The sequence below is a fragment of the Bufo bufo genome, chromosome 3 (assembly GCF_905171765.1).
Source record: "Bufo bufo chromosome 3, aBufBuf1.1, whole genome shotgun sequence".
Lineage (NCBI taxonomy): Eukaryota > Metazoa > Chordata > Amphibia > Anura > Bufonidae > Bufo > Bufo bufo.
The window spans coordinates 217,543,166-217,615,254 of record NC_053391.1 but is presented as its reverse complement, the minus strand read 5'-3'; the positions used below and the strand labels follow the sequence as shown (position 1 = coordinate 217,615,254).

At 43.3% G+C, this 72,089-nt stretch overlaps 1 protein-coding gene across 1 annotated transcript; it reads left to right on the top strand.

The window, feature by feature from the left end:
* The first annotated feature begins 21,377 nt into the window (after positions 1-21,377).
* On the top strand, positions 21,378-35,161 carry LOC120993702 (interleukin-20-like). The gene is made up of 5 exons (XM_040422176.1): positions 21,378-21,473; positions 27,544-27,606; positions 31,339-31,491; positions 32,200-32,274; positions 35,078-35,161. The coding sequence occupies exons 1-5, from the start codon at positions 21,378-21,380 to the stop codon at positions 35,159-35,161; spliced, it is 471 nt and encodes a 156-aa protein (XP_040278110.1).
* Positions 35,162-72,089: the final 36,928 nt, after the last annotated feature.

Below are 72,089 nucleotides of genomic sequence, written 5' to 3'. Positions count from 1 at the left end.
CATACGGGCTGAGAGGGTTTGGATGTTGGGCGGAGCTCCTATGTCCTGGCAGACGCCTTTCCCCTCCATTTTTTCATCCACATTGATCGATGCGAATGAAGAAATCTGTGCCGTTCATTTTTTCTTTCAGCCCAGAGGCTGAACGGGAAAAAAAAATCTCATTACCCGTATGCTCAATATAAGGAGAATAGCAGAAACTCCTAATGCTGGCCATACATGTAATGATTGTGGAGACCCTCAAATGCCAGGTCAGTACAAACACCCCACAAATGACCCCATTTTGGAAAGAAGACACCCCAAGGTATTCGCTGAGGGGCATATTGGGTCCATGAAAGATTGAACCTTTTGTCCCAAGTTAGCGGAAAGGGAGACTTTGTGAGAAAAAAAAAAAAAAATCAATTTCCGCTAACTTGTGCCAAAAAAAAATCTTCTATAAACTCGCCATGCCCCTCACGGAATACCTTGGGGTGTCTTCTTTACAAAATGGGGTCACATGTGGGGTATTTATACTGCCCTGGCATTTTAGGGGCCCTAAAGCGTGAGAAGAAGTCTGGAATCCAAATGTCTAAAGATTCCCTCCTAAAAGGTACTCTTTGGACTTTCGGCCCCTTTGAGTACGGCGATACCACATGTGTGACACTTTTTTGCAGCCTAGGTGCGCAAAGTGGCCCAAATTCCAATGAGTATCTTTACGATTTCACAGGGCATTTTTTACGCATTTGGATTCCAAACTACTTCTCATGCTTTAGGGCCCCTAAAATGCCAGGGCAGTATAAATACCCCACAAGTGACCACATTTTGGAAAGAAGACACCCCAAGGTATTCCGTGAGGTGCATGGCGAGTTCCTAGAACTTTTTATTTTTTTGGCACAAGTTAGCGGGAAATGATTTATTTTTATTTTTTTTCTTACAAAGTCTCATATTCCACTAACTTGTGACAAAAAATTTTTTTTTTACATGAACTCGCCATGCCCCCCACGAAATACCTTGTGGTGTCTTCTTTCCAAAATGGGGTCACTTGTGTGGTATTTATACTGCCCTGGCATTTTAGGGGACCTAAAGCGCGAGAAGTAGTTTGGAATCCAAATGCGCAAAAAATGCCCTGTGAAATCGTAAAGATACTCATTGGAATTTGGGCCCCTTTGCGCACCTAGGCTGCAAAAAAGTGTCACACATGTGGTATCGCCGTACTCAGGAGAAGTAGGGCAATGCGTTTTGGGGTGTATTTTTACATATACCCATGCTGGGTAAAATAAATATCTCTGTAAAATGACAACTTTGTATAAAAAAAATGGGAAAAGTTGTCTTTTACAGAGATATTTATCTCACCCAGAATGGGTATATGTAAAAATACACCCCAAAACGCATTGCCCTACTTCTCCTGAGTACGACGATACCACATGTGTGACACTTTTTTGCAGCCTAGGTGCGCAAAGGGGCCCAAATTCCAATGAGTATCTTTACGATTTCACAGGGCATTTTTTACACATTTGGATTCCAAACTACTTTTCACGCTTTAGGTCCCCTAAAATGCCAGGGCAGTATAAGTACCCCACAAGTGACCCCATTTTAGAAAGAAGACACCCCAAGGTATTTCGTGAGGGGCATGGCAAGTTCATATAAAATTTTATTTTTTGTCACAAGTTAGTGGAATATGAGACTTTGTAAGAAAAAATAAAAAATAAAAAATAAATAATAATTTTCCGCTAACTTGTGACAAAAAATAAAAACTTCCATGAACTCACTATGCTCATCAGCGAATACCTTAGGGTGTCTACTTTCCGAAATGGGGTCATTTGTAGGGTGTTTCTACTGTCTGGGCATTGTAGAACCTCAGGAAACATGACAGGTGCTCAGAAAGTCAGAGCTGCTTCAAAATGACGAAATTCACATTTTTGTACCATAGTTTGTAAACGCTATAACTTTTGCGCAAACCATTAAATATACACTTATTGAATTTTTTTTTATCAAAGACATGTAGAACAATAAATTCAGAGAAAAATGTATGTAGAAATGTAGTTTTATTTGAAAAAATTTACAACAGAAAGTGAAAAATGTCATTTTTTTTGCAAAAATTTCTGTCAATTTTGATTAATATCAAAAAAAGTTAAAATGGCAGCAGCAATGAAATACCACCAAATGAAAGCTCTATTAGTGAGAAGAAAAGGAGGTAAAATTTATTTGGCTGGTAAGTTGTATGACCGAGCAATAAACCGTGAAAGTAGTGTAGTGCAGAATTGTAAAAAGTGGTCTGGTCATTAAGGGGGTTTAAGCTAGGGGAGCTGAGGTGGTTAAAGGCTTCCGTTTTGCATTCTGTCTGGGCATTCCGTTATTTTCCATTATAACCATGTTATAACGGAAAGCCATAACGGAATCCCTAACGCTAGTGTGAACCCACCCTTATAAAAAGTGACTAAGCTCAATTTTAAAGTTATCAGAGGCAATTTTTTATAAAGTTGATAAACTTTGGGAATTCCTTAAAGGAAATACTTCAATAAAATATGTAAATACTTTGCCATAGCTTTCTTGCCCAATTTTACTGTCTACTATTTTAAGGGAGGGGAAGATGTATCACTTTAGTATAACTGAATTTCATTCATCTCATTCAAAAGACTATATGAAACAGGAAACAGGAGGAAAATTATGTCATGAATAATTTCACAATCTTTCATTTTCTGTGGAAATTATCATGTGTATTAAAAATAAAAGGATATTTATCAAAACTGATGCAAAGGAAAAGTGATTTAGCTGTTCATAAACAACCAATCAGATTCACTTTTCCACTTTATTTTCCTGAGGTTCTTTGAAAGATGAAAGGATCAATCTTATTGGTTGCCATGGTAATAGTATTACACTGTATTGCAAAGAGAGGAGAAGGCGTGCAAATGGTGGATTATAAACAGTTGCTTGGAATACTACAAATAATTTCTTACATAAACTATAAAATTACATTAAGTTATGGAGTACCATATATGTGCTGAGTTAGGCATTATACTGTAGTTTATTTTACTCACATAGTGCACATATTCCAAAGTGCTTTACAGAAATTATTATCACTCGCTGTCCCCAGTGGAGCTCACAATCTAAATTCCTTATCAGTATGTCTTTGAAGTGTGGAAGAAAACCAATGCAAATATGGGGAGAACATAGGGGAGAACATACAAACTCCATGCAGATTTTGTCCTTGTTCAGCATTGAACCTAGGACTCCCAGCACTGACCACTCAGCCACTGTGCTGCCCATAAGTCCTTTTTCTATTTTTACTGTTTTATCACTTATAATACAGAAGGCAATAATTTACCATTGCAGTTTTGGGTAATATCACTGTATTCCAGGAAATTTGCTAAGGCAGTCATAGGAGCCTTCAGAAGGCTCTAGAACTCCAAAGCAACCAAATGCCTCCCACAATCTCATCTCAGGGGTAAGCCATTTGGCCATTTGGTCACTAGGAGCAGCCCTCTTCTGAGATGACCACTCAGATTCCTTGATCACAATTGATCATGGCATCTGTGGGAATAAATGTCTGTGATCTGAGATATCTCCAATCACAGACAATACTGGCAGGTTTCTTCTGTATAATACAGCAGTTACTGACCAACTATCGTGCCTGCTCAGCTTCAGGGCTGTTGTCATGTTTAAAACCCCAACTTCCACTGTACATATATGTTTGTCTGTATATACACTGCTCAAAAAAATAAAGGGAACGCAAAAATAACACATCCTAGATCTGAGTTAATTAAATATTCTTCTGAAATACTTTGTTCTTTACATAGTTGAATGTGCTGACAACAAAATCACACAAAAATAAAAAAATGGAAATCAAATTTTTCAACCCATGGAGGTCTGGATTTGGAGTCACCCTCAAAATTAAAGTGGAAAAACACACTACAGGCTGATCCAACTTTGATGTAATGTCCTTAAAACAAGTCAAAATGAGGCTCAGTAGTGTGTGTGGCCTCCACGTGCCTGTATGACCTCCCTACAACGCCTGTGCATGCTCCTGATGAGGTGGCGGACGGTCTCCTGAGAGATCTCCTCCCAGACCTGGACTAAAGCATCCGCCAACTCCTGAACAGTCTGTGGTGCAACGTGACGTTGGTGGACAGAGCGAGACATGATGTCCCAGATGTGCTCAATTCGATTCAGGTCTGGGGAATGGGCGGGACAGTCCATAGGATCAATGCCTTCGTCTTGCAGGAACTGCTGACACACTCCAGCCACATGAGGTCTAGCATTGTCTTGCATTAGGAGGAACCCAGGGCTAACCGCACCAGCATATGGTCTCACAAGGGGTCTGAGGATCTCATCTCGGTACCTAATGGCAGTCAGGCTACCTCTGGCAAGCACATGGAGGGCTGTGCGGCCCTCCAAAGAAATGCCACCCCACACCATTACTGACCCAATGCCAAACCGGTCATGCTGGAGGATATTGCAGGCAGCAGAACGTTCTCCACGGCGTCTCCAGACTCTGTCACGTCTGTCACATGTGCTCAGTGTGAACCTGCTTTCATCTGTGAAGAGCACAGGGCACAAGTGGCGAATTTGCCAATCTTGGTGTTCTCTGGCAAATGCCAAACGTCCTGCACAGTGTTGGGCTGTAAGCACAACCCCCACCAGTGGACGTCGGGCCCTCATATCACCCTCATGGAGTCTGTTTCTGACCGTTTGAGCAGACACATGCACATTTGTGGCCTGCTGGAGGTCATTTTGCAGGGCTCTGGCAGTGCTCCTCCTGTTCCTCCTTGCACAAAGGCGGAGGTAGCGGTCCTGCTGCTGGGTTGTTGCCCTCCTACGGCCTCCTCCACATCTCCTGATGTACTGGCCTTCCTCCTGGTAGCGCCTCCATGCTCTGGACACTACGCTGACAGACACAGCAAACCTTCTTGCCACAGCTCGCATTGATGTGCCATCCTGGATAAGCTGCACTACCTGAGCCACTTGTGTGGGTTGTAGACTCCGTCTCATGCTACCACTAGAGTGAAAGCACCGCCAGCATTCAAAAGTGACCAAAACATCAGCCAGGAAGCATAGGAACTGAGAAGTGGTCTGTGGTCACCACCTGCAGAACCACTCCTTTATTGGGGGTGTCTTGCTAATTGCCTATAATTTCCACCTGTTGTCTATCCCATTTGCACAACAGCATGTGAAATTGATTGTCACTCAGTGTTGCTTCCTTAGTGGACAGTTTAATTTCACAGAAGTGTGATTGACTTGGAGTTACATTGTGTTGTTTAAGTGTTCCCTTTATTTTTTTGAGCAGTGTATGTATGTATACTTACTCTCCCTTTAAGGTCCACATTTGGCTTTAGCTATTAAAACTGTATAAAAAATCTAAATGTGCAAATCCAGCTTAAAGGGCATCTGTCAACAGATTTGTACCTATGAAATTGGCTGATCTGCTGCATGTGCACTTAGGAGCTGAAGGCATCTGTGCTAGCCCCATTTTCATCTGTGCCCGAATTGCTGAGAAAAATGTTGCCATTACATCTAGAAGTTGCCATTACATCTAGAGGCTTTGCTCTCTCTACAACTGCTGCACTCTCTGCACTTTGATTAACTAGGAGAATTTAAGGCCAGGTGTAATGACATCTACACTGCCTGATCCTATCACTCAAAGTGCAGAAGGTGCAGCAGTTGCAGAGAGCAGAGCCTCTAGGTGTAATGGCAACACCCCCATTGCTCCTAGAGGCTAATTTTCATAATTCATCATTTCTCAGCAATGCAGGCACTTATGAAGATTAGACCAATGCAGATGCCTTCAGCTGCCAAGCGCACATGCAACAGTTCAGCCAGTTTCATAGGTACAAATCTGCTGACAGATTTAAATGTGTCAAGTAATGAGAGTGGCAGAGAATTATAAAAGGTCGCAAATGTTTGCATCAAATGTAATTTGCGCAAAAATGTGCTACTTTTGTATGTCTGGGTGTATAGAATTCTAATCCTCAGCCTGCCTTAAAATCTAAGCCTTTCTGGTATATGCATGGAATTTCATAAATATTCACTTCAATGGAATTAATGTACTTTTGCCTCCCTCAAGCATCCCATGAAGCCAAAGAGTTCTCCACTGCCAACTCCTGCACAGGAACAGTTATCAGAGTTTCTTTTTTTCGGAGTTTGTCACTGACAGACTTTCTACCAGTTAGTGTTTCTGGTCCGGGAAGGTCTTATCTGCTGGCTGTAGCTGTTGCTTGCAACGTAACAATACAATGTCATTGCAGCTGTGTGATGCTCTCCCTTTGGTTATTAGTCCACAGCTATGTGCTAGGCCCTTCCTGAATGGGTCCCATATAGGGATGAGCGAACCCGAACTGTATAGTTCAGGTTCATACCGAATTTTGGGGTGTTCGTGACACGGACCCGAACATTTTCGTAAAAGTCTGTGTTCGGTTTCGGTGTTCGGCGCTTTCTTGGCGCTTTTTGAAAGGCTGCAAAACAGCCAATTAACAAGCGTCATACTACTTGCCCCAAGAGGCCATCACAGCCATGCCTACTATTGGCATGGCTGTGATTGGCCAGTGCAGCATGTGACCCAGCCTCTATTTAAGCTGGAGTCACGTAGCGCTGCACGTCACTCTGCTCTGATCAATGTAGGGATAGGATGCAGCTGCTGCTGTTAGGGCGAGATTAGGCAGTGATTTAGTCTTCAAAAACAATTACTGAAGTGATCGATGTACAGCTGTGTATCATTCAACCTCTGCTATTTAATTGCTCACTGTTTTAAGGCTGCCCAGAGCGTTTTTCTGTCACTTTTTTCTGGGGTGATCGGCGGCCATTTTGTGTCTTGTGGTGCGCCAGCACAAGCTGCCACCAAGTACATTTAACCATCAATAGTGTGGGTTTTTTTTTGGTATATCCTACATCAGGGACTTGGCTGTGCTTGCTATTTTATTGAGGGGTGAAATACAATTGCCAAAATGGCAGTACCCTAAATCTGGTGTTTCAGTTGTGGCTAGCCAATTGTAATACTGTCTGCTGTCTGGCAAAGGATATATTTTTTTCTGGGTTGAAATACAATTCCCAACTTAGCAATTCCCTAAATCAGTGGTTTCTGCTGTATCAGGCCAAGTTTAAATCTATCCATAAAAGGGTATATTAGATTGAAGGTGCGGATAGGGTCATTCTCAATAACTTCAAACGCTACCGTGCATCTCCAAATCAAATTCTGTCCGTAAACGTATACCTGTCAACCAGCGCCTAAATAATAGGCCTACAATTTATATTCAGCTAAATCTGTGCTTACTGCTGTGGCTGGTAAAGTTATTTAGTGTCCGTCAAAGCACAGTTTTTGTTCTGGGTTGAAATACAATTCCCAACTTAGCAATTCCCTAAATCAGTGGTTTCTGCTGTATCAGGCCAAGTTTAAATCTATCCATAAAAGGGTATATTAGATTGAAGGTGCGGATAGGGTCATTCTCAATAACTTCAAACGCTACCGTGCATCTACAAGTCTAATTCTGTCCGTAAATGTATACCTGTCATCCAGCGCCTAAATAATAGGCCTACAATTTATATTCAGCTAAATCTGTGTTTACTGCTGTGGCTTATAAAGTTATTTAGTGTCCGTCAAAGCACAGTTTTTGTTCTGGGTTGAAATACAATTCCCAACTTAGCAATTCTCTAAATCAGTGGTTTCTGCTGTATCAGGCCAAGTTTAAATCTAGCGAGGCATTAACGTTCTGAACCTTAGCACAACCTGCATGACCAGTCACCTGCATGCAAAGCATGAACTGCAGTGGAGTAAACACCTTAAAAACAAGGAACTCACTCAGGCTCCCCCTGCTACCTCTTCTGCTGCTGTCGCCTCGGCCTCTTCCTCCGCCTCTGGAGGAACGTTGGCACCTGCCGCCCAGCAAACAGAGAATGTACCACCAACACCACCACCTCCATCACCAAGCATCTCAACCATGTCACACGGCAGCGTTCAGCTCTCCATCTCACAAACATTTGAGAGAAAGCGTAAATTCCCACCTAGCCACCCTCGATCCCTGGCCCTGAATGCCAGCATTTCTAAACTACTGGCCTATGAAATGCTGTCATTCAGGGTGGTGGACACAGACAGCTTCAAACAGCTCATGTCGCTTGCTGTCCCACAGTATGTTGTTCCCAGCCGCCACTACTTCTCCAAGAGAGCCGTGCCTTCCCTGCACAACCAAGTATCCGATAAAATCAAGTGTGCACTGCGCAACGCCATCTGTGGCAAGGTCCACCTAACCACAGATACGTGGACCAGTAAGCACGGCCAGGGACGCTATATCTCCCTAACTGCACACTGGGTAAATGTAGTGGCGGCTGGGCCCCAGGTGGAGAGCTGTTTGGCGCACGTCCTTCCGCCACCAAGGATCGCAGGGCAACATTCTTTGCCTCCTGTAGCCTCCTCCTCCTACTCGGCTTCCTCCTCTTCTTCCACCTGCTCATCCAGTCAGCCACACACCTTCACCACCAACTTCAGCACAGCCAGGGGTAAACGTCAGCAGGCCATTCTGAAACTCATATGTTTGGGGGACAGGCCCCACACCGCGCAGGTGTTGTGGCGGGGTATTGAACAACAGACCGACGAGTGGTTGCTGCCGGTGAGCCTCAAGCCCAGCCTGGTGGTGTGCGATAATGGGCGAAATCTCGTCACAGCTCTGGGACTAGCCGGTTTGACGCACATCCCTTGCCTGGCGCATGTGCTGAATTTGGTGGTGCAGAAGTTCATTCACAACTACCCCGATATGTCAGAGCTGCTGCATAAAGTGCGGTCCGTCTGTGCGCGCTTCCGGCGTTCACATCCTGCCGCTGTTCGCCTGTCTGCGCTACAGCGTAACTTCGGCTTTCCCGCTCACCGCCTCATATGCGACGTGCCCACCAGGTGGAACTCCACCTTGCACATGCTGGACAGACTGTGCGAGCAGCAGCAGGGTCATTTTTAGCACTTTCAGGCCAGTCTCTTAGAAGTGACTCAGAGGGAAGTTTTTTGCAACAGCAGAGGCCAGGTACAAATGTGGCCAGACAGGGCCCACTACTGGAGGACGAGGAGGACGAGGATGAGTAGGAGGTGGAGGAGGATGAGGATGAAGCATGTTCACAGCAGGGTGGTACCCAACGCAGCTCGGGCCCATCACTGGTGCGTGGCTGGGGGGAAACGCAGGATGATGACGATACGCCTCCCACAGAGGACAGCTTGTCCTTACCTCTGGGCAGCCTGGCACACATGAGCGACTACATGCTGCAGTGCCTGCGCAACGACAGCAGAGTTGCCCACATTTTAACGTGTGCGGACTACTGGGTTGCCACCCTGCTGGATCCCCGGTACAAAGACAATGTGCCCACCTTACTTCCTACACTGGAGCGTGATAGGAAGATGCGCGAGTACAAGCGCACGTTGGTAGACGCGCTACTGAGAGCATTCCCAAATGTCACAGGGAAACCAGTGGAAGCCCAAGGCGAAGGCAGAGGAGGAGCAAGAGGTCGCCAACGCAGCTGTGTCACGGCCAGCTCCTCTGAGGGCAGGGTTAGCATGGCAGAGATGTGGAAAAGTTTTGTCACCACGCCACAGCTAACTGCACCACCACCTGATACGGAACGTGTTAGCAGGAGGCAACATTTCACTAACATGGTGGAACAGTACCTGTGCACACCCCTCCACGTACTGACTGATGGTTCGGCCCCATTCAACTTCTGGGTCTCCAAATTGTCCACGTGGCCAGAGCTAGCCTTTTATGCCTTGGAGGTGCTGGCCTGCCCGGCGGCCAGCGTTTTGTCTGAACGTGTATTCAGCACGGCAGGGGGCGTCATTACAGACAAACGCAGCCACCTGTCCACAGCCAATGTGAACCAGGCATGGATCCCACAGGACCTGTCCATCCCTTGTACAGATTAGACATTTATAACTACATCCCCTTAACAATATATTCTTGTACTCCAGGGCACTTCATTCAATCCTATTTTTAATTTTACCATTATATTGCGGGGCAACCCAAAGTTGAATGAACCTCTCCTCCGTCTGGGTGCCGGGGCCTAAATATCTGACAGTGGCCTGTTCCAGTGGTGGGTGACATGAAGCCTGATTCTCTGCAATAGGACCATTCTCCTCTGTCTGGGTGCCGGGCCCTAAATATCTGACAGTGGCCTCTTCCAGTGGTGGGTGACGTGAAGCCTGATTTTCTGCTATGGGAGCACTCTCCTCTGGTCTGGGTGCCGGGGCCTAAACATATCTGACAGTGGCCTGTTCCAGTGTTGGGTGACATGAAGCATGATTCTCTGCTATGACATGAAGCCCGATTCTCTGCTATGGGACCTCTCTCCTCTGTCTGGGTGCCGGGGCCTAAACATATCTGACAGTGGCCTGTTCCAGTGTTGGGCGACGTGAAGCCTGATTCTCTGCTATGGGACCACTCTCCTCTGTCTGGGTGCCGGGGCCTAAAAATATCTGACAGTGGCCTGTTCCAGTGTTGGGTGACATGAAGCATGATTCTCTGCTATGACATGAAGCCCGATTCTCTGCTATGGGACCTCTCTCCTCTGTCTGGGTGCCGGGGCCTAAACATATCTGACAGTGGCCTGTTCCAGTGTTGGGTGACATGAAGCATGATTCTCTGCTATGACATGAAGCCCGATTCTCTGCTATGGGACCTCTCTCCTCTGTCTGGGTGCCGGGGCCTAAACATATCTGACAGTGGCCTGTTCCAGTGTTGGGCGACGTGAAGCCTGATTCTCTGCTATGGGACCTCTCTCCTCTGTCTGGGTGCCGGGGCCTAAACATATCTGACAGTGGCCTGTTCCAGTGTTGGGCGACGTGAAGCCTGATTCTCTGCTATGGGACCACTCTCCTCTGTCTGGGTGCCGGGGCCTAAACATATCTGACAGTGGCCTGTTCCAGTGTTGGGTGACATGAAGCATGATTCTCTGCTATGACATGAAGCCCGATTCTCTGCTATGGGACCTCTCTCCTCTGTCTGGGTGTCGGGGCCTAAACATATCTGACAGTGGCCTGTTCCAGTGTTGGGTGACATGAAGCCTGATTCTCTGCTATGACATGAAGCCTGATTCTCTGCTATGGGACCTCTCTCCTCTGTCTGGGTGCCGGGGCCTGAACATATCTGACAGTGGCCTGTTCCAGTGTTGGGTGACATGAAGCATGATTCTCTGCTATGACATGAAGCCTGATTCTCTGCTATGGGACCTCTCTCCTCTGTCTGGGTGCCGGGGCCTAAACATATCTGACAGTGGCCTGTTCCAGTGTTGGGTGACATGAAGCATGATTCTCTGCTATGACATGAAGCCTGATTCTCTGCTATGGGACCTCTCTCCTCTGTCTGGGTGTCGGGGCCTAAACATATCTGACAGTGGCCTGTTCCAGTGTTGGGTGACGTGAAGCATGATTCTCTGCTATGACATGAAGCCTGAATCTCTGCTATGGGACCTCTCTCCTCTGTCTGGGTGCCGGGGCCTAAAAATATCTGACAATGGCCTGTTCCAGTGGTGGGTGACATGAAGCCTGATTCTCTGCTATGACATGAAGCCTAATTCTCTGCTATGGGACCTCTCTCCAATTGATATTGGTTAATTTTATTTTTATTTTTATTCATTTCTCTATCCACATTTGTTTGCAGGAGATTTACCTACATTTTGCTGCCTATTGCAGCCCTCTAGCCCTTTCCTGGGCTGTTTTACAGCCTTTTTAGTGCCGAAAAGTTTGGGTCCCCATTGACTTCAATGGGATTCGGGTTTGGGGTGAAGTTCGGGTCGAGTTCGGATCCCGAACCCGAACATTTCCGGGAAGTTCGGCCAAACTTCTTGAACCCGAACATCCAGGTGTTCGCTCAACTCTAGTCCCATAGCATTTGCTTACCCTGCCTCTATGATGGGTATACCACGGCCCACAGACTTGGTGGAGTTCTTCCACAATGGATTTTGAGAAACATAGGCATTGTGCTGCCTTCCATGTAAGCCTATAAGACCCAGCCCCCTGGATCTCACAGGCAAGTAGGCTGTAAGTGTATTACACTGTGTAATACACTTACAGCCAATGCATTACAATACAGCCAATGGATTGTACAGGGGATAAGACCACCAAAAGCTGAAGTCCTTAGTGGGACAAAAAAAAAAGTTAAAAAAAAAGTTAAGGTGTTCTAAATAATAAAAAAATAAGTTTCAAGTAAAAAAAATAAAAAAGTGCCATTTTCCCATAATTAAGTTATAATTTTTTTTGTCAAATTAGGGGAAAAACTGAATATTAAACATATTAGGTATCGCCGCGTCCGGTAAACGGCGTAATAAAATTAAAACACAAAAAGTGATCAAAATATCGTATGTACCCCAAAATAGTACCAATCAAACCATCATCTCATCCCGCAAAAAAATCAGACCCTACATCAGACAATCGCTTAAAAAAAAAAAAAAAAAAATTGGCTCTCAGAAAATGGCAACACAAAAACAAGATATTTTTCTTTTCAAAAATGCTTTTACTGTGTACAACGTAACAAAAATAAGAAAATAGACACATCCGTAACAACCTGCTCTATAAAAATATCACATGATATGGCCCATCAGGTGAATGATGTAACAAAATAAAAATAATAGCTGTGCCAAAAAAGCCATTTTTTGTCAACTTGTTTCAAAAAGTCACATATACCCCAAAATAGTACCAATGAAAACATCCTCATCCTGCAAAAAATGAACCCCACATAAGACAATCACTCAAAAAATAAAAACCACCCGTAAACCAATCCATTAAAATCTGCACTGCAAAAGCTATATGGCGCTCCTTCCTTTCTGAGTCTTGCCATATGCCCCCACAGCAGTTTGCCACCACATATGTGGTGTTGTCGTATTCAGGAAAAAATTATGGGGTGCTTTTTCTCCTGTTACCCTTTGTGAAAATGAAAAATTTGGGGCTAAAGCAACATTTTATTGGAAGAATTAAAACTTTTATTTTCATAGCCAAGTGTTTCCAAAACACTTATGGGGTCAAACTGCTCAGTACACTTAATATATTCTTTGATGGTGTAGTTTCCAAAATGGGTTCACTTTTTGAGGGTTTCCACTGTAGGGATACATCAAGGTCATTTCAAATACAAAATGGTGCCCAAAAACCTTTTCTAGCAAAACCTGCCTCCAAAAACCATATGGCATTCCTTTCCTTCTCACCACTCCCACATGCCCAAAGAGCAGTTTACCACCACATATGGGGTATTTCTGTAAGCTGCAGAATCAGAGTAATGTATATTGAGGTTTATTTTGCTGGTAACCCTTGGAATTTCACTTCCATTTTCCTTTAATTCTTATGGACATCTCAAAGGTTAACAAAGTTTGAAACATCAGTTTTGAATAATTTGAGGGGTGTAGTTTCTAAAATGGGGTCATTTATGAGTGGTTTCCATTATGTAAGGGCTCGTTCACATGAATTTTTTTTGCGTTCCGTATATGGGCCGTTTTTTGCGTTCCGTATACGGACCCTATACGGACCGTATATGGAACCATTCATTTCTATGGGTCCGCAAAAAACGGAATGTACTCCGTGAGCATTCCGTTTCCGTATGTCCGCAATTCCGTTCCGCTAGATTTTGAGTCTTGCCCTATTCTTGTCCGCAAATCACGGTCCGTGGCTCCATTCAAGTCAATGGGTCCGCAAAAAAAAACGGAACACATACAGAAATGCATCCGTATGTCTTCCGTATCTGTTCCGTTTTTGCGGAACCATCTATTGAAAATTTTATGCCCAGCCCAATTTTTTCTATGTAATTACTGTATACTGTATATGCCATATGGCAAAACGGAACGGAAAAACGAAACAGAAACGGAAACACAACAGAAACAAAAAACAGAACAACGGATCTGTGAAAAACGGTCCGCAAAACACTGAAAAAGCCATACGGTCGTGTAAACAAGCCCTAAGCCCTTCAAAATCACTTTATAGCTGACTTGGTGCTTTTTTTTCTTGAGAACGTCCTGAAAAAAATTAAATTATATTTACAAAATGATGCCAACAAAGTAGACATCTGGAAAATGTAATGTAATAACTATTTTGTCAGGTATCACTATCTGCCATAAAAGCAGAGAAATTCATATTTAGAAAATAGTGGATTTTTCAACATTTTCTGCAATTTTTTGATTTTTTTAATAAATAAAGGTAAAACATATTGACTCAAATGTACCACTCTCTATTCTCAGAATAGCTTGGATAAGAAAAAGCTTTCCAAAGTTATTACCACAAAAAGTGACAGGTCAGATTTGTAAAAATCGGCCTGGGATTTAAGGTGAAAAGTGACTCGGTACTGAAGGAGTAAAATAAAGTGTGAAATAAGACACGGATCAAAAATACAGATGACGTCCATGTGCATTCCATATTTTGCGGAACGGAACAGCTGGCCCGTAATTGAACAGTCATATCATTGTCTATAAAGCGGACAATAATAGGACATGTTCTATTTTTTTGCAGAACGGACACATGCAAATGGAATGTAACTTCCGTTTATTTTTGCGAATCCATTGAAATAAATGGTTCCGCATACGGTCCGCAAAAATAAAAAAAAGGAACGGACACAGAAAGAAAATACATTTGTGTACATGAGCCCTAACTTTGGAGCTTCCTCCAGCAGTACAGAAACACTTAGGACCGGCGTGTAAATCGCCAGCATTAATAAATGAGCCCCTTAAAGTATTTAACATCACATAGAGTTTTCTGGCTAACATGGTACCACACTATTTTTGCTATACATCAACCTCAATTTACATACTGTTAGCTAATAGAAACCCTTACTACTGAATTTTCGAAATGACGTAACTGTTGAAACTTTCCTTCAGCATTAATAATTTCAGCTTTATTAAGTAACAGGTAAGATCTTACTCAATATGAGCTAGCAAAGGTGAAAGGTTTTGGAAACTGACAAGTATTTAGTCATGTACTCAAGGTATAGTATATAAGGGATGGGAAATAGCAGATTTCTATGTACTTCTTTAAAAGAAAGACAGTGGTTCCTAAAAGTGAGACTCAGGTGAGACATAATTCAAAGTTTTCTATTTTTGAAGACAATCTCCATTCAACTTGAATAATGTATTGTTAATTTTTATTGAAAAAGTTAAATTATGTAATTTTTATTTTAGTGTGATTGTTGGAGCAAAGATTCTCCATAGAAGCCATTGTAAATAATATAGTGTAATAGGGAATAGCATTATGATTAATTCCCAACAAGGGCTTTACCATAAGGGCCCATGCACATGACCGTATGTATTTTGCGGTCCGCAAAACACTGATCCGCAAAAAATACGGATGACGTCTGTGTGACATCTGTATTGCATCAGTTTTCTTTTGCGGATCCATTGTAACAATGCTTATCCTTGTCCGCAAAATGGACAAGAATAGGACATGTTCTATCTTTTTTCCGTGGCTATGGAACGGACATATGGATTAAAATGAATGGGTCCGCATCCTATTCACAACAAAAAATGAAATGGAAAAAAGAAACAAAATACCTTTGTGTGCATGAGCCCTAAGACTTGCAGAGACTGAGGTAGAACCTGGGCATTGGCGCATTGGAGGCCCAAGGGGTTCCCCTGTCCAGTATGAGGAGATCTGTAATATTACTATTACTATTGACATTTGATTATTGGGGGCGCTGCTACAGATTTTTAATTTGAGGCCAGAAGCATCAAGTAACACTAATTTGCAAATACTTTAATGTTTAACTGGTGGCACTAAGCACTGTGGCTGCAAATGCTATAAGTACAGATGTCTGCTATTGGGACATGTAATTGCTATGGGTAGCATTGAAGCTCTCACTGCTTTAGGGGTTCTGTGACGGTCACCATTATGGGTGCAGCTGTTACATTACTATCCGGCACTGTGGTTGTTACTTTTATGGGAGATCTCCGACTGTCACTGTTGTATTTTAAGCAACTTATAGTAGCTAAATACATAATTCCTTTGTCATATACTAAGCATAACACAATATATCAGTCTTAGGGCTCGTTCACAAGACCGTTGGTGTCCCGTTCCCGTATTGCGGACCGCATTTGCGGATCCGCAATACACGGGCACCGTTCCGTTGTCATTCTGCATCACGGATGCGGACCCATTCATTTCAATAGGTCCGCAAATCCGGAGATGCGAAACGGAAGCACGGAACAGAACACTACGGAAGCACTACGGAGTGCTTTCTGGGGTTCCGTTCCGTGCCTCCGAACCTCAAAAAGATAGAACATGCTCTATCTTTTTGCAGAACGGAGGGATCACAAACCCATTCAAGTGAATGGGTCTGCGATCCCCATGCGCCTGCCCCATGGAAGGAGCCTGTGCATTGTCGACCGCAATTTGCGGTTCTCAGCACGGGCACGGGACACCAACGGTCGTGTGAACGAGCCCTTATCTGAAGTACTCCTTTACTATGTTTTATTTTGGCTCTTTAAAGTAGTTCCATGAGTAATGTCTCCCTTTGGTCAGGCTGTGCACCCCTGTTCTAAACAATATTGAGAAATATGAGACTACTCCCAATAATAAAACTAAATTCTATTGTTATATACAAGCCATATGTTAATTAATACATATTTATAGATGTGATTGCAAACTTGTGGAATATTATTATGTACAGTAAATGTTACATTATTATATTAAAGGGGTTGTCTTACTTCAGCAAATAGCATTTATTACATAGAGGAAGTTAATACAAGGCACTTACTAATGTATTGTTATTATTCATATTGCTTCCTTTACAGGTTTGATTCATTTTTCCATCACATTATATAATGCTGATTTCCATGATTACGACCACCCTACAATCCCTCAGTGGTGGTTATGCTTGCACACCATAGGAAAAATTGCTGGCCTCTTTGTTGGCTGGGACCGTGGCAAAGCATATAGGCTAGTGCTTTTTCTGCAGTGTATAATGTGATGGAAAAATGAATCCAGCAAGCAAAGGAAGCAAAATGGATAACAACAATACATTAGTAAGTGGCTTGTATTAAAAGGGTATTCCCATCTGAGAAAACCTCCGCTGGGACCCACACCTATATCAAGAATGGAGCGGGCCTATAGAAATGAATGGAGGGTGGCTGCGGATGCGCAGTGCGCCCTCCACCACTTCCAGACAATGGGGTATATCCCATTGTATGAGATGGGAATACCCTTTTAACTTCCCCTATAATATACAGTACAGACCAAAAGTTTGGACACACCTTCTCATTCAAAGAGTTTTCTTTATTTTCATGACTATGAAGGCATCAATACTATGAATTAACACATGTGGAATTATATACACAACAAACAAGTGTGAAACAACTGAAAATATGTCATATTCTAGGTTCTTCAAAGTAGCCACCTTTTGCTTTGATTACTGCTTTGCACACTCTTGGCATTCTCTTGATGAGCTTCAAGAGGTAGTCCCCTGAAATGGTCTTCCAACAGTCTTGAAGGAGTTCCCAGAAATGCTTAGCACTTGTTGGCCCTTTTGCCTTCACTCTGCGGTCCAGCTCACCCCAAACCATCTTGATTGGGTTCAGGTCCGGTGACTGTGGAGGCCAGGTCATCTGGCGCAGCACCCCATCACTCTCCTTCATGGTCAAATAGCCCTTACTTTCAAAGTTTTCCCAATTTTTCGGCTGACTGACTGACCTTCATTTTATAAAGTAATGATGGCCACTTGTTTTTCTTTACTTAGCTGCTTTTTTCTTGCCATAATACAAATTCTAACAGTCTATTCAGTAGGACTATCAGCTGTGTATCCACCTGACTTCTCCTCAACGCAACTGAAGGTCCCAACCCCATTTATAAGGCAAGAAATCCCACTTATTAAACCTGACAGGGCACACCTGTGAAGTGAAAACCATTTCAGGGGTCTACCTCTTGAAGCTCATCAAGAGAATGCCAAGAGTGTGCAAAGCAGTAATCAAAGCAAAAGGTGGCTACTTTGAAGAACCTAGAATATTAGATATTTTCAGTTGTTTCACACTTGTTTGTTATGTATATAATTCCACATGTGTTAATTCATAGTTTTGATGCCTTCAGTGTGAATCTACAATTTTCATAGTCATGAAAATAAAGAAAACTCTTTGAATGAGAAGGTGTGTCCAAACTTTTGGTCTGTACTGTATATATATATATAGTTTTCTTTATTTTCATGACTATGAAAATTGTAGATTCACACTGAAGGCATCAAAACTATGAATTAACACATGTGGGATTATATACATGACAAACAAGTGTGAAACAACTGAAAATATGTCATATTCTAGGTTCTTCAAAGTAGCCCCCTTTTTCTTTGATTACTGCTTTGTACACTCTTGGCATTCTCTTGATGAGCTTCAAGAGGTAGACCCCTGAAATGGTTTTCACTTCACAGGTATGCCCTGTCAAGTTTAATAAGTGGGATTTCTTGCCTTATAAATGGGGTTGGGACCATCAGTTGCGTTGAGGAGAAGTCAGGTGGATACACAGCTGATAGTCCTACTGAATAGACTGTTAGAATTTGTATTATGGCAATAAAAAAGCAGCTAAGTAAGAAAAACGAGTGGCCATCATTACTTTAAGAAATGAAGATCAGTCAGTCAGCCGAAAAATTGGGAAAACTTTGAAAGTAAGGGCTATTTGACCATGAAGGAGAGTGATGGGGTGCTGCGCCAGATGACCTGGCCTCCACAGTCACCGGACCTGAACCCAATCGAGATGGTTTGGGGTGAGCTGGACCGCAGAGTGAAGGCAAAAGGGCCAACAAGTGCTAAGCATCTCTGGGAACTCCTTCAAGACTGTTGGAAGACCATTTCAGGGGACTACCTCTTGAAGCTCATCAAGAGAATGCCAAGAGTGTGCAAAGCAGTAATCAAAGCAAAAGGTGGCTACTTTGAAGAACCTAGAATATGGCATATTTTCAGTTGTTTCACACTTGTTTGTTATGTATATAATTCCACATGTGTTAATTCATAGTTTTGATGCCTTCATAGTCATGAAAATAAAGAAAACTCTTTGAATGAGAAGGTGTGTCCAAACTTTTGGTCTGTACTGTATATATATATATACACTGCTCAAAAAAATAAAGGGAACACTTAAACAACACAATGTAACTCCAAGTCAATCACACTTCTGTGAAATCAAACTGTCCACTTAGGAAGGAACACTGAGTGACAGTCAATTTCACATGCTGTTGTGCAAATGGGATAGACAACAGGTGGAAATTATGGGCAATTAGCAAGACACCCCCAATAAAGGAGTGGTTCTGCAGGTGGTGATCACAGACCACTTCTCAGTTCCTATGCTTCCTGGCTGATGTTTTGATCACTTTTGAATGCTGGCGGTGCTTTCACTCTAGTGGTAGCATGAGACGGAGTCTACAACCCACACAAGTGGCTCAGGTAGTGCAGCTTATCCAGGATGGCACATTAATGCGAGCTGTGGCAAGAAGGTTTGCTGTGTCTGTCAGCGTAGTGTCCAGAGCATGGAGGCGCTACTAGGAGACAGGCCAGTACATTGGGAGACGTGGAGGAGGCCGTAGGAGGGCACAACCCAGCAGCAGGACCACTACCTCCGCCTTTGTGCAAGGAGGAACAGGAGGAGCACTGCCAGAGCCCTGCAAAATGACCTCCAGCAGGCCACAAATGTGCATGTGTCTGCTCAAATGGTCAGAAACAGACTCCATGAGGGTGATATGAGGGCCCGACGTCCACAGGTGGGGGTTGTGCTTACAGCCCAACACCGTGCAGGACGTTTGGCATTTGCCAGAGAACACCAAGATTGGCAAATTCGCCACTGGCGCCCTGTGCTCTTCACAGATGAAAGCAGGTTCACACTGAGCACATGTGACAGACGTGACAGAGTCTTGAGACGCCGTGGAGAACGTTCTGCTGCCTGCAACATCCTCAAGCATGACCGGTTTGGCATTGGGTCAGTAATGGTGTGGGGTGGCATTTCTTTGGAGGGCCGCACAGCCCTCCATGTGCTCGCCAGAGGTAGCCTGACTGCCATTAGGTACCGAGATGAGATCCTCAGACCCCTTGTGAGACCATATGCTGGTGCGGTTGGCCCTGGGTTCCTCCTAATGCAAGACAATGCTAGACCTCATGTGGCTGAAGTGTGTCAGCAGTTCCTGCAAGACAAAGGCATTGATGCTATGGACTGGCCCGCCCGTTCCCCAGACCTGAATCCAATTGAGCACATCTGGGACATCATGTCTCGCTCTATCCACCAACGTCACGTTGCACCACAGACTGTCCAGGAGTTGGCAGATGCTTTAGTCCAGATCTGGGAGGAGATCCCTCAGGAGACCGTCCGCCACCTCATCAGGAGCATGCACAGGCGTTGTAGGGAGGTCATACAGGCACGTGGAGGCCACACACACTACTGAGCCTCATTTTGACTTGTTTTAAGGACATTACATCAAAGTTGGATCAGCCTATAGTGTGTTTTTCCACTTTAATTTTGAGGGTGACTCCAAATCCAGACCTCCATGGGTTGAAAAATTTGATTTCCATTTTTTTATTTTTGTGTGATTTTGTTGTCAGCGCATTCAACTATGTAAAGAACAAAGTATTTCAGAAGAATATTTAATTAATTCAGATCTAGGATGTGTTATTTTTGTGTTCCCTTTATTTTTTTGAGCAGTGTATATATTAGGGATTCGCTCTGGTAGGCAGGTTAGCGGACGCAGTATAGAGGCAATCACAAAGTCTTTAACTTAAATAGTTCAGTGTTTATTCACACAGAAGGCAAAACAAAATAACAGTTCGCAGTCTTGGTGTTTGTTCACACCATAGAAAGTCCACAGAACACAAACATTCACCTTTTTAGCAGTTTTTCATAAGCTGTCTCCAGCAAGCTTTAGGGGCCTGTTTTCCAGCATGCGGCTCTCAGCCCTTTTGAACGGCACACATCTTCAGATCCCAAACCACAGAGACTCCACTGCTTCACTGTGAGATGGAGGATAATCAACCCCACCTGATTAATGGTGACTGCTTTTTATAAGCCTCCCAGGACCCGGCCTGGAATGTGGGCACTAGCCACCCGCCCAGAACTTTGGCTACTCCCAGTAAGAGCCATCCCAGATCGGCTTTACAGCCATACTAAACAGCTGAAGTGTCAGACTGCAAAGCAATAATGACACTTTAGGGAAAAAAACGTCTCTTACCTCAACGAGGCCAGGAACCTGGGTGACACATACCGACCATTAAATGATGGCCCCTTGTTCCTTTCTACGATATATATATTTATACAGTATATAGTAGAATTACTGAAATCACATAAAATATGTGTTAAGCATGTTATATAACCAACTCTGTTTTATAGTAACATTCTGCAATATTAGAAAAATAAATATAGTTTGGCTCATTTCTCTTTTGTGTTTAATTGATTAGGAATTATTTATATAATGAAATCCGCATATACCTATCTCCATATCATTATGGTCGGAATAATGGTAATGAAATTTTCAGATGCTAAGAAGATCTGTCCAGTATCTCAAGATATGCTTGAACTGAAACAATATTTTGAGACTATTAAGAATATTTTGGTGAGTGATTTATATCTTGTAACATTTTATGTAAAATTGTGTAATGCAGTTGCAATTTTGGACAATTTTCTTGTTATTAATTTAGTTACACTTTAAACTTATACTACAAAACAAAGAAAACTGAGCTCTTGAACATTGCATTTAGGGGGGGACAGAAGACATCAAGCGCTGCACACCAGAATTCTAGCTTCAAAAAAGGTGCAAAATAGGATTGGGCTTACTTGCGAAAAAATTGTGTGACAATTTGCATCTTTTTTTAGCACCACTTACTCTAGTTTCATGTATTTTGCGGTACGCCAAAAAATGTGTCCGCAAATAATACGGATGACGTCCGTGTGCATTCCTTATTTTGTGGAACGGAACATATGGCCCCTAATAGAATAGTACTATCCTTGTCCATAAAGCGGACAATATAAGGACATGTTCTATTTTTTTGCGGAACGGAAATACGGAGATACGAAAAAGGAATGCACACGGAGTAACTTCCTTTTTTTTTGTGGACCCATTGAAATGAATGATTCCATATACGGTCCGCAAAAAAAACGGAACGGACACGGAAAGAATATATGTTTGTGTGCATGAGGCCTTAGACTCAAAGATGCACCAAAAGTATCAATGTGCCAACATTTGACTCTGCAATTTAAGTATGTGCGACGTGTCACTTAATTACAATATGAATTCACTGCCTCAGTACAATAACTAAAATATCAAAGCACTTATACAACTCCAGCAAATACTATAACCAGCATTATGACTCATCTAATTTTATTGATTTAAATGTGCTAAAGTTTATTATTTGCATTTCTATTCTCTTCTGCAGCAACTCTATCAGGGATTACTCTGTATTGTTTCCCCTTCTATGAGTCTATGGATTTGTTATGTACACTATATGACAGTCTATGTACAGTACTTGATGAGTAAACAGCATACTGTACATCTTGGGGATTAAACTGCTAAATAATGTAAATCATAAAGTGTAAGTGCTTTGTATTGAAGGGAATGCAATGGAACATCTTTAATATTGCATTGTGTCTGATTGTGGTGCTGGGTTATTAGAGTTTCTGGTTTGTCTCTTACCTTTAATAAGGAATTCCAAAACAAAAGGGCACCATCATATTTGCAGGAAGTTTATACTTTATGGCATCTGCCAAAGCTGGCAGATCAGGCACTACTGATGTTGGGCACAATTAGTTGTCGAGTGGGTACCTTGACAAGTATCACTGATCTTCCAGTCTCCACGTATCAGATTTAATTTTTGCCATATTTACACATATAGAAAACTTTAACTTGACATTTAATACATTAAACACAACATGGGGATATTTATCAAAACTGGTGTAAAGGAACCATCAACTAATCAGGTTCCATCTTTTATTTTTTAAAGGAGCTTTGAAAAATGAAATGTGTAATCTGACTGGTTGCTATGGACAACTAAGTTGGTTTTTATTTACACCCAGGGGCGGACTGACCGGTCGGGCACTTCGGGCATGGTCCGAGGGCCCGGGCGGGATGGGGGCCCGCCGCAGAATAACATTATGTGTTAATGTTATCCCCCAGGGCTCCATTTGCGACTAGAGCCGCGCCGCAGCTCTGAATACAGCGGCGGGCACAGACAGAAGTTGAACTATCACTTTATCAGCAGCGCAGTGGAAGAGTCTCTCCCTCCCCCTGTGCTGCTGCCGCGGCCAATAAGAAGAGGGACAGGGGGAGGGGCTGTGGCCACTGCGCCACCAATGAAGATAACTGAGCTGTTAATACAAATACAGGAGGCGGGTGCCGGAATCAAATAGCCGGCACCCGACCTCTATGACAGGGAGCGGCACCTGAGGGGTTAACTGCCGCTGATCGCAGCCCCCTGTCATAGAGGTCGGGTGCCGGCTATTTGATTCCGGCACCCGCCTCCTGTATTTGTATTAACAGCTCAGTTATCTTCATTGGTGGCGCAGTGCGCCCCCCCCCCCCCCCTCAGTATAATAAACATTGAGTGCGGCCCCCCCCACAGTATAATAAACATTGAGTGCGGCGCCCCCCCCAGTATAATAAACATTGAGTGCGGCGCCCCCCCCCCAGTATAATAAACATTGAGTGCGCCCCCCCCCCCCCGTATAATAAACATTGGTGGCGCAGTGGGCAGTGCCAATGAGGGTTAAAATAAATAAATAAAAATTAACTCACCTCCTCCAATTGATCGCGCAGCTGCCGGTCTCCTGTTCTTTCTTGAGCTCCATCACATGGTCCATTACCATGGTGATGGATCATGTGATGAGCACAGTGATGTCACCACAGGTCCTTTGACAGGCTGCTACGCGATCAATTGGAGGAGGTGAGTTAATTTTTATTTATTTATTTTAACCCTCATTGGCACTGCCCACTGCGCCACCAATGTTTATTATACGGGGGGGGCCGCACTCAATGTTTATTATACTGGGGGGGGCGCCGCACTCAATGTTTTTTTTTTTTTTTTTAACCCTCATTGGCACTGCCCACCAATGTTTATATATTTATTATACTAGGGAGGGGGGCGCACTGTGCCACCAATGTTTATTTGTTTATTATACTAGGGAGGGGGGGCGCACTGCGCCACCAATGTTTATATGTTTATTATACTAGGGAGTAGGGAGGGGGGGCGCACTGCGCCACCAATGTTTATTATGTTGGGGGGGGACGCACTGCGCCACCAATGTTTATATGTTTATTATACTAGGGAGGGGGGGCGCACTGCGCCACCAATGTTTATTACGTTGGGGGGGACGCACTGCGCCACCAATGTTTATTATATTGACCTTCTACTACGCATTCTGCATTAAAGAATGCTATTATTTTCCCTTATAACCATGTTGTTATAAGGGAAAGTAATACAGTGAATAGACTTTCATCCTAGCAACCATGCGTGAAAATCGCACGGTTCAACCGGAAGGATGGATCCGGCATTCCGGTATTTTGAATGCCGGATACGGCACTAATACATTCCTATGGGGAAAAATGCTGAATCCGGCATTCAGGCAAATCTTCAGTTTTTTTCGCCAGAGATAAAACCGTAGAATGCTGCGGTTTTATCTTTTGCCTGATCAGTCAAAAAGACTGACCTGAAGACATCTTTTCCGGTATAGAGCCCCTGTGACGGAACTCTATGCCGGAAATGAAAAACGCTAGTGTGAAAGTACCCTAAAATATTAAAGAGGACCTTTCACCTGTATAAACTATGTGAACTGAGTATGCTGCCATATAGAGCGGCGCCCGGGGATCTCACTGCACCTACTATTATCCCCGGGCGCCACTCCGTTCTCCCGTTATAGGCTCCGGTACCTTTGCTTTTTAAGTTATAGTAGGCGGGTCTTCCCTTGTCCTGTGGGCGTCTCCTTCTCCTAGGCTGCAGCGCTGGCCAATCGCAGCGCACAGCTCACAGCCTGGGAGGTTTTTTTCTCCCAGGCTGTGAGCTGTGCGCTGCGATTGGCCAGCGCTGCAGCCTAGGAGAAGGAGACGCCCACAGGACAAGGGAAGACCCGCCTACTATAACTTAAAAAGCAAAGGTACCGGAGCCTATAACGGGAGAACGGAGCGGCGCCCGGGGATAATAGTAAGTGCAGTTAGATCCCCGGGCGCCGCTCTATATGGCAGCATACTCAGTTCACATAGTTTATACAGGTGAAAGGTCCTCTTTAAGTTTAAATCCCCCCTTTCCCAATTTTACATATAAAATATATAAACAATAAATAAACATATTACATAGCGCTGTGTCCGAAAAGTCCAAACTATTAAATTATTAAAAAATATCTCCTATGCGGTGAGCATTCGCCATTTTTAGTCACCTTGTCACCCCAAAAAATAGGATAGGACTGTTCTATTATGGGCCGAACGTTTCATAAAATGTAAAATGCACGCGGCTTTTTTTGGTGTTTTTTTTCACGGTATTGAGTATCGCAATACTTTTTTATGGTGACGAAAGCGAATCAAAACTTTGGTATCGAAACAACCCTACGCCAATCTGATCGGCATAGCGTTGTCATGATACCAAAATTTTGATTCAGTTTTGATTTGGCGACTAAAAATTTAATTTGGCTCCTAAATTTTTCAGTTCAGGAGCCAATGGCTACTAGGTATTTTTTTTAGTCTGGAGCACTGTGCCCAGCACCCCGATTCCGAATGTTATGCTGGCCTGGTAATGGCAGCGGGGCCCGGTGCAGTCACTGTATTCTATTACACCGGGCCCCGCTCACTGTAATACTAATATTCATATGTGAACAACTTGAAATCCTCTGCGATCCTCTCCCTCTCCCTCTCTGTACTCACAAACTCAGTAGCAGGCCGGGCGGCAGCGCAACTCACTGACGTCACGCGCCTGCTCCTCCCACTTTATGAATGAAGCAGGCGGAGCAGGCGCGTGACGTCAGTGAGTCGCGCTGCCGCCCGGCCTGCTACTGAGTTTGTGAGTACAGAGAGGGAGAGGGAGAGGATCGCAGAGGATTTCAAGTTGTTCACATATGAATATTAGTATTACAGTGAGCAGGGCCCGGTGTAATAGAATACAGTGACTGCACCGGGCCCTGCTGCCATTACAACACCAGATGCCGGCCCCCAGACCCTGTATTGGGGGTCATTCACTCACAGCGACACTGTTATGGGGGGATCTGGGGATGACACATATATAGCATAAGGTGCTATATATGTGTCACCCACAGAGCCCCCACAACAGTGCCATCCGCAGCGCCCCCACAACAGTGCCATCCGCAGAGCCCCCACAACAGTGCCATCCACAGAGCCCCCACAACAGTGCCATCCACAGAGCCCCCACAACAGTGCCATCCACAGAGCCCCCACAACAGTGCCATCCACAGAGCCCCCATAACAGTGCCATCCACAGAGCCCCCATAACACCTTTTGGTTCAAAATATTTTTTAATTTGGCTATTCCCCACCCCTCTTGTAATTGTTCCGCTACTTGTGGGCTGCGCGGGAATGAGTTCAGTCACTTCGGTGCGCAATCCCTTCCTGCAGTGCGTGATCCCGCAAGACCCGCCGCTGTAGGTCACGGGTCTCGCGGGATCACGCGCCGCAGGATGGGATCAGTGGAACAAGTACAAGGTGGGTGGGGGGATGATCTGTGGGGTTGCTCAGACGGCTAGGCCCTTCACAGTAGTTATTAACCCCTTTCAGCAGTCCCCCATTCACTGAAGGGGGGACTGCTGAAAGGGGTTAATAACTACTGTGAAGGGCCTCCCCCTCTTTCACAGTAGTTATGCCCAGATATGTGCCCCCTTCACAGTAGTTATGCCCACACTGCTTCTAACAGAGGCTCACTAATGGACGCTGAGATTAGATCACCCCATATGAGAGCATTGAATCAATGCTTTCCTATGGGGAAAAATCTGACCCTGGTCATCATGCAGAGTGTGAGGACGTCCAGCGTCAGATACCGGACCAAAGGTCTGTTTTACTCCAGGAAGCCCTCAGGTGGCTGCCAGCGACTAGAGGCTGACTTATTGCTGGAACGTAAACAATGCAGTTTCTCTAGAACATTGCAGTTCGATTTGCAAAAGGGACACTGTACCCAGACCACATCAATGAGCTGAAGTGGTCTGGGTGTCTTTTGTGTCACTTTAACTTTGAAATCTTATTAAATATTGTGTAGGGTGTGGCTGGGGGCGGGACAAGGGTGGGGCTTGCAGCAGAACATGGGTGAGGCCTGTAAGGGGGCCCTTGATTTATTTTGCCCGGGGGCCCTGAGGGTTCTCAGTCCGCCCCTGTTTACACCAGTTCATCAGTAAATGTCTGTCATAGGACAGGAATGACAGAAATGTCATGGCTGCCCTTAGGGTACGGCCACATGATCAGGTTTCTGCATGCAGTTTTGGAAGCCAAAATCAGGAGTGGGTCATAAAAGGAGAGGAACTACAGATACAGATACAACTTCTCTTTTTTGGATTCACTCCTGGTTTTGACTTTCAAAAATGCATCAGGATGGAACCCTGACCATACCTTTAAAGTACTCCTAATACTTATGTCTCTTACTTATAAAAGTACCATATTTCATTTGTAGCTTGACTTTTAATTTCTGATTTTTTGTTCCACAGCATGACAGTGACAAAGTCACAGACATCAGTCTACTAAGATCAAGTGCACTAAATAAAATACATGTAAGTAACAGAAGTTATCACCATTGAAGATGAGCAAATCAATTCTAAAATTCAGGAATTTGACTAGAATTTTTCAAAAAGTTCTGAATAGAATAGAGAGACTTTCCCAAGAAATCAGATCACTTTTTATTTGCATAGAATTTATGTGTGCCTGATTGGAACAGAATCAAATTTTTTGAAATTAGCTTATTTGTAACCACCATTACTCCATTATACAGTATTTCTTGTGTATTAAATGTACAGTGTTTAAATGTAACAGTAGGCACAATGGCTGATAGGCAGGTAATTAAGTTACAAACAATATTCATATAAATATTAATTGAAAAAATAATTCCATATGTGTTCTAAAAATAAATCTTCATGTGAAACACAATTTTTACTTTTCGAGGACAAACCGTAAAGGATATGACTATCTAGAGTGAAATATTGTACACAGTTGGTGACTACATAAACAGTAAATTATAGGTTACTATTGGCAATTAGACTCTCCTAAAAGGTGACAAAATATAAAAATATAAAAAAACTTATATCATCATATACTATGTAAAAACTGTCAGATAAAGTAGTACCAGTGCTTGTGTACATACATCATGGTTAACAAATGGCTAATTAGGTGATCACCAGGATTCCATTGCAAAAGGTCCTTTCAACCATGTAGACTCAGGTCTCCAATAAGATATTTTAACATAATGTAAATTTTTTTATCTTTTATAAAGTTAAATATGGCTTAAAGGTCAGCACTGATACACTGGGTCTTACAGAGTAAGTATAACATTAGTATACAGTTCTGAAAAAGTAGCCATACATAACCATTTATGGCATTTACTGTCGATATACATAATTGGTTGGTAGGTGAGTGACCCACCTCTAGGACTTTCACTAATTGCCAGTTTCCTTAATTTCCAGAAAATCTGAATGACACTGTGGCCAACGGTCCAATCAGTCAATCAGTCTTTATCTAGGTGCAGTGACCATCTTGACATGAGGTTCAGCCAGGAAATGTAATTCTTATGAGTGTGGGTCCCAGAGGTAGAACCCCTGCCTATTGTTTATGCTATAAATTGCATAGTAAAAAAAAATACCTTTAATATCTAGATATTACAATATCTCATAAAACACCAGCTGCACTTCCACAAAAATCTCTACACAAAGATGATCTAATAGTTTCAGCAACTAACAGCTTAAAAGAAAAGTATTGTAGACTATAATTTGCATGGGGAAAAGATAACTCTTCCTAAAGAGTTTCATTATTCAATCCCTTAGTGACCAGCCTGTTTAGGGCCTCACTGACCAAGCAGTTTTCTTCCTTTTTTCATCGTCGCCTTCCAAGAGCTATAACGTTTTTATTTTTCCGTCTATGTAGCTGTATAAGGGCTTGTTTTTTTGGGACAATTTGTATATTTTAATGCTGCCATTTTGGGGTACAAATAACTTTCTGATTGACTTTTATTAACTCTTTCTGGGAGGGATATGGGAAAAACAGCAATTTTGCCACTGAGTTTTTAAGTTATAAATTTTGTGGCGTTTATTTGTCAGCATAAATAACATGATACGTTTATTCTCTGGGTCAGTATGATTACAGTGATACCAAATAGATATCTGTGGTCATTTATCAAACTGCTATAAAGTAGAACTGGCTTAGTTGCCCATAGCACCCAGATTCCACTTTTCATTTTTGACAGCACCTTGGGAAAATGAAAGGTAGAATTTGATTGGGTGCCCTGGGGAACTAAGTCACGTCTACTTTACACCAGTTTGATAAATGACCCCAATACGTTTTTCTACTTTTGTGCAATAAAAGCACTTTTTTTTTTAAAAGAAAACATTTTTTGCCCTACTGCGTCCCAAGACCCATAACTTTTTTCTTTTTCTTTCTATGGAGTTGTGTGAGGGCTTGATTTTTGACTTTTCATTGGTATCATTATGGGATAAATAACACTTTTTGATCGCTTGCTAAAAAGTTCTCGGTGGCCACTAAGAATAAATTAGCAATTCTGGCATGTTTTTGTAGTTTTTTTACAGCGTTCACTGTAAGGGATAATTTACACAATATTTGTGTAGTGCAGGTCGTTACAGATGCGGAGATACTAAATATTTAGGGGAGATTTTATTTTTGCAATTTTTTTCATTGACAAGTGTATTTCTTTTTTATTGGAATTTTTTTATTTACTGAATGGGACTTTTTAAAACTTTTTTAACTACTTAATAGTCCCCCAGAGGGACTATAATAGTTAATCTTTATTCTAAAATACAATGCACTATCCCTATAGTGCAATGCATTTTAATTTCAGTCATATACTGACATTGACCAGCAAGGTGCAGCCTGCTAGAGAACACTTAGGCCTCTTTCACACGGGCGTTGCGGGAAAATGTGCGGGTGCGTTGCGGGAACACCCACGATTTTTCCGCGCGAGTGCAAAACATTGTAATGCGTTTTGCACTCGCGTGAGAAAAATCACGCATGTTTGGTACCCAAACCCGAACTTCTTCACAGAAGTTCGGGCTTGGGTTAGGTGCTGGGTAGATTGTATTATTTTCCCTTATAACATGGTTATAAGGGAAAATAATAGCATTCTGAATACAGAATGCATAGTAGGTGATCAATTGAGGGTTAAAAAAAAATAAAAAAATTAACTCACCTTCTCCTCTTGGGCTAGGACCTGTGGTGACGTCAGATCACATGCTCCAATCACCTGGTCCATCACCACGGTGATGTACCATGTGATTGGAGCATGTGATCTGACGTCACCAAAGGTCCTTTAGCCAATAGTTCATCTTTTGAGAAGTAAAGAAGAGACGGGAGCTACGCGAACAAGAGGAGAAGGTGAGTTAATTTTTTATTTTTTTTTAACCCTCAATTGATCACCTACTATGCATTCTGTATTCAGAATGCTATTATTTTCCCTTATAACCATGTTATAAGGGAAAATAATACAGTTTATAGACTGTCACCTAGCAACCATGCGTGAAAATCGCACCGCATCCGCACTTGCTTGCGGATGCTTGCGATTTTCACGCAACCCCATTCACTTCTATGGGGCCTGCGTTGCGTGAAAAACGCAGAATATAGAGCATGCTGTGATTTTCACGCAACGCATAAGTGATGCGTGAAAATCACCGCTCATGTGAACAGCCCCATAGAAATGAATGGGTCGGTATTCAGTGTGGGTGCAATGCGTTCAACTCACGCATCGCATCCGCGCGGAATACTCGCCCGTGTGAAAGAGGCCTTAAGGTCCCAGCCAGGTCCCAGCCTACCTATACACACATCAACACCCGGAAATCACATTTGCGGGTTGCCAATGGGAGACAGAGGGAGTCTGCTCCCTCTGTAACCGCTTACATGCAGCAGGCACCATTTCCCGCAGCATGTAAGGGGTTAAACAGCCCAAATATCCACTCTTGCTGGTCCAGATTGTTAGAAAAGGAGTGCGTCCCTCAAGCCCCCGCTCTGCTGCACGGGGTACCCATGCAGTGCTTACACTGGTCTGCCATGAAAAGGGGGCTGTCCAGCCTAAAGCCCCCTAGTGACCACCGTAAAAAGGTGTATTTGTGGTCACTAAGGGCTTAAAAAGTAAAAACACTATATATCAAACAAAATCACATGAAAGCAATACAAGGATGTCCAAAGCTCTCCAAACAGGCCCAGTTACATTTTTTAAGAGTGCCCCCTTGTGGTTACACTTTATGTCTTATTGTATGATGTAATAATTTTTTATCTTTGCATTTCAGGCATCTGAGAAATGTTGCTTTCTCCTTAAGCTTGGAACATTTTATGTGACCAACATTTTCCCTCAGCTTAATGTCAGCATCAGCAAAACGCACAGAGAATTCACTCATCTGGCCAATTCCATGCTTAGTCTGAAGATAGAACTCAAACATTGTGTATGTATTTTTTTACATTTCCATTGTCACTAGGGAAGAGGATTTATATATTCTAGTGCTGAGCAACTGTGGATTTCTGAATCGTCATCTCTAGCGTAACAAAATATAAAATGTATCTAACTTAAAGGGAACCTGTCACCGGGATTTTGTGTATAGAGCTGAGGACATGGGCTGCTAGATGGCCGCTAGCACATCCGCAATATCCAGTCCCCATAGCTCTGTGTGCTTTTATTGTGTATAAAAAACGATTTTATACATATGCAAATTAACCTGAGATGAGTCCTGTCCCTGATTCATCTCACATACAGGACTCATCTCAGGTTTATTTGCATATGTATCATATCGGGTTTTTTAAACAATAAAAGGACACAGAACTATGGGGACTGGGTATTGCGGATGTGCTAGCGGGCATCTAGCAACCCATGTCCTCAGCTTTATACACAAAATCCTGGTGACAGGTTCCCTTTAATGTATTTCAAACAGCAATAATAACATGGGTCCTTGTATAAAATGGGGCTCATCATCTAAACTCCCAATTTCAGATACGGGGATGAAATTTATCATAGAAAATCAATTACTGTAGAAAATGCACATAGACATGGAGAAAACTATTAATGCCATGCATGTATTGCCCTTGATTCACATCTAGGAATATAGTACATTCACAGAAAGAAATACCGATATTGATTTTTTTATTTTATTATATAGCATGCTACAATGAGGTGCCCATGTGGGGAACAAGCACACACTGCAATGGAAGAATTCAAGACTAGCTATTACAAGGTATGCGACATTGTGTAAACCTTAAAATTAATAAAATTAAACATAATATCATAGTAGTTTTCCTACTCTTCTGTAAGGCTCTTCTCTAATGGATGGGATACTACATATTATGTTATAACTTATAACAAAAATTTGTATAGCTGTCATCTTGTACATGCTCCAAAGTAGAGCCAAAAGGGCCACATGTGGCTCATAGCCTCTTGAGTACTCAACCACATAACAGACAAATATGTATGCAAGGAACACATGCTTTCTACTGTGCTAATTTTTCCTCTTTAAAAAAAAGGGGTTTTATTGGACAGTTTAGCAGTAACTAATTTGTTGGTACTGGTATGTATCTGTAACTATTTTATAGAAACCGCTTTTGCTACTAGCATGGTATTATTAGAATTCAGACTGGATTGCCAATTCAATGTTATTTCTCCGCTGGTCATACTAGTGGCTCAAGCTAATAGCTCTGCCAGGAAAGAAGTAATGCAGAAAATGGCCGAGAGGTGGCAGGTACTGTGTCGGTACCATGTCGTCCTATGGGACAGTTTTCTGTGTAAACTAATATTTAGAACAGGGATGCTCAACCTGCGGCCCTCCAGCTGTTGCAAAACTATAACTTCCACCATGCCCTGCTGTAGGCTGATAGCTGTAGGCTGTCCGGACATGCTGGGAGTCAGGGGAGGGATGGCAGCCTTAGTCCTGGGGGGCAAATCCAGTCAAGTGGTCCATTTTTAGCCCCACCCATTATTAAAAGCCCCTCCTACATATAATAGGCCACTCCCAACAAACACTGTACAGCTGAAATTCTATTGTTGAGGCCTGTCTCTACACATCATACGGAGAGGGGAGGGTGCTTCACATTATACAATAAACAGCAGGCTACAGCCAGGAAGCTCCTCCGCTCTCCTCCCTCCCCAGATCCTGCTCAAGGCTTGTGGTTCCCCCCACCATCTGCCACCTGCCCATTGCCTGCTGCCCCCTTTGGCCATCCGCACACAGCTCTGAATCCTCCTTCTGCAAATGGCAGGGGGAGGAGCCGGAGCATCTCCTCTCCTACATAGCACCTCATACCTCTTACATCCAGTGATGTCACCTTTGTTGTAGATGTTCTTTTTCTTTATCTTCTCCATTCAGACCAGACCGCCATAATGATTTTTCAGCCATCTCCAGTCTCTGCAGAGATTGACAAACAGACATTAGTTTCCCACATTTCCATCATCTTCTGAACACCCTTTCCTGCCACCCCCAATACTATACTGCAGAAACAGTCCCCCAGGAAATACTACACCCACACAGATAGTGCCCCATTCAACAATTATTGGCACACAGTACTCTAAAAAATAACTGTGCGCAGACACTAATAGTATAAAGATAATGTCAACCAAAAATAATTGTGCTAAGCTGATACTGTGCCAGGGTGCCCCCCAAAGTTACAGTGCTCCCCAAAATCCCACCAATAGAAATAATTCTCTGGCAGAGCACACTTAGTATTAATAATGCCTCTATAGTGCCCATACTAGTAATCATGTTCCTCATAGCCCCCAGTAGTAGTAAAGCTCCGCATAATACCTCCTAGTAGTAATAACTCTCCCTATAATATGACAGTACATGAAATACCTCCGCTTAGTGCCTGCTGTTGAGCTAATGTCCCCATAATGTATGCCAGTATAAAATACCTTTATATAGTGCCCCAGTAAATGCACTCATAGTGCTCCTCTCCCCCTTCCTCATAGTGTCCCCCATAATATGCTGGTAAAAAATGCCCCTTCTTAGTGCCCCCAGCAGATGCTCCTATAGTGCTCCTCTCCCCCATAATGTGCCAGTAAAAAATGCCCCTTCTTAGTGCCATCAGATGCCATAGTGCCCCCCATAATGTGCCAATAAAAAAGGCCCCTTTAGAGCCCCCACTTCCCCATAGTGCCCCCAAATAATGACCCTATAGTGCCAACAGATGCCCCATAGTGCCGCTCTCCTCTATAGTGCCCCCCATAGTGTTCCAATAAAAAAAAGCCCCTTTAGAGCCCCAAGATGCCCCCATAGTGCTCCTCTCCCCCATGGTGCCCTCCATAATGTGCCAGTAAGAAATGCTCCCATAGTGCCCCCCAAAATGGGCAAGAAATAAATGCCCCCAGAATGCCACCCCCCAAAAAATGGGGCTGTAAGAAATGCCAGCTCCCCCCCATAGTGCCAGCCCCCCCCCCCCCCCCCCGCAAAGAAAAACAAAACAAAACAAAAAAACACTAATACCTCCATCAGCAGCGATGCGATGCAGGCCTCTTCCAGCCTGTGTCCCCCGCTGTGTTCATTCACACATCAGTGTTTTGGTCAGTGATTTCCGTCAGTGATTGTATGCCAAAACCAGGTTTGGAGCCTCCACAGATATAAGGTATAAGGCCTCATGCATACGGCCGCAATATGCGGGCACTGGCCGTGTGCTCCCTGCATCACGGATGCGGACCCATTCACTTGATTTTTTGCGGTGCGGATGGATCACGGACCCATTAAAGTTGAATGGGTCTCGATCCGTCCCTGCCACCGCATGGATGTTGCCCGTGCATTGGGAACCACAAATTGTGGTCCCCAATGCACTGAACGGCCGCACAACGGCAAAGGGAAAGAGCTGCATCTGTTTTGTGTTTAGAAACGCACCTGGTTTTGTCTCAAGATCACTGATGGAGATCACTGACCAACACACTGATGTGTGAATGAGGCATTACCCAATTAGGTTTTTATCTAGAAGGAAATTTCTATACACAAATTTATACTTTATTTATAATTCTGACAAATTTAATCACCTTTTATCTTTTTACAGATGAAAACACAAGATGCTATTTTCAAAGCTATTGGAGAGATGAACGTTCTGTTTTACTGGATAGAGAAGAACTTTAAAAACTGAAGAAAACAATGTTTGTAGATGGATCGATTGTCTTTTATTTTTATATTTTTTTTAATTAGTTTGGGGAAAAAGAAATCATAACATTTTCTAATATGCAAGTATTTAAAATTCTCCTCTTATACCTTTGTTAAGCCTCATTCACACGTCCGTGCTCAAATCCGTGAGCAGGTGGTCAGTGATGCATCCGTGAAGCTGTCCGTGAAGGATCTGTGTTGGGTCCGTGTTGCATCCGTGTTTTACTGACACTGAACAGCTGAAAAAATTTTTTCAAAGCATCTCTTCTTAATGATCCGTGAAACACGGATGGCATTCGTGTTGCATCCGTGGTTTTCACGGACCCATAGACTATAAAGGACATGATAGATCCGTAAACACGGACAAAATAGAGCATGCATCAGTGCTAAAAACACTGACCCATGGACCATGCAAAAACATTGATGTGTGAATACACGCATTAAAATGAATGGGGACGTGTGCTGTCTGGGGAGAACACGTACAGCACACGTCCGTGAAACACTGACATGTGAATGAGGCTTTATACTGGTGCAGTAGGGTCAGTCTGAAACAAATGGTACAGCCCAGAAAAGTCCTATGTAATGCATCCAAACATGATGAGGATATTTAAATGCAAGCATATTAAAAAAATCATAAATAGACGGACTAAAAAAAAAGAACAGCCCCTTTAACTGATTGGCCTGCCTTTTTGATAATATTGATGATGTGATATTTATTTAATATTTATTTTATTTAAAATGAAATGATTTATTTATTCAAAGAGGACCTGTTACCTCTCCTGACATATCTATTTTAGTAATTACACGCATTCCCCAAACAATTCTAAGGGTACTTTCACAGTTAAAGTTTTCCGGTAGAGAGTTCCGTCACAGGGGCTCAATACTGGAAAAAAGCATCAGTTTTGTCCTAATGCATTTTGAATGGAAAGCAATCCGTTCAGGATGCATCAGGATGTCTTCCATTCCGTACCTTTTATGGTATTTGGCCAGAGAAAATACTGCAGCATGCTACGTTTTTTTCTCTGGCCAAAATTCCGGAACACTTGCCGGATTGCCAGATCCGGCATTAATTTCCATTGTAATGTATTAATGCCGGGTCCGGTACCAAGTGTTCAGGAAATACCGGATCCGTTTTTCTGGATGACACCGGAGAGACGGATCCAGTATTTCAATTCATTTGTCAGACGGATCCACATCTGGATCCGGAAACAAATTAAATCCGTTTGCATACAGATTTCAATTATTATTCTTACTAGAAGTTTATTAATCCTATAACTAGGTGTTACCAGTGGGCGTGTCCTTGTATAGTTTGACCCTGTGCAATCAGTACTGGCAGTGCTGACCTGTGCATGGACACACCCTCAACTGGTGACACACAGTTGCATAAGGCCTCTTGCACACGACCATCTGGCTTTTTCAGTATTTTGCGGTCCGCAAAAAACGGATACGCAAAAAATACGGATGACGTCCGTGTGCATTCCGTTTTTTGCGGAACGGAACAGCTGGCCCCTGATAGAATAGTACTATCTTTGTCCATTATGCGGACAATAATAGGACATTTTCTATCTTTGAACGGAACGGAAAAACGGAAATATGGAAACGGAAGGCATACGGAGTACCTTCCGTTTTTTTTTTTGGCGGACCCATTGAAATGAATGGTTCCGTATACGGTCCGTATATGGAACGCAACAAAAAGGAACGGAAAAGGGAAAAAATAATGTTTGTGTGCAAGAGGCCTAACTGAGGAACAGAGCAACACAGTTATAAGAAAAAATGCTGCATAATCATTATCGCATGGGGAACAAAGGACTTAGTAAAACAGAAATGTCAGGAGAGGTGACCTCATTGTCCTTTTTAGGTTTGCATTTGTTTTTATTCGTTACATTTAAATTAAATTATTACATATTCATAATTTATATTGTCAGTTTTTACCTAAATAAAGTGAATTGAAAAAAACTGTTGTACTTTACTAAATATATTACTTTGTCTTTTTTATTCTCTGGTTCGTGTAGTCTTCCTATACAGTAGTTCCCAAAAGCATAAGAAGGACAACTCAACTCATTTTACTAAAAATGTCTCTAAAATAATGTACAGCTATAAAATGTCATACCTGTATCTCATGGTAACTGCACACAAACACATTTGTGCTAATACCTGAAATTTTTATTTATTTATTTAGAAATAAATAATTTTAATTAAACAAATATCTCTAAACAGAAAACGTAACCAATAAATTACATCACGCAGGATGGCTTATAACCCCCTCATCACACTAATTCCAACTGGGCAATAGCTGCATCCATAAGTCACTTAAGAGACCCAGTGATGCAGCTAAAAGGTATGAGTAGGCCACAGGAGCCAGATCAAGGATGGTGTGGAATGATTTATGAAAAGAGCTGTGAAGTACTAGTTTAGTGAGCCCAGCCAGGTGACACTGTTCTGTGCACAGTAAGGAGAGAAAACCTATATAGTCTCACACATATATAATTAATCAATCTTTATTAATTAAAAGACAAATATAAGGTAATACAAAAACATGCGATTTCAATTAGTGGTAAAAATTGCAGGAGGATAAAGTGACAAGTACACAGAGCCACCAGCAGTCCTCAAACTGGAATTACATATGGTACATAGGGGCCGAATCAGAAAGTTTCATGTCTATACTGATGTGATAAATGGTACCAATTACCTATGAATAACCACACAGGAGACAAGCAACTATGTAAAACTCCACATGTCACAGAAAAATACAAAGGTCGCAAAAATGTTGCAAGGAGGTCAGCAAGCGTGGTATGATCACAAGGCAGTGACTAAGTGCTGACCCGCCTGCAATAAGCAATACATGGATACAAAATTGACAGTGGAAGAGCCCATACCAACCAGGAGAGGAAAAAAGATGGCTCCTAGCCCGACGCGTGTTTCGCATGTTTTTGTATTACCTTATATTTGTCTTTTAATTAATAAAGATTGATTAAGTATATATGTGTGAGACTATATAGGTTTTCTACTTATTTACACACATTATTTCACTTTCTAGCTTCAACATTTTTGGTTATTTTCACAGTAAGGAAAGGCAAGATTACACAGCACCCACTCCTTCTTGGTGCATGACTCTAGACTTGTGGTAGGGTGCAATTACAACCCAGTTCTCAAGCCAAGGTGACCCACAGCCCCCATCATTAGCACATCTATGCTGTTAAATATGGCTACATTGCTGGGTCCCTTGTGTTAGCTCAAAACTTTTCTCCCAACATAACAAACTCAACAATGTAGCAGCAACTTTAATATCCTAAAAGCAGAGGCAGAATAGCTGGAGACTGGTGATGATTGTAGGGTGGTAAGGGATTTGCTAGTATTTACTAAAAAAACATTTGCTGAGCAGTTACAACCTAAGCTCTGATCACATCTTCCATTGATAATGGAAGACGTTACAACGTGACAGATAACTGTCATATAACGCACACTTCCATACTAATAATGATATCCATGGGTTTCATCATGGAGTCTGTCATTATACCAGAAAAAAAATAAGCTGCATGCTGTGCTTTTTTGTCAAATGTGACAGAATTTTCTATAAAGGATCCTAATGGAACCTACAATATAATTTAGAACTCAGTCTTATGGCTAACTGCTCTGCATTACCCCCTTCCTGACAACGATCAAAACATCATACTCCCTTAAGATTCTCTGGTCTAATGAAACCAAGACTGCACTTTTTGGCCTTATGTTTGAAGAAAACAAGGCATTGCTTAGAACCTGCCCAGTACCATTAGTGAAGCTACAGTGAAGCATGATAGTAGCAGCATAATGCTGCGGGATGTTTTTCATCAGCTAGTACTGAGAGACTGGTCAAGGTTGAGGTTGCTGAACTGAGTAAAGTACAGAGATATACTTCATGAAAACCTGCTCCAGGATGCTCTGGACTTTAGAATGTGCTAAAGATTTACCGTCCAACAAGACACTGACTCTAAGTACACAGCCAAGGCAAGACAGGGGTGGCTTAGGGACAACTCTGTAAATGTCCTAATTGAACATCTCTGGAGAGACATAAAAATGGATGTCCATCAAAGGTCCCCATCCAAACTGACAGGGCTCAAGAGGATTAATGGCAGAAAATCCCCATATCTAGGTATGAAAACCTTGTGCATCATACCCAAGAAGACTGGAAGCTGTAATTGCTGCCAAAGGTGCTTAAACTAAGAACCAAGTAAACTGTCAGAATATTTATGTCAATGCAAGATTTTAGTTTTTCCTTTTCAATAAATAAGCAAAGATCATCCTGAACATCCTGTTTTCACTTTGTTATTGTGGGGTATTGAGTGCAGAATGATGGGGGAAAATTTGACTTTTTTATTTTAGCCCCCAGGGTAAAAGCACTTCATGCACAACCACGTGAATAATTGAAAGCGACATACACTTTGCAGTAAAAGGCACATTTAGACATCCCTGCAAAAATAAAATGTCCCAGTCATTCCAAAAAGTGTAGTCAGTTAAGGAGGCATACGTCCTTATTGCCCCTGACACTGCTACAGCCAGTACAGCCAGTGAGGGAAAAGAGAATCTTTTAATCCTCTTGTTCTCTTCCTTCTCCTCTTCATCCAGTGAAGAGGAACCAAGATGGAGCTCCAGGACACAGCAGGGGCAGACCCTCAGAGTGATAGCATATGGACCCCACCCCCTGAGGATTATCCGATTCAAATTCCTGATGCTGTTGGCATTTTAGGTTTAGTGTTTGAGACTGATGGCCATACAGAAATTGACTTTTTCAAAGTCTTTTTTCAAGGATTTTGTAAATTTTATGGTGGCTCAAACTAGTTTATATTCCGATCCATTCATTGCCCAAAATTCCACATCATCATCCGCTCACTCTGAGTTAATATGTAAGCTGTGCAAAGTAATTCAGGGTATAATAATGGGTAAAATTATAAAATATACAGTACAATTCATGAATGTGGGATAGGCTTTGAAGAAATTCCATAGGGCAAGCTTTTTCTGGTAGTTTTCTCAGTGCAAAATGGTGCCCTTTCATATACCCTTTTTGCAACAAACTCTGTGACCTTTTGGGATCCTTCCTTTAATCAATCAATAAAATAAACTTTTTGAAAATGAAGGAATGTTCTGTTTGACGTGAAGATTGGAATAGCACATAAGACCTTAGGCCTCTTTCACACTACAATATGTCGATTTCAGTGTTTTGCGTTCTGTTTTTCACGGATCCGTTGTTCCGTTTTTTTGTTTCCGTTGTGTTTCCGTTTCGGTTCCGTTTTTCCGTTCCATTTTTCCGTATGGCATATACAGTATACAGTAATTACATAGAGAAAATTGGACTGGGCAAACATTTTCAATAGATGGTTCCGCAAAAAACGGAACGGATACGGAAGACATACGGATGCATTTCCGTATGCATTCTCTTTTTTTTGCGGACCCATTGACTTTAATGGAGCCACGGAACGTGATTTGCGGCCAAATATAGGACATGTTCCATCTTTTAACGGAACGGAAAAATGGAAATACGGAAACGGAATGCATACGGAGTACATTCCGTTATTTTGCGGAACCATTGAAATTAATGGTTCCGTATACGGACTGTATACGGAACGCAAAAAACGGCCCGCAAAACGGAAAAAAAAAAAACGGTAGTGTGAAAGAGGCCTTATAAAGTGCCATCAGTACAATGTGCAGGCCAGCTTTTTACACCACATAGTTTTCTGCATGGCACACTACTGCTTCAGTGCTTGATCTGAAAAATCAACCCCAATACTTTTTCCAGGCACTGTATACTTGCACGACTACATGTTCTAATTGCATAGAACCCTTCTGTTGCCTTTTCTAAGTTGGTTCTGGATAGGCACCTAGGGAGGTGTGTCTAATTTTTGGGTTGAACTGCTGCTTGATGCAGTACTTATGGAAGTTAGAACCATTAAAAATGTATAAAATATTCAGAGAAAAATACAATAAAAATCTATTTATCTGAGGTCATCAGACTCATTCTGGAATCCTGAGCTGCCCACGAATTAAGGATGGTCAAATGGCATAATTTGAAGCTGAACAATATGGAGCTTATACAGAGCTGAATTCAAGAGAAATCCTCTGAAATCCAGGTACTTTTTGGTGTATTCACAGCATTTTCAGCTGTATAAACACTTGCACAACTCTTAGCGAATAGGAAATTTGCCTTTGTACAGTATTTTGGAAAATCAGGTTTTGAACTATTTGGGGTATTTCCCTTTGAAAACAATAGGAAGCTGCTTTCAAACATTTTTGAAGCATATTATGCATTTTATGAACTGATACGCAGTGTGTTTTTTGCCATGTAAACATCACTTTCTAGTGTCAACTACACTCATTGACCAAAAAATAAATAAATCAATAAAGCAGATAAAATGTTGAATTGCTACAAAACTCTGCATGTTTTTATCTCTTAGGAAGATATGTAAATGATGACAGGTGAAGTCTGATTAGACATTTTGGAGGACATTTACTAACACCGGAGATTTGCCCCTTCTGATGCCGGTATTAGTCTATGTCTGCTGCTGCTGCTTGATGCGCCTAAGTTATGTAGAGGCACTTTACTGACTGCATCTTTCTTAAATCTACTACCCAGCTGGTGTAGAATTAAGTCATTCTCTACACCAAAAACAGTCATAGAAAATGATAAATCAGATGGGCCGGCCAGCCCTCCCCCTTCCTCGCACACGCCATGCCTCCTTTTCTCGGAAATGGCGAAAAAAGGAGAAAGTGGTGTTAACTGGAGAAAAATGAACAGATTTTGCTGCAAAACAGCTTTGTGATGAAATGTGTGCCTTAACTACGCCAAAAAGTGGCTTATATTTTTTAATAAATTACCCCCTTTGTCTTCCCATAGTGTAAACTTGCTTCTCCTACTGCCCAATCAAAGGCTTTCAGAGGCTATTTTTGGGTAGTGTACTTCTTGTTAGAGATATTGAGTGCTCAACAACATGCCTCTATGGCTCATTCAAAAGATATTTTGTCCAGTTGACAGACTTTGAGGGGGGGGATGCATCATTGGACTGAAAGAAACAGGAGGGTAATCTTGCCATTAGAGATAGTCTTGCAGTTCGCCCGGCGGTCGTTTCGTGGCGAACTTTGCGTGTTTGCGATTCGCCGAACATGCGAACTGTGGCGAAACCAACCTCGCCACTGGGTTTTGGAGAGGACTGGCTGCTGGCCTCTTGCCCCTGGATTATGGGCCATATACTAACTTTTAAACCCCTGAACCTATTCAAGTGAATTTTGGATAGGTTTGTCCCCAAGTTATACTGTTTAAATTGATGTAAGTTATATGTATGGCCAATGTAAACTCACAAAGTTGTAACAAGTTATAATAAGTGTAACTTGTCAGCTTGGGAGGAAAATGCTGGGTGTGTTTCTATTGTGCCATTGTCCCATTGTGTGTTTAAAGGGTGATGTCTGTCCTGTTGTCTGCACATGTGTATTGGTGACTTCTCTTTGTCTTGAGAGATAATTGGATTACGCCTCGGGTGTCTCGAGGGCAGAGAGGAGGAAACCATGATGCATTGTGGGGATGTGTTGTGTCTGTGTGTCCTAAGTGCTGTTTATCTGTCCTATGTCACAGTCTTCATTCTGGTCCCCTAGGGGCGTGTACACCAGATGGGCTGTACTTACATTGTATGTGTTGTAAATTACTGATTGGTTGTATTTCAAACCCCTGTGGGCAGTACTATGTTTGTGTTTTATGAATAAAAGAGGCTGTATGTGAAGTACAGTCAGACCACTGTTTGACCCTCAACACGGAGCCTTGTCTCGTTATTGGGGGGATCCACTGTATGCTGTTAGAGGACCGATTGCCAGGATTGTAAGCTGATTCCTGTTCGTCTGCTAGCAGCTATTCGTGAAGTTCCAGTTTGGAGTGCTACTTTGTATCCAGTTCGGGAGGTTGGTGTCCTGCAGTAGCTGTGCCTGTCTCTCAGAAAGGGGCACATCGCCTAAACGGATTTTAACCCCTTGTCTGCTGAAACGGACCGTTACACGAACATATGGAGAAATTCGCACCAGCCATATTCTTTTACATTGTGAAGAACTTTGACCCATGACACATCCATCAGGTGGTACAGGACAGCCAATTTAGACGCTTCAGCACATGGACATACCCCTACCTTATAAATAAACCTGATCTGGCCGCCATTTTACATTCAGTGTTTTGCCAGGGTAGGGAGAGGTTGCTGTGTGGAGCAGGGACAGGCTGTTAGGGACACCAAACCCTAGCTAATAGGGCCACAAAAGTCATTTTAAGGACTGTCACAACCAGACAGCTGAGAAGCTCTGACAGGAGCCGTCCAGAACCTCCTCCTTGAGTTTCTTTGTTTTGGTTTCAGTTCCTCATCTCGTTAGCCTATCTCAGCTGTCATGCAGTTGGACTGATTGCTTCCCTTTAAGTTCCTCCCCATAATGCATTAGGTTGCGGCTTATACAACTTCCTGGAGTGTGTGTGCTTGCTGTTCCTAGTTCCCAGTCGTCTGCAAGATAAGTGCTGTTTATGTATTTGTGATTTTCTGTCTGCTGGATCCAGGTGACCCTGACTCCCTCCGTGTCTGTGTAGGGAGCCGGTGGTCGTGTCCCCTCACTATTGTAGGGTCTTCAGGTGTAAGATAGTCGAGGTACGTGGATATGCGCCCATCCACCTTTGGGGTGTTCGCATAGGCTGAGCAGTCAGGGAGAGTGGCAGGTCTCAGGCAGGGGTCTTCCTTTTGTTCCTTAGTTGTGGATCCAGTGAGTCATAGATTATATTGTATTGTCTTGTTTCCCTGTACACCATCCGTGACACTAACGATAGGTGTGATACACAGAGGGGTGCGATATACTTATAATATACTTTTATAATGAGTTAAAAACACATAGATCTATATAGTGATCACCTGGAAGTCAGGGGCTTAGGGGCTAGGGGCTTACTAGGGCCATTTTTATATAGGGTAAGGTTCCGGACGGGGTCGCTCTTATCAGGGCGGGTGGTCTGTGGTTAGGCTATCAGGGCCAGAATAGCAACCCCCTGTAGGGCAATATCAGGGACAGTTCTTTGCCCACCCTGTCCTTCAATACCACATCATCATCTAGCCCAGGGATAGATATATTTTGCTTTCCCTCCGGGATACATGGATGTGCACTGGAACCCCCCGGATTGTGGTAGGACATATGGTTTCTGATTTGGTGCCGCCGAGCACCTGTTTTAGTGCCGCCGAGCAGTTGTTATTGCCTACCACATCTATGCTTTTTGTTTAACTTTAGTAATTTAATTTATTTGCATTTTGAGGGATATCTTTTCCCTTCACACGTCCGCAAAATGGGTCCGCAATTTTGCGGACCGGGTGCAGACCCATTCATTTTCAATGGGGCCGGAATGTGCTGTCCGCATCCGCATTTGCGGATCCACATCCGCATTTGCGGATCCACACTTCCGCATCTGTGCTTCCGTTTCCGCAAAAAAATAGAACATGTCCTATTTTGGTCCGCAACTGCAGAGTAGACAAGATTAGGCATTTTCTATTATAGTGCCGGCGATGTGCGGTCCACAAATTGCGGAATGCACATTGCCGGTGTCCGTGTTTTGCGGATCTGCAAAACACTTACGGACGTGTGAATGGACCCTCATAGTAAAATTATTAAAGGTTACGTTTTATCTTTATGTATATTCTAATGGATTGCCTTCCGTGTACAATGTTATAATGTAATTTTTATGTTGGAAAGTATATTATAGTGCATTTGTATTGTGCGGCAGTTGTGTGCGGTTCAGCTGCGATACTGCAGGTATACATTAAGGCAGTGTAGCACTGCTGTGGGTAAGCGTCAACAGGCCGTGCTGAAGTTGATCTGTTTAGGGGACAAACATCACATCGCAGAAGAGCTGTGGCAGTGTATAAGGGACCAAACCGAGCTGTGGCTCTCGCCACTCAACCTACAACCAGGCATGGTTGTGTCTGACAATGGCCGTAACTTGGTGGCGGCTTTGGAGCTCGGCAACCTGACACACATCCCATGCCTAGCCCACGTCTTAAACTTAGTGGTTCAGTGGTTTTTCAAAACCTACCCCAATTTGCCAGAGCTACTAGTGAAGTGTGTGCCCATTTCCGCAAGTCGTCCACAGCTTCAGCCGGTCTGTCAACGCTGCAGCAGCGCTTGCAGCTTCCAGCTCACCGACTGTTGTGCGACGTGAGCATGCGCTGGAACTCTACGTTCCACATGTTGGCCAGGCTTTGTGAGCAGCAGAGGGCAGTTGTGGAATACCAGCTGCAACATGGTCGTCGCCTTTCAAATCAACTGCCACTATTCACAAGCGAGGAGTGGTCATTGAAGTCAGACCTCTGATGTTTTAAAAAACTTTGATGAATCCACACAGATGGTTAGTGGCGATAACGCTATTATTCGCGTAACCATCCCACTGCTGTGTCTACTCAAACGATCACTGCTCACAATTAAGGACGACGTTCTGAATGTGGCAGACGAGAAAATGGGGGCGGACATTACTCAAGGTGACAGCCAGCCCACCTTCAGTTCGTCTTCTCAGCACAAATTGGACCATGAAGAGGAGGAGGAGCTAGAGACAGTTGCCTCTGCTACAGAGGGTAGTACCCATGGAACTTTAATTCCATCTGTTCAGCGTGGATAGGCAGAAGAGGAGGAGGAGGAGGATGAGGAGTCATCCTGATGTCGACATCGAAGTCTTGCCTGTTGGTGCTCTGGCACACATGGCTGACTAAGATAAGATAAGATGCCTTTATTGTCACTGTACAATACAATGTAATACAATGTACAATACAATGAAATGTTGTACTTAATGTTAGGCTAACACGGATTTTTGGGTGTTCACCCTTCTTGACCCCCGCTAGAAAAATAACTTCTCATCTCTCATTCCTCTGGTGGAGAGGACGACCAAAATGGTGCAATACCAGAAGATCCTTGTTGGAAAATTGCTCCAAAATTCTCCATCTGACAACGCTGGTGGCAGAGTCTGTCCTTCCTTAGGCAACCGAGGAAGGGAGACAAGGGGAATACACAGCAGTTCCAACAAAGGCAGGGCAACACTCTCAAAGGCATGGGACACTTTCATGACACCCCGCCAGCAATCTCACCCTGAAGTGCGGCCTAGTGGTACAAGGAGGGAAAAGTTTTGGAAGATGGTGAAGGAATACATAGCAAATCGTGTCAGCGTCCTAAATGATCCCTCAGTGCCTTACAACTACTAGGTCTCCAAGCTGGACACGTGGCACGAACTTGCACTCTACGCCTTGGAGGTGCTGGCCTGCCCTGTCGCCAGCGTTTTGTCTGAGCGTGTATTTAGTGCTGCTGGTGGTATTATAACAGATAAGCATATCCGCTTGTCCACTAGCAATGCGGACAGGTTGACTCAGATAAAAATGAACAAGGCCTGGATTGCCCCTGACTTCTTAACTCCACCAGAGGAGAGCTGAGCTGATGATTAACATAAAGGCAATTTCAATCTATCATTTATGATGTACTCAATCTACTGTAGTGTATTCCCATGCACTTTTTCCACCACAAAAAAGAGTATATGGTTGAATCTTGTTTTCTGGTCCTCCTCCTCCTCCAGATTGTCTATATTCCCTCCACTCTAATTTTTTTAATAGGGTCAGCTCAACTGCAGGCCCTCGCCCCTAATGTTTTAGAGGGTAAGCTCAGCAGCAGGCCCTCGTCCCTAATGTTTTAGAGGGTCAGCTCAGCAGCAGGCCCTCGCCCATAATGTTTTAGAGGGTCAGTTCAGCAGCAAGCCCTCACCCTTAATGTTTTAGAGGGTCAGTACAGCAGCAGGCCATCTCATATAATGTTTTAGAGCATCAGCTCAGCAGCAGGCCCTCGCCCATAATGTTTTAGAGGGTCAGTTCAGCAGCAGGCCCTCACCCTTAATGTTTTAGAGGGTCAGCTCAGCAGCAGTCCATCGCATATAATGTTTTAGAGCATCAGCTCAGCAGCAGGCCCTTGCCCCTAATGTTTTAGAGGGTCAACTCAGCAGCAGACCCTCGTCCACAAAATGTTTTAGAGGGTTAGTTCAGCAGCAGGCCCTCGCCCATAATGTTTTAGAGGGTCAGCTCAGCAGCAGGCCATCGCATATAATAATGTTTTAGAGCATCAGCTTAGCAGCAGGCCCTCGCCCCTAATGTTTTAGAGGGTCAGTTCAGCAGCAGGCCCTCGCCCATAATGTTTTAGAGGGTCAGCTCAGCAGCAGGCCCTCACCCCTAATGTTTTAGAGGGTCAGCCCAGCAGCCAGGCCCCCACCTAAAATCTTTTACTTGGTCAGCTCACCTGCAGGCCCGCAACTCAATTTGAATGAGGTCCTCCTTTATGTGATATACAGGTTGTATCGGAATGCCTCTTTGTAATTTTTGGCAGGACTTGAACTTTATATACAAGTAAATATACAGGAAAGTATGTTTTCAATCAATTTTTCCTATAAAATCAATTTTTTACTTTGGTTTTGTGCATAAAACCTTAATAACATTGTGGCCCCGGTGATCAGTTTAAGGCCTTTTAAGCAGCATCAGCAGCAGCATGGTGATAAAAATGAGTGGCAAGGTGACATGGTGTGGAGATGGCAGCATGAGGAGGCCACATACTGTAGTGGCACAATGACTTAGTCTGGATAAAAGACTGAGGCCACAGATTGCTTAGAAAGATGCAGATGGAATCAATCTGTGGAGCTGTATCACCGTCACCTGCAGATTAATGCAGACCAGGGCCGTAGCTATAGGGGAAGCAGGGGAAGCTGCAGCTTTGGGGCCCTGACCCAGAAGAGGCCCATCCAGGAGGAGGAGGACTAAAGGATTTGGTCAGGGCCCCCTTAACAGTATTACACAATGAAATTAGATACATTGACAGTATAGACAGTGTATAAAACTGATGGAACAGCAGCCGACACTGGTCTGAGAGAACAATCTTTACTAGCCACAGGAATGGGGGCGGCATGAAAGGAAGGGGTCGCTAAAAAATTACTGTGGGATCCAGCCCCATTCAAAAATTTGCTGTGGGGCCCAGTCAATTCTAGCTACGCCACTGATGCAGCCCACAAAAGAAAGTTGGGTTTATCAATTCCAAAACCTTAATTTAATTGTGGGCCTGGGGATCAGTTTAAGGCCTTTTAAGCAGCAGCAGCAGCAGCATGGTGATAAAATTGAGTGGCAAGGTGACATGGTGTGGAGATGGCAGCATGAGGAGACCACATAGTGGCACAATAACTAAGTCTGGATAAACTACTAAGGCCACAGATTGCTTAGAAAGATGCAGATGGGATCAATCTGTAGAGCTGTATCACCGTCGCCTGCAGATTAATGCAGCCATCAAATTCAAGTTGGGTTTGTCGGTTCCACCTCAGCTCACCAGCAGGCCCGCACCTAAAATATTTTACTGGTTCAGCTCACATGCAGGCTCGCAACTCATGCTGTTTTGCTTCGAAGTAGTAGCCGTAGCAGCTTATCAGGTTCCCTTTCCGAAATCGAACTATGATTCCCTGTTATCGGTGATCACCATGGTAGGCGCATAAAGAACATCAAACGTTTATAGGGAAGATATCCAAATGGATCGTGGTCGTCACGGGCAGTGATGGCCAGTTCGCAGTGTTCGCCGACGAACACATGCAATCTGCCATCTTTATTCCCAAGGCCGACAATGCAGAGGTAAGTCCTTACCTGTGCCTGCGACGCGAGCTGCTCTGAAACACATGCGGTCACCGGGAGCAGGCAGTTCCGAGAACAGCCCCATGAAGGCAGGTCCTTCTTTTGCCAAAGGAAAGGAAGTTGCCTAATAATTATGCACACCTGATATAGGGTGTTGATGTCATTAGACCACACCCCTTCTCATTAGGCCTCCTGCACACGAACGTATTTTTTTGCGGTCCGCAAAAACGGGTCCCGTTTTACCGTGATCCGCGACCGTTTTTTCGTCCGTGGGTCTTCCTTGATTTTTGGAGGATCCACGGACATGAAAAAAAAGTAATTTTGGTGTCCGCCTGGCCGTGCGGAGCCAAACGGATCCGTCCTGAATTACAATGCAAGTCAATGGGGACGGATCCGTTTGACGTTGACACAATATGGTGCCATTTCAAACGGATCCGTCCCCATTGACTTTCAATGTAAAGTCTGGAGTCCCTTTTATACCATTGGATCGGAGTTTTCTCCAATCCGATGGTATATTTTAACTTGAAGCGTCCCCATCACCATGGGAACGCCTCTATGTTAGAATATACTGTCGGATATGAGTTAGATCGTGAAACCTCATTTCCGACAGTATATTCTAACACAGAGGCGTTCCCATGGTGATGGGGACGCTTCTAGTTAGAATATACTACAAACTGTGTACATGACTGCCCCCTGCTGCCTAGCAGCATCCGATCTCTTACAGGGGGCTGTGATCAGCACAATTAACCCTTCAGGTGCCGCACCTGAAGGGGTTAATTGTGCTATCATATCCCCCTGTAAGAGATCAGGGCTGCCAGGCAGCAGGGGGCAGACCCCCCCCCTCCCCCCTCCCCAGTTTGAATATCATTGGTGGCCAGTGCGGCCCCCCCCCTCCCTCCATTGTAATAATTCCTTGGTGGCACAGTATGCGCCCCCCGCCCCCCCCTTCCTCCCTCTATTGTAATAAATCGTTGGTGGCACAGTGTGCGCCCCCCCCCCCCTTCCTCCCTCTATTGTAATAATTGGTTGGTGGCACAGTGTGCGCCCCCCCCCCCTTCCTCCCTCTATTGTAATCGTTGGTGGCACAGTGTGCGCCCCCCATTGGCCCCCCCTCCCTCTATAGCATTAACAACATTGGTGGCCAGTGTGCGGCCTCCCATCTACTTCCCCCCCCCCCGATCATTGGTGGCAGCGGGTTACTAGCAATAGTACAATAGTAAAAGATTCATACTTACCTGGGAGCTGCGATGTCTGCTTCCGGCCGGGAGCTCCTCCTACTGGTAAGTGACAGTTCATTTAGCAATGACACTTACCAGTAGGTGGAGCTCCCGGCCGGACACGAACATCGCAGCAGCCGGTAAGTATGAATCTTCTACTATTGTACTATTGCTAAGTAACCATGGCAACCAGGACTGTAGTAGCGTCCTGGTTGCCATGGTTACCGATCGGAGCCCCAGCGATTAAACTGGGACTCCGATCGGAACTCCGCTGCCACCAATGATGGGGGGGGGGATGGGAGGCCGCACACTGGCCACCAATGTTGTTAATGCTATAGAGGGAGGGGGGGCCGATGGGGGGCGCACACTGTGCCACCAACAAATTATTACAATAGAGGGAGGGAGGGGGGGCGCACACTGTGCCACCAACGAATTATTACAATAGAGGGAGGGGGGGGCCGCACTGGCCACCAACCTATTATTACAATAGAGGGGGGGGGGCCGCACTGGCCACCAATGATATTCAAACTGGGGAGGGGGGGAGGGTCTGCCCCCTGCTGCCTGGCAGCCCTGACCTCTTACAGGGGGCCGTGATCAGCACAATTAACCCCTTCAGGTGCCGCACCTGAAGGGGTTAATTGTGCTGATCACGGCCCCCTGTAAGAGATCGGGTGCTGCCAGGCAGCAGGGGGCAGTCTTGTACACAGTTTGTAGTGTATTCTAACTAGAAGCGTCCCCATCACCATGGGAACGCTTCTGTGTTAGAATATACTGTCGGTTCTGAGTTTTCACGAAGTGAAAACTCAGCTTTGAAAAAGCTTTTATACAGACGGATCTTCGGATCCGTCTGTATAAAAACTAACCTACGGCCACGGATCACGGACACGGATGCCAATCTTGTGTGCATCCGTGTTCTTTCACGGACCCATTGACTTGAATGGGTCCGTGAACCGTTGGCCGTGAAAAAAATAGGACAGGTCATATTTTTTTCACGGCCAGGAAACACGGATCACGGATGCGGCTGCAAAACGGTGCATTTCCCGTTTTTTCCACGGACCCATTGAAAGTCAATGGGTCCGCGAAAAAAAACGGAAAACGGCACAACGGCCACGGGTGCACACAACGGTCGTGTGCAGGAGGCCTTACAGAGATGCACATCACCTAATATGCTTAATAGTAGTAGGCTTTCGAGCCTATACAGCTTGGAGTAAGACAACATGCATAAAGAGGATGATGTGGTCAAAATACTCATTTGCCTAATAATTCTGCACTCCCTGTATAGGCAATTAGCAAGACACCCCCAATAAAGGAGTGGTTCTGCAGGTGGTGACCACAGACACTTCTCAGTTCCTATGCTTCCTGGCTGATGTTTTGGTCACTTTTGAATGCTGGCGGTGCTTTCACTCTAGTGGTAGCATGAGACAGAGTCTACAACCCACACAAGTGGCTCAGGTAGTGCAGCTTATCCAGGATGGCACATCAATGCGAGCTGTGGCAAGAAGGTTTGCTGTGTCTGTCAGCGTAGTGTTCAGAGCATAGAGGCGCTACCAGGAGACAGGCCAGTACATCAGGAGACGTGGAGGAGGCCGTAGGAGGGCAACAACCCAGCAGCAGGACCGCTACCTCCACCTTTGTGCAAGGAGGAACAGGAGGAGCACTGCCAGAGCCCTGCAAAATGACCTCCAGCAGGCCACAAATGTGCATGTGTCTGCTCAAACGGTCAGAAACAGACTCCATGAGGGTGATATGAGGGCCCGACATCCACAGGTGGGGGTTGTGCTTACAGCCCAACACCGTGCAAGACGTTTGGCATTTGCCAGAGAACACCAAGATTGGCAAATTCGCCACTGGCACCCTGTGCTCTTCACAGATGAAAGCAGGTTCCCACTGAGCACATGTGACAGATGTGACAGAGTCTTGAGACGCCGTGGAGAACTTTCTGCTGCCTGCAACATGCTCCAGCATGACCGGTTTGTCATTGGGTCAGTAATTGTGTGGGGTGGCATTTCTTTGGAGGGCCGCACAGCCCTCCATGTGCTCACCAGAGGTAGCCTGACTGCCATTAGGTACCGAGATGAGATCCTCAGACCCCTTGTGAGACTATATGCTGGTGCGGTTGGCCCTGGGTTCCTCCTAATGCAAGACAATGCTAGACCTCATGTGGCTGGAGTGTGTCAGCAGTTCCTGCAATACGAAGACATTGATGCTATGGACTGGCCCGCCCGTTCCCCAGACCTGAATCCAATTGAGCACATCTGGGACATCATGTCTCGCTCTATCCACCAACGTCACGTTGCACCACAGACTGTCCAGGAGTTGGCAGATGCTTTAGTCCAGGTCTGGGAGGAGATCCCTCAGGAGACCGTCCGCCACCTCATCAGGAGCATGCACAGGTGTTGTAGGGAGGTCATACTGGAACGTGGAGGCCACACTCACTACTGAGCCTCATTTTGACTTGTTTTAAGGACATTACATTAAATGTTGGATCAGCCTGTAGTGTGTTTTTCCACTTTAATTTTGAGTGTGACTCCAAATCCAGACCTCCGTGGGTTGAAAAATTTGATTTCCATTTTTTTATTTTTGTGTGATTTTGTTGTCAGCTCATTCAACTATGTATAGAACAAAGTATTTCAGAAGAATATTTAATTAATTCAGATCTAGGATGTGTTATTTTTGTGTTCCCTTTATTTTTTTGAGCAGTGTATTATAAAGTGAACATTTCCAAGTCTCAGATATTAAGCTTAGATCTACTGGTCTCCACTTTATCCTCGCTTCCCTACCTTGGCATTAACCTTACCTACCCAACCCAAAATTTATTTGAATATAACTTCATCCCATTGCTGGAAACTATTAAAACAAGCCTGTCCTCCTTAAAATTGCTAAATCTTTCATGGCTGGGCAGACAAGCAACTATTAAAATTGTAATTTTACCCAAGATAATATATATATAATGAGAAACATTCCTATATACCTTCCTAAAACGTATCTCAATAAGTTACATTCATTACTCATGTACATTTTGTGGAACAAGAAAAAATCCAGAGTTAAAACTTTCATTCTTATTCTACCATTCAAATTGGGAGGATTGAACACAACCTCAATGTATCATTATCATCAGGCCATTATTCTAGATCAAATGAGATCTCTGTTACTCAGTGATGTTACAAAGCGCTGGGTTCAAATTGAGCTGTACAATCTGAAACCCCATACTCCCTCAAATTATCTAGCTTCTCAAACTGTATTTAAAACCCAGTCTAATTCTTCACCCCTAACCCTTAAAGCCATGTTCCATGTATGGAATACCATTCTAGATAGAGTTTCACTATTATCTTACACATTACCTGAACTTCCCCTAGATATATATGAAATAGCGATACCTGACCTATCACTTGTCTTATGGAAATCCAAAGGCTTATCTAAATTTGCCCAACTATGGGAAGACAACACTTTCGTAACCTTCACCCACTTGATGGAAAAATATAATATTCCGTCTAAAGACCTTTTCAAGAATCTGCAAATTAGACATTTGGTACAAACTTTAAAGCACTTTGTTCAAATAATGATACCGATAGATTAAAGGGATGGATTTATTCAAACACGTCAAGTAATAGAGGTACGTGTATCTCTAAAGGATATGAAATACTCAAAGAACCTAAAATAGATCCTCTCTCCCATCTTAAAGATAAATGACAATGAGACCTTCAGTCTAATATTTCATATGATCAATAGTTAGAATCATTCACCATTACTTCTAAGTTGTCTAAAAATATTGGACACTTTGAAACTGCAAGAAAGATAATCTACCGCTGGTATTATACTCCAGTGTACCTGAATAGATTCATCCCTAACACACACCCCACATGCTGGAGAGGCCAACAGCATGATGGTACATATATTCACATATGGTGGTCATGCCCTATACTTTCTAACTTCTGGGTACAGATATTAAGCCTTATATCTCACATTTCTGCTACATACTGTATGTAACTCTCTCCCCCGTATTAGCTCTATTATCCATTGGATTAAGTGATTTTTCATATCATTTTCAAACAATAATAGCATTATTAACAATAACATTATTTTTACTGCTAGACAGAAAATAGCTTATTACTGGAAACAGGACAATGTTCCTACGCTCCAGAGAATCATAAGAGAAATCATTAACTGCTGGTATGAAGGTATAACTCCACCACTAATTTAGTACACCAAATACCATGTACTCCAAGTGTAGTAGTATTCAAATGCTCAACACCACTAGCCCACACCTCCACTCAATATAAATAACAAATATCTTTATTAAGGTCTTATTAAAACATATGACATTACTTAACAATATAAATTTAAAATTGGATCCCATATGTGGCAACCAGGAGGTCGTCACCAGCAACGCCGGTCAGTCCATATACATAAGAGGGTGATACAGAAATGGACACCCAAATAGCCTAAGTTGTCTTCCTGTTTATAAGAACCTCATCACAGCTGCACATGTCATTGATAATAACAGGGTTGGGGCCTACAAACAAATAGGAGCCCACCCTCATCCATAAACAAATTTAGGCAGACATAAGTCCAACCATATAAATAGGTACATAAATCCCTGGCATGTGCAGCATGATTAGAATAGCAGATCCACAATACACCAGGAAACAACAATATAGGATTAAAACAACATGATAACAAGATAAAAATAGACCACAATGCTGGTGTGCCACCTCCGCTTCCCTGACGTACGTTTCGCTCTTGCTTCCTCCAGGGGGCATGTCTCATACGCACCCCAGCCGGGTTTAAATGTCCACCAAACACCTCCCCATATCACATGAAAACAATCTTACAATCACCCACATGAATTTTGTTTTTGCCTGTTCTCGTTACAGAAGGACTCTATTTGAGTATACCGTATAAGCCGACCCGAGTATAAGCCGAGGCCCCTAATTTTACCCCAAAAAAATGGGAAAAATTAATGACTCGAGTATAACACTAGGGTGGGAAATGCAGATATAATGCAGAGTGTATGTGTATACTGTATAATGCACACACTCTACATTATATACACACATCTGCAAGAGGGTGACTCAGATTGATGGGAGTCTGACTCTGACTCCCTGTATTTAATGCAGAGTGTGTGCATTATATACACACACACACACACACACTCCGCATTAAATACAGGGAGCCATCCACAGATCTCTCCCCTAAACAGTGCCATCCACAGATCCCCCCTAAACAGTGCCATGATGGCACTGTTTAGGGGAGGGGGGATCTGTGGATGGCACTGTAGGGGGATCTGTGGATGGCACTGCCATCCACAGATCCCCCTACAGTGCCATCCACAGATCCCCCTCCCCGACGCTCACAGCAGTATATTTATGAACTACCGTAATCAGTAACTACTTTAACTTTAATCATCGCTCATTGATGAGCTCTTTACTCTGATTATTTGGATATCTTACCGGTACTTTGTCTTAGCTCCGGTAATAGCAGGCAGTGCGGGGGGCGGCGGTTCCTCCAGAGATATCGCGGGACTTCGCTGCTTTGTTCCGGTGTCTGATGTAATAGTGCTCGCAGCAGAACGAGAGAAATGGAGCGCTCCAAATTTGAAAAATCGTTCAGATGGTCTTTCTCATATCCGGATTAATACTTGGGACAGGGATTACACGCCAGACGCGTTTCGGGGACTTCACTCCCCTTCCTCAGTGGCTGAATCCCTGTTCTACCTCAGCTCCTTTTATATCCCCACGAGTTCATTGTAAAATCTGGACTGGAATGTGTATTGGACACATTGCGGTATCAATGCGTTTTGCATGCGTTTTTTATGTTACCCATGCGTTTTTTCTTTCAATTTCATCTTGATATTATAATAAATATAGACAGTGAAGGAAAAGTCTTTACTAAGTCGATTTGCAATGATAAATTTAAAAATATATAAAAATATATAAAAATGTCTAAAAAATGCATAACACCTTGTAAAATCAACATAAAATATGCATAAAATATATTTGAGGGAAAGGTTATTCATATCTGAGGTCTTATTCAATATAAAAAGCAGAATCATCGTAAATCCATTCTCATCATTTGCATTTGTATTCAGGCTAATCTAATATGTTGTAAGTAGATATGTTGTAAGTAGATATGGGGAAGTGGGCCTATCACCAAGGGGGGGTCACAGCGCCGATAGACGGCCAGACGTGTGATCCCCCATTGGATGAGAGGCACACCGCCCAACCTTATAGAAAGCCAAAAATCTCTAATTCTGCATTTAAACCCACTGGCAACATACTTCCAAAATTGTAAATCTGTTTTGATTCGGCCCTAGACATCCGTTCGATGTGATTGCCACCTCTCCAGTGCTTCTCTATCTTCTCCAGGGCCACAAAAGTCAACTCCTCGGTAGCCTTCTTACTCTTTCTAATGAGCCTTCTAGTATGTTCCTAGGATATTGTTTCGCCAGGAATTTGTCTCTCAAGCGCATGGCTTCCACTTCGAATTGTGCCCCCTCGGTACAGTTCCGTTTCAATCTACGAAATTGTCCGAAGGGCACATTCAAGAGCCAATTCGGTAAGTGGCAACTTGAATGTAGAATGAATGCGTTTCTCGAAGAGGGTTTCTGGAAGGTCTTACAAACATATTTCTCCCCTACTTTTGTAATTGACAAATCCAAGAATTCATTTACATGGGAGATAGAACAGTTCCTGACGTGCAATACAGTCAGTGTGATCTACCTCGTCCAGTGCCCATGCTCTAGACAGTATATTGGGCGAACTAAAAGAGCCTTGAGAGTGAGAATATCCGAACATATTGCGAATATCAAAAAAGGATATTTAAAACACTCACTCTCAAGGCACTTTTAAGAGGCCCACAATCAAGACCCTACAGGGTTGACTGGAGAAGATAGAGAAGCACTGGAGAGGTGGCAATCACATCGAACGGATGTCTAGGGCTGAATCAAAACAGATTTACAATTTTGGAAGTATGTTGCCAGTGGGTTTAAATGCAGAATTAGAGATTTTTGGCTTTCTATAAGGTTGGGCGGTGTGCCTCTCATCCAATGGGGGAATCACACGTCTGGCCGTCTATCGGCGCTGTGACCCCCCCTTGGTGATAGGCCCACTTCCCCATATCTACTTACAACATATCTACTTACAACATATTAGATTAGCCTGAATACAAATGCAAATGATGAGAATGGATTTACGATGATTCTGCTTTTTATATTGAATAAGACCTCAGATATGAATAACCTTTCCCTCAAATATATTTTATGCATATTTTATGTTGATTTTACAAGGTGTTATGCATTTTTTAGACATTTTTATATATTTTTATATATTTTTAAATTTATCATTGCAAATCGACTTAGTAAAGACTTTTCCTTCACTGTCTATATTTATTATAATATCAAGATGAAATTGAAAGAAAAAACGCATGGGTAACATAAAAAACGCATGCAAAACACATTGATACCGCAATGTGTCCAATACACATTCCAGTCCAGATTTTACAATGAACTCATGGGGATATAAAAGGAGGTGAGGTAGAACAGGGATTCAGCCACTAAGGAAGGGGAGTGAAGTCCCCGAAACGTGTCTGGCGTGTAATCCCTGTCCCAAGTATTAATCCGGATATGAGAAAGACCATCTGAACGATTTTTCAAATTTGGAGCGCTCCATTTCTCTCGTTCTGCTGCGAGCACTATTACATCAGACATCGGAACAAAGCAGCGAAGTCCCGCAATATCTCTGGAGGAACACGTGACCTACAACAGAGAGCGAGGACGCCGGAAGCAAGTGCAGCAGCGTGGTGCGGAAGGCTGGTGAGTGAGAGTGCCGGACACTTGGAGACACCGGTAAGCAACATCTCTCCACAGCCTGTGACCACCTTATACAATTTAACTACGGTGAGGAAACACCGAACGCTATATCTGGCGGACTTTATATGTATCGAGATCTGAACACGCAGACTCGAAAAGAGGTATTATTATCCGGATGCTCACTGCCTGGATTTAAAGGAACATTGTCCCAAATTGACAAAACTTTATAAGTGGACATTGCAAATTATATCTAGTCATTAGGACAGGTTGCACTATATATCCAGGACTGATAGACCAGTAGATAGCTGATTTTATTTTATTTATATTTTTTAGGGGGATATTTTATGTATTATTCTTGCTTTTAGAAGATATGTTTTATTGTGACACTATTATCCTTGTATATAATAGTATACTAATAAATGCCGATGTTGTGACCCACATAGTGAGTGCCAGTCCCTATTATCCATTTTTCCACTTTGCCCTGACTGATTGGGTGATCAGTTTCAGACTAGAGCACCTTTACCATATTGAGAGAGGTGGTGAGCTATCCACAACCATTTATATACGGTAATTGAATATGGATTATTGAACAAGAGATGCGACTTGGTGACTCCAAATCGATGCTACATTTGGATCCGATAGGCAGCTGGGGGTCACCCAGGTCTAAAAACCCTGATGGTAATGAAGGGACTACTGAAATACTTATTATATAAGAGAACCAAAACTTGGTGGAATCGTGTGACACTTGAAAGGTATTAGCTATGGATCTTATAGGAGACCATGGTACCAAAAGGATACGAATAACTCTGTGCCCTTTCTCTAGATGGGTTCTCTGGCCTGGGCTTGACCTCTGTGTGTTCTTAATTAGTTTTAATTCTTTATTCTTATTACCACATTGTTGTGGTATTTTATTTAGGATATTATGTATTTATTATTTGTTTATTGGGATACTTACCTAGCTAGGTTGGAACCACCAATCTGATCAATTTTTGATTTGTGTACTTACATGTTTTTCTTTTCTGCCTTTTTCTGTGGTTCACGTATTTCCCAGAGCTGTTTGTGGCTAATGGAGCCTGCATGGCGCATCGACAAGGAATCTGTGGAAAATGCAGTCTGTATGGTGCATTGACATGGAAAAAGGGGGAGAATTCAAATGAAAAAAGAAAAAGGACATGCCAGACTTCTGTGTGTTTCGGGGGGTGGATCAGACTGATTAGCATAAAGATACTTATGTCTAATGTAATTTTATATAAAATGTTTACAATTTTTTTTAATTTTTTTTATATCTTATTCACTGTTTATTGAGTTTAACCATACTTGACAATCATGACGCTATATGCTGCATTAGTATTTTCTGCTTATTTAGTTTAACCTTAGTTGATAATCATGACACTATATTTTGCATTGATACGACTGATATTTATTTTCTTTGATATAAGCCATATATACTTTTCTCTCACTTGTGTTGCATGTCACTTTTACTTTTTTTCACTTTTCACTTGTCACCTTGCACGTGTGGGCACCAGCACTTTGCACTTTGTCACTCTCACTGTTATCTATTTGTCCGATTGTTTTTTATTAATATCATGTTGACTGATATTAGATCATATATTTTAAGTTATAGGTCTGTTGCCCCCTGGCAATATAGATAGGTTCCTGGCACATTGGGACAGGTTGCCAGCTTCATTCTATATATTGTAGATTCTCTTGCCCTTTTATCAACATGGCGGCATGTGTACTTCCTGTTACCGGGATGTGGCTGATTGTAAGATTGTTTTCATGTGATATGGGGAGGTGTTTGGTTGACATTTAAACCCAGCTGGGGTGCGTATGCGAAATGCCCCCTGAAGGAAGCAAGAGCGAAACGTACGTCAGGGAAGCGGAGGTGGCACACCAGCATTGCAGTCTGTTTTTATCTTGTTATCATGTTGTTTTAATCCTATATTGTTGTTTCGTGGTGTATTGTGGATCTGCTATTCTAATAATGCTGAACATGCCAGGAATTTATGTACCTATTTATATGGGTGGACTTATGTCTGCCTACATTTGTGTACGGATGAGGATGGGCTCCTATTTGTTTGTAGGCCCCAACCCTGTTATTATCAATGACATGTGCAGCTGTGATGAGGTTCTTATGAACAGGAAGACAACTTAGGCTATTTGGGTGTGTATTCCTGTATCACCCTCTTATGTATATGGACTGACCAGCATTGCTATTGTTTATATTGTTAAGTATTGTCATATATGTTTTAATGAGACCTTAATAAAGATATTTGTTTTTAATATTGAGTGGAGGTGTGGCCTAGTGGTGGTATGAAGGTATGTTTGCTCGAGCCTATGACACTTTACATCTCTTTCAACGCAGGTGGAACATTTGGCTAAAATTGTCATACTGTATGTTGCCAGACAAACTTATTTAGGTTGTCATTTCGAAGTGATTCTGTCTGAAAATCCCCGAGGTTGATGTTGATCTTGATACCAACCTTACATTTACCTATGATCCACAGGTTTTATTGTCACTTCTGTGTACTTATGCAATTTATAGTAGTGTTGAGCACGAATATTCGCATAGCAAATATTAATCGCGAATATCGCAACTTTGATAATTCGCGAATATTACGAATATAGTGCTATATATTCGTTATATCGAATATTCGTCATTTTCTCCATCTGAACACATGATTTCTTCCTGCTTAAAATGCTTGTGGGCCAATAACTCATTGGCCCACAAGCAAGAAGCAAGGAGGAATCAAGAGTTTAGATGGTAAAAAATGACGAATATTCAAAAAAACTAATATATAGCACTATATCACATATATTAGTTTTATAGAATATTCCCCCCCCCCCCAATTAGTACAGTTATTGCCCTTCGGCATACTCCTACCCGACAAGCGTCCCTGTCACCATGGGAACGCCTGGTGGTTAGAATATACCTTCGGATCTGAGTTTTCACGATCTAACTCAGATCCGATGGTATATTCTAACCACCAGGCGTTCCCATGGTGATGGGGACGCTTGAAGTTAAAATTTACCGGTGGGGCGCTGTGATCCGCACAATTAACCCCTCAGGTGCGGGTTAATTGCACTGATCACAGCGCCCTGTGCGCCCCCACCTCCCCAGTATTAAAATAATTGGTTGCCAGTGCACCCCCCCTCCCCAGTATTAAAATAATTGGTGGCCAGTGTGCCCTAACCCCCCCCCCCCAGTATTAAAATAATTGGTGGCCAGTGCGCCCCCCCTCCCCAGTATTAAAATAATTGGTGGCCAGTGCGGCCTAACCCCCCCTCCCCCCTAGTATTAAAATAATTGGTGGCCAGTGTGGCCTAACCCCCCCCCCCCAGTATTAAAATAATTGGTGCCCAGTGCGCCCTAACCCCCTCCCCAGTATTAAAATAATTGGTGGCCAGTGCGCCCTAACCCCCCCCTCCCCAGTATTAAAATAATTGGTGGCCCTCAGGTGCGGGTTAATTGCGCTGATCACAGCGCCCTGTGCGCCCCCCCCAGTATTAAAATCATTGGTGGCAGTGGTCACAGGGTCCCCCTCCCCCCTGTCAGTGGTCACAGGGTCCCCCTCCCCCCTGTCAGTGGCCACAGGGTCCCCCTCCCCCCTGTCAGTGGCCACAGGGTCCCCCTCCCCTGTCAGTGGCCACAGGGCCCCCCTTCCTCCCCCCCATAATTGGTGGCAGCAGGCAGTTTTACTCAGCAGCATTTACTTACCTGCAGGGCTCTCCTCCTTCTGAGAACTCACAGGTCTATGCGCTGCATATGCCTTCAGCAATGCGCCGCATAGACCTGTGAGTTCTCAGAAGGAGAAGAGCCCCGCAGGTAAGTGAATGCTGCTGAGTGATTAACTAACCATGGCAGCCGGGACTTCAGTAGCGTCCTGGCTGCCATGGTAACCGATCGAAGCCCGGCCATTACTCTGGGACTCGATCGGAACTGCCTGCTGCCACCAATGACAGGGGGGAAGAGGGACCCTGTGGCCACTGCCAGGGGGGGGGAAGGGGACCCTGTGGCCACTGCCACCAATGATTTTAGTACTGGGGGGGAGGGGGTGGTTAGGGCGCACTGGCCACCAATTATTTTAATACTGGGGGGCGCACTGGCCACCAATTATTTTAATACTGGGGAGGTGGGGGGGAAGGCGCACAGGGTGCTGTGATCCGCGCAATTAAGCCGCACCTGAGAGGTTAATTGCGCGAATCACAGCGCCCTGGCGGTATATTCTAACTTCAAGCGTCCCCATCACCATGGGAACGCATGGTGGTTAGAATATACCATCAGATCTGAGTTAGATCGTGGAAACTCAGATCCGATGGTATATTCTAACCACCAGGCGTTCCTATGGTGACGGGGACGCTTGTCGGGTAGGAGTATGCCGAAGGGCAATAATTGTACTAATTGGGGGGAAAAAAATGAATATTCTAAAAAACTAATATATGTGATATAGTGCTATATATTAGTTTTTTAGAATATTCGTCATATTGTAAGACAAGAATATTCAGCAACATAGCGAATATTCGTAAATTACACATATAGACTGAAATTTCACTAATGTAGTGCTATAATCTTTTTTTTGTCAAATTTTTTTTGTCTCTCTGATTCAGAAAGATTATAGCACTACATTAGTGAAGTTGCAGTCTATATGTGTATTTTACGAATATTCGCTATATTGCTATAACTTAGTTTTTTAGAATATTCGTCATATTCTAAAACAAGAATATATAGCAATATAGCGAATATTCGTAAAATACACAAAATCCCAATATGCGATTACTTAAAGGGTTTCTACCACTTCGTTTCACATAATTAGCTGTCAGACACTAGCGATCAGCTAGTGTCTGCTCTAACAAACCATCCTAATATAATAGGTTTTGGGGCAGCCGTTTCGCTAAAAAAAGAACTTATATCAATATGCTAATGAGCCTCTAGGTGCTATGGGGGCGTCATTAGCACCTAGAGGCTCGGTCTACAATTCACAAACTGCCGCCGCCCAGCGCGTCCCTCCAGCCCGCCCATCTCCTCGGAATGCGATCCTCCCTGTGAGCGTATGTATTTGGCGCATGCGCAGTGAATGTCTGACCGCTTCCCTGCACAGACATCTCCACTTAATGATCAAAAAAAAAAAAGAGGTTCTGGTGTACAAAGTTACAAGCCTCTATAGAGTGACTATGCTAATCGCATAGGTTTTTTAAGGGGATTCAGGTCTGGAGAAAGTGCAGGCCACTCAATTTTAGGTACCCCAGTCTCCAGCAGCAGTTTACCAATGATGCGACCTCGATTAGCTGGCACATCATTTCTGCTCTCAATAATGAGACCCACAGGTCCCTTGTCCACTTTAGATGCTCCTGGGCCCATGCAAGACAATAACGTCTGTGCCTGGTGTTGTGGTCAGGTAGCCTTGCAGGTCATCTAGCACGCAGACCACGCTAATGTAAATGGTTTTTAATGGTCTGATGTGACACTCAGCTCCCTTTAATGTGCCTGGAGTTGTGTGGAATTCATCATCCAGTTCCGCAGGGCATTGTTCACAATGAAGCGGTCATCAGTGTGGGATGTGGACAAAGGATGTCAACTTGTATGCTTTTCTGTGACTCTTTCAGTCTCTCTGTATCTCTTTTGCAACCTGCTGATGGCACTCTGACACTTTAAAGGGAGTCTGTCACCACAATTTGCCCTTATAGACCACTTACATAGCACTATAGCATAACTATAGATTAGTCAAATGGTACCTTTGTCTTTTTGTTTGGATGTTCACCAGGGGCAAAAACTGAGTTTTGGGGTCCATTCACACGTCCGTGGTGTGTTGCGGATCCACAACACACCCGGCCGGCACCCCCTATAGAAATGCCTATTCTTGTCCGCAGCTGCGGACAAGAATAGGACATGTTCTATCTTTTGCGGAGCTGCGGACCGGAAGTTCGGGGCCTCGCTCCGCAAATGCGGAAGCGAAGAGCACAACTTCTTCACTGTCCTCCCATGCAGACCAGCAGGCAGCAGCTCAGTCCATTTCCTTCAGATGAATTGTATATAATGTAATTTTATAATACTGTTGAGAGGGCTCTGACAATAAAATCTTTGAGTCCTCCTTCTGGGTGAGCCCTTATGAGTTCAGGCCCCAAGCTTCCCCTGTTTCCCGTATAGCTACGCTCCTGGTTGTTCTTGTGATGGATCAGAAGAGGAGAAAAATAAACAGTGACGTCAACACAAACTTACTGCTGACACCCTCTCCACTCTGCCATGCGCCCTTGTATCAGCATGTAAAAGAACTGGTTCTGTAGCAATATATGTGGAATCAGCACATGGTGTAAAAGGAGTGTGCTCTTTCACTCTATAGTAGAATCTTGGGCCACTGCACGGTTAAGTCCATTATACCTGACACTAACATTGACCTGTAAAGCTGAGTTCACACTTCAGTTATTTGGTCAGTTTTGGACCTTTATCTGACCAAATAAGTGAAGTGTTAACTAATTCTGAGTGACGCCTGTCAACTGCCTGTCATACGGATGCGCAGTAACTGTTTCACAACCACAGCTGACTAGCTATGCATGTTTCTGCGCTGCACAGTGATGCACACCGAGATACAAGCTTCCTTCCGTCAGGAAATATCAGATTTTTAAAGCACTTCGTCACAAGTTAATTCGGATCGAATCAATTTTTTTAGGAAAATTTGGCAAAGCGTCTGATTCAAATTTTTTAAAACTTTGCTCATCTCTAATTTCTAACAGTGTGACATGTCGCATCGTCTTGTTGGAAAATCCCATTTGCCTCAAGGAATAAAATCAGCATGTACAGTTGTGTTCAAAATAATAGCAGTCAGACATCACTAACTTGATCACTGTTTTTGGTAGAAATGATATTTTTACATGGCAAATAATTTACTAGCAGGTGTAGGAGAGTAATAGAAATCCAACAGACCCAACAGTCATGCCATGCATGCTGCTGATTCTCTGTAATTCAATCACTAAAGGGACAAGTTCAAAATAATAGCAGTGTGGAGTTCAATTAGTGAGGTAATTCATTCTTTGAAAAACAGGTGGCAATTATTGCCCTTATTTAAGGAAGGAAGGCAGCAAATGTTGTACATGCTGGTTACAGTGCATTTCTCTATGAAATTCTGAGGAAAATGGGTCGTTCCAGACATTGTTCAGAAGAACAGTGTACTTTGATTAAAAAGTTCATTGGAGAGGGGAAAAGATATAAAAAAAAATGCAGAAAATGATAGGCTGCTCAGCTAAAATGATAGCAAATGCTTTAAAATGGCAACCAAAACCTGAAAGACGTGGAAGAAAGCTAAAAACTACCACTCAAGTGGATAGAAGAATAGCCAAAATGGCAAGGACTCAGCCAACAATCAGCTCCAGGAAGATCAAAGAAGGTCTAAAGTTACCTGTGAGTACTGTTACAATTAGAAGACACCTATGTTAAGCCAAGCTATGGTATCTGCAAGAAGCCCCCGCACAGTCCCACTGTTGAAAAAAAGACATGTGCTGAAGAGGTTACAATTTGCCAACGAGCACATTGACTGACCTAAAGAGAAATTGCGCAACATTTTGTGGGCTGATGAAAGTAAGATTGTTCTTTTTGGGTCTAGTGACCGGAGACAGTTTGTCAGACGACCCCCAAACACTGAATTCAAGCCACAGTACACTGTGAAGACAGTAAAGCATGGTGGCGCAAGCATCATGATATGGGGATGTTTCTCATACTACGGTGTTGGGCCTATTTATCGCATAGCAGGGATCATGGATCAGTTTGAATACATCAGAATACTTGAAGAGGTCATGCTGCCTTATGCTGAAGAGGAAATGCCCTTGAAATGGGTGTTCCAACAAGACAACGACCCCAAACACACCAGTAAACGTGTAACATCTTGGTTCCAGACCAACAAGATTGACGTTATGGAGTGGTCAGCCCAATCCCCGGATCTTAATCCAATAGAAAACTTGTGGGGTGATATAAAAAATGCAGTTTCTTAAGCAAAACCAAGAAATAGAGAAGAACTGTGGAATGTAGTCCAATCATCCTGGGCTGGAATACCCGTTTACAGGTGCCAGAGGTTGGTTGACTCCATGCAACACAGATGTAAAGCAGTTCTCAGAAATAGTGGTTATACAACTAAATACTAGTTAAGTGATTCAAAAGGAAAGCAAAATCGTCAAACATTTTTCAGTTTAAATTGTGAATGTTTAAGTTTGTAAAGAAGAATATAAACACTCTAATATTCACTTTTCTTCCATTTTTTTTAGAGGAACAAGACAAATTTGATATATTTTTCTTCATGTTTTGATTTGGAATAGAATGTGTAGTGTTCCCAATGCATTTGTGTGTATGGAAATAGAAGCTATTAGAAGGATTTTGAGCTTTATTCACTTTTTTAAACACACTGCTATTTTTTGAACACAACTGTATAGATATAGATGAGTAGTCCCAGAGAATGACACAAAAACATTCCTCAGACCATCATTTTGCCATCCGCAGCTTGTGTTTATCCAGGAATGGTTGCAGGGTGTTGGTTCTCTGACATTTCTCACCTGACACGCCAACATCCGTTTCATACTGGCATTTATCTTTCCCGACAGGCTGTTTCGACAGTGTGCACATGTGTGCTGCCGGAGGTTTTTATCCGGCCGCCTCTCTGCATATTTGCCAAGCGGACTTCCGGCAACACACATGTGCACACATGTTCCCCTGCCGGAACAGCCTGCTGGAAAAGATAAACACTAATGTGAAACTGGCCTCAGTTGGATGAGGCAGAGAACGTGACTCAGAGAAGGAGACCCTTTGCCAATCAGTGGAGGTCAAATTCCAACACCGCAAAGAAAAGTGAAGTATTTTCTGCCAATGAGACTTAATTAGCATAGGTGCAATGATCATCCTTCTGCTTTGGAGCCCCATACACAGTGAGGTTCACTGAACTGTTATTTTATCGTAGCCTATCGTTTTCAAAAAAGAGGACACAGCGCACCTCCTCACCCTACTTTCTAATCAATCGACTTATAGATGATGTCTCCACGGATTTAGGTTGTTCACTTTCCTTCTCTTCTCCATTTGGTCCAGACTGTCCTGGACAGATGTCTTTGGTCAGGGGTGTGCAGCCAGCTCTTCTATATAAGAAGACCCCAGTAATAACAAATAGCACACTGTAGATGGGGCCTGTTACCGATTTTGCATTAGGACCTAGAAGATTCAGGTTACATTTCTAGCCACTATAGCAAAAAAAAAAAACTTTATACAGCTGCCCCTTTAACACTGCCAGCACTGCAGCAGAAGGCCAGGGAGCGATCAGTAATAACAGCCCTAGCAGCACTACTGAGCTGAGCTGAGCTTTTTAAAATAGTAAAAGATGATGCTGTTATAGTGCTGCACTCAATATGCCAGCAAATCTGGAAAACACAGCAATGGCCACAGGACTGGAAAAGGTCAATTTACATCCCAATCCCAAAGAAGGGTAATGCCAAACTACCGAACAATTACCATAATTTCACATGCTAGCAAGGTTATGTTAAAAATTCTGCAAGCTAGGCTTCAGCAATATGTGAACCGAGAACTACCGGAAGAACAAGCTGGTTTTCGAAGAGGCAGGGGAACCAGAGATCAAATTGCCAACCTTTGCTGGATTATGGAGAAAGCAAGAGAGTTCCAGAAAAACATCTACTTCTGCTTCATTGACTACACCAAAGCCTTTGGTTGTGTGGATCACAATAAATCATGGCAAGTTCTTAAAGAGATGGGAGTACCGGATCACCTAACATGTCTCCTGAGGAACTTGTATGCAGGTCAAGAAGCTACTGTGAGAACTCTACATGGAACAACTGATTGGTTCAATATCGGAAAAGGAGAACGACAAGGCTGTATATTATCACCTATTTATTTAAAATTATATATATATATGCAGAATATATCATGCGAAATGCTGGACTGGATAAAGCAAAAGCTGGAATTAGAATTGTTGAAAGAAATATCAACAACCTCAGATATGCAGATAATAATAATAATAATAATCTTCATTTATATAGCGCCAACATATTCCGCAGCGCCTTACAATTCAGGGGTTCATGTACAAACAGTCATAAATAACATAGCAACAGACAAGTCGATTACTACAACAAGAGGAATAAGGACCCTGCTCGCAAGAGCTTACAATCTATGAGAGGATAGGGGTGACACAAAAGGTAGAAGTGCTTGTTATGTACGATAGTCCAGCCATCTTGGGAGAATAGGAAAGCAGATATAAAGCCACATGAGCCGGTCAGCAGCCAATATACGAAGTGCTTCTGGGTGCAGTGGAGGCTCAGCTTCAGGAAATGATAAATGGGCTATGGGGAGGTTAGATCAAGGGAGGTGATAGGCCACCCTGAAAAGATGTGTTTTTAGCAAATGCTTAAAACTGTGCATGTTGTGATTAAGCCTGATTTCTTGGGGTAGGGCATTCCAGAAAACCGGTGCAGCTCGGGAGAAATCTTGGAGCCGGGAGAGAGAGGTTCGGATTTTTGTGGAAGTCAGTCGTAAGTCATTGGCTGAACAGAGAGCACGGGTAGGGTGGTAGACAGAGATGTAGGGTAGTGCAGCACTGTGGATGGCTTTGTGGGTGAGGACGAGCAGTTTGAATTGGACTCTATAGTGTATGGGTAGCCAGTGCAATGACTGACACAGGACGGAGGCATCAGAGTAGCGGTTGGACAGATGGGTGACCCTGGCTGCTGCATTAAGAATAGATTGGAGAGGGGAGAGTCTGGTGAGGGGAGGCCAATTAATAGTGAGTTGCAGTAATCAAGGCGGGAGTGGATCAGGGCAACAATGAGAGTTTCTGTTGTTTCTATAGTGAGAAAGGGGCGGATACTTGAGATGTTTTTGAGGTGCATGATACGACTCTTATGGCAAAAAGCAAAGAAGAATTAAGGAGCCTCTTGATGAGGGTGAAAGAGGAGAGTGCAATAGTTGGCCTAAGTCTCAACATTAAAAAAAACTAAGACCATGGCATCATGATCCATCCCCTCCTGGCAAATAGGGAAGAAATGGAAGCAGTGTTAGATTTTGTTTTCTTGGGCTCAAAGATCACTGCAGATGGTGACTGCAGCCATGAAATTAAAAGATGTTTGCTTCTTGGAAGGAAAGCAATGAAGTACTTGGACAGTGTATTTAAAAGCAGAGATGTCACCTTAGCAACAAAAGTTCATATGGTCAAAGCCATGGTTTTTCCTGTAGTAATGTATGGTTGTGAGAGCAGGACCATAAGGAAGGCTAAGCATAGAAGAATCAACGCCTTCAAACTGTGGTGCTGGAGAAATTAACACTGATTGTTCATTGGAAGGAGCAATACTGTAGCTGAAGCTGAAATACTTTGGACACATAATGAGAAGGCAGGAGTCATTGGAGAAGACCCTGATGCTGGGAAAGATCGAAGGCATCACTACAGTACAATGTCACTGAGTAACAAACACATACACATTAAAATAAAGCTGTAAGTGTGCACCTCTTGAGAATCCTAGACATTCCTGGTCATTTAAAAATCCCTGCTGGACATTTTTTTTAGGTCCCAAAAAGAGGACGTCTGGGGGAAAAAGGGACATGCTGTATGATCACCCTAGCATATTGCACACCTTACCTTATATACCCTATTACTCTATCAAGCCAGTTCAGAACACATGACAAGGTGGGCTACGCGCACCTTGAAAGTAGGAAATGGACATCATAATGTGACTTGACTATATAGAGATAGATAGATAGATCACAAACACTAGCAATAATACTGTACATCAAATTTTTCATAGTAATTTTGGTAGCCACCAAAAATTTTACTACGTCATAAGGTTAGACAAGTGGAATGAATCCCTTTTAGAAAACTTCCACCTGCGTCAGGCTAGGAATGTCCGTGATCAGCTCTGTGGCATGTGCTTAGATTCTCCATTTACAGTGTAGCAACATTGACATCATGCTGTGATTTCTGTATAGATTTTTATCTCAGAACCACTAGTATGTGAAGCGAAAGAAAACTTTACAGAAAAATAAACACGCCAATGCCTAAATGGCAAATTCTTTTACATTCTAATGTAACAAAATATGCAATCACAGATTTTATTACTTGAAATTCATGACCTTTTAAAGGCTATGTACACCTTTGGAGTCAATTTTTTTTAATGATTGTATTTAACTTATTTTTGGCTGAAAATCATATTTTCAGTTGGCCTTTATTGAGTATTGAGCCGTTCAGTCACAAAGGGTTAACTGTTTGTTTAGCTGTGTGACTGGTAATTTCACTTTCACTTTCTGCCAGTCATCTAATAAGGCTACTTTCACACTGGCGTTTTGGTTTCCGTTTGTGAGATCCGTTTCAGAAGCGGTCCAAAATGGATCAGTTTTGCCCTAATGCATTCTGAAAGGATAAGGATCTGTTCAGAATGCATCAGTTTGCCTCCGTTCTGCCTCCATTCCACTCTGGAGGCGGACACCAGAACACTGCCTGCAGCGTTTTGGTGTCCGCCTGACGATGCACAGGCAAACGAATCCGTCCTGACACACAATGTAAGTCAATGGGGACAGATCTGTTTTCACTGACACAATATCGCACAATAAAAAAACGGATCCGCCCCCCATTGACTTTCAATGGTGTTCAAGATAGATCCGTTTTGGCAATGTTAAAGATAATACAAACGGATCCGTTCTGAACGGATGCATGCGGTTGTATTATCGGTGCGGATCCGTCTGTGTAGATTCATGACGGATCCGCACCAATCACAAGTGTGAAAGTAGCCTAACCCAGTTCTGTAAACTACTGAGAGGTCATAAACCCTTATTTAAGCCATATTCTTATCAGTAAGATAAGGATTGAGCTTTAATGAGTGCTTATTATGTGAGAGATAAGAGATAAGCTGTCCGTCTGCTCCTCAGATGACGGAAAGGACAAAAAATCCACAGGCAGCTAGTAAAGCATGTCAGCTCTATACAGAAAAAAAAAAAAGGATTCCATATTGTTAATAAAGACCAATTGAAAAAAAGATTTTTAGCTCAAAATAAGTAGAATGCAATAATAAATTGCACCCAAAGGTGTAATAATAATTGCTCCCAAAGGTATACATAGCCTTTAACCTCTTAAGGACACAGGGCGTACAGGTACGCCCTGATGTCCGGGTACTTAAGGACATAGGGCGTACCTGTGCGCCCTGTGTAGTTCCGACAGGGCTGGCGCTATATTAAGGCAGACCAAGCGGCAACACAGGGATATTCCTCCAGTTCTAGGAGGCAGTCCTCAAGGACCTGATCTTTTCTGACCGGGAAAGAGCAGGCCGGAGTACCTCGGGAACTGGAGGCGCCCGGATCGTCCCTGGCCAACACTTTCCAGGTGTGGTCCCCCATACTGGAAAGAAGGGACGGTCCCAAAAAAAGTGCAGAGTGTGTCACAGGAGGGGGATACGGAAGAACACCACCACTCAGTGTGACATGTGCCCCGATCATCCGGGCCTCTGCATTGACGGTTGCTTCAGGGAGTACCATACTTCCATGGAGTACTAAATTTATAATCCCCTTCTCTAATTTTAATTCCATTTAGCCACTGACAATCGAAAAAAAACTATGGTTCTCAGACTTGAGACACTAAAACAAGATACCAGGACCCTATGACCTCAGATGAACAAATATCGTTATTTTGTTATATTGTTATATTAATTATCACATCCGCACTTGTTACCTTGTGTAGGATGTCTATTGTGGTACTTGTGGTTCGCCACGGGCATCCTCCACCGTATGCATTTTGCTGGGGATTGCCATTAGCAATGGGCCACAAGTGCAGGATTTGCTCCCCTATATATATGCACAACTGCATGTGGGTTTGAGCACCTCCTGCGAATGCCAACCTGTCTTCTTAGTTTGTATATATAGAATCCTGGAGGTGTATAAACTCCAATTTAAATGTGCCTGTTTTCCATTTACAGGCCACATCTAGGTGCACCTGTAAAGCCTGGGACATATCAGCCAGTTTTGAGTGGGACTTGCAGACTCCTCCCTCCTCCCATTGCAAGCATGGCTTCATGCTGGAGGTAACTAGGTGAGCTGTTTGTGAATCGGCCTGATGCTCCTGTAATTTGCCCACTGGCTCCTGGTATTGCCCAAACAGCTCAGGTAGGAGAGTGTTAGGTCCCGGGCTACTTGAGAAACCTTGGCGTGGTGCCCGGGCTTAGACATGCTCTACACCGTAGGACATGTTGACTAATCTCTCAATTTTAAAATCA

Excerpts from the sequence above, each read along its gene's own strand:
- LOC120993702 (XM_040422176.1), top strand. The coding sequence starts at position 21,378 with ATGGTAATGAAATTTTCAGATGCTAAGAAGATCTGTCCAGTATCTCAA. Across the intron at positions 31,492-32,199 it reads AGATAGAACTCAAACATTGT|CATGCTACAATGAGGTGCCC; the intron begins GTATGTATTTTT and ends TTTATTATATAG. Across the intron at positions 32,275-35,077 it reads TCAAGACTAGCTATTACAAG|ATGAAAACACAAGATGCTAT; the intron begins GTATGCGACATT and ends ATCTTTTTACAG.